At 49.2% G+C, this 71801-nt stretch overlaps 1 long non-coding RNA gene across 1 annotated transcript; it reads left to right on the forward strand.

Moving 5' to 3' along the window:
• The first annotated feature begins 412 nt into the window (after positions 1-412).
• LOC144273671 (uncharacterized) lies at positions 413-29224 on the forward strand. Its single transcript, XR_013347779.1, has 3 exons — positions 413-514; positions 12921-13156; positions 27813-29224. It is a non-coding gene; the product is annotated as an uncharacterized LOC144273671 (long non-coding RNA).
• Positions 29225-71801: the final 42577 nt, after the last annotated feature.

Below are 71801 nucleotides of genomic sequence, written 5' to 3' on the forward strand. Positions count from 1 at the left end.
GTTTAGGCCTCAACATACATTGCTAGTTTAAAATTTAATTTTAAACAGATTTTAAAAAATAAAATGTATTTAAAAAGCTGATTTAAATTTAAAGAAACTGATTTATTTTTAAAATCAGTTTTAATCACTCTAGACCTACTTAGCAGAGTAAATAAGTTGTATGGGAAAACCCTTGCACATTTAGTTCACTGATTAGACATGGCCCCAGCTGGTGGGAGGGTTCTGTGTATATTGACTAGGAGCAGGTGGGTCTTACTAAGAAAATAAGTACGTTATTAATGGAAAACTTGGTCTGGAACAGAGATTCCATGTCAGTTAGAAGGGAAGAGCCATCCTGCTCTTGTATGCATGTGTCAGCTACAGTGTGAAATCCTCTAAGACAGTCATTTCTTCTTATTGGAAATAGGAGGGATGAGTTCTTCAATAATGATTTAATAAGCTCCTGGGCAGAAGAAAGCTGCGGTGTCTGGGTTAGAATTGATCTCCCAGTAGCAGAGAGCTCCTCTGGGAACCGGTAAGTGAGCTGGTTGCAGGTTTTCATCCCTGCAAGACCATGTATTTCTTCACTGGGGCTCTGATGGGCATCCTTCTTTATTATTTTGTAGGAATGTTTGCTGGGTATACAAAGCTAATACTATAGTTGGAGAGCTAGGAACAGCAAGGGTTGCCTAAGTGTTTGAAAAACCCCAAGAGGGTTTTAATAGAGTCACTCATAACTTTACAAATTTCTGTTTTAATCAAATTTTATTATAACCAGCCTTGCACCAAAATGGCTGTTACTCTTGTGTTATGGGAGAGGATCAATAGAAGAGCCTGATCTGCCTTCTCTGCACTGTTTGTTATTTTGACCACTTGAATCATGGCCCTTGTAAGGGAAACAATCCCATAGACTTTAAAGCCAGAAGGGACCATCATGATCATCTAGTCTGACCTCCTGTGCATTGCAGGCCACAGAACCTCACCCCCCCTCACTGCAGTAATAGACCCATAACCTCTGGCTGAGTTACTGAAGTCCTCAAATCATGATTTAAAGATTGTTACAGAGAATCCACCATCTACACTAGTATAAACCTATCTTTATAAGAGAGTTGTTCTGTGCACAATGAATAAGGCAGAGGCCTTAGATTTCTTGGTCTTGTCTAGCCTTGTAGATCCAGATAAGAGTTTTTCTATTAACCCTAAGAAATGCCATTTAAAAACTTCAAAAGCAGGTTGCACAGTTAAGCAATCAAATAGTTAAATTTGCATGTGCAACCTTGTACTGTGTGCCATTAATTACATACTTAAATGTGATCTGCTTATTTATGGGTTTAGTGGCAAGTTTCCTTAGTGAAAGGACAGGCCAGAATTGTAAGACCTCCTTTTTTATGATGATTAAGCTGATTGATGCCTAAAGGTGCAGAGACAGCTGAGCTGTGCATGTATGGCTGGCAAAGTACTCCTCACGGCAATGGACCAAGATATGTTCTGAGAGATTCTAGAGGTGAGTGGAGCTGGGAGACAGTGTGGCCAGGCCATGCCATCCAGTCATTCTCTAGTAAATTAATCTAGAAGCAGCCTCAGGCCCTGATTCTTCAGATTGCGATCAGGTGCTTAACTTTATGCCCCATGAGTAGTACCATTTAAGTCACTGGGCCCGATCCTTACCTGGTGATGACTTCAGCACCAACTCTCCCTAATTGAGTGTGTGGCCCAGGGACTGGTCAGGCACATGTTTAAGTTAACACACAACAAGTCTTTGCAAGATCAGGGCATTCTAGTGTTAGGTATGTATCCCCAAAGGCGTGACTTCTCTGGTGGCTTTGGTCTCTGGGTAGGATTTGACAGGGCCACCAGCCAGCAAGGATGACTGCTTCAGGAGGAAAAGTTGCTCTGTGCAACTCCTGCTTGTGGACTAAGCAAAATCTGTTTATGTGGCCTTTTTTTTTTTTTTTTTTTGAACAGCCATTCTATCTGAAGTTATGATTTTTTAACTCTACTGTGGAGCATCAGCGTGAGCCTTACAAACATTTAAAAGCCTTTCAATTTGCAATCCAGCAGGGATCTGTTGAACATATTACCCAGCCATGATGCATGCTCATTTGGGGCCTTTAATAGGTTTCCTTCATTAGCGCACATCCACTTGAGAGAGGCGCTCAGCGTAGATCATATAGATGTTCATGCCGACTAGAGGTGTTCGTTTAACGGGCTTATTCTCTTAACGAGGCTAATAACCATTATGATGTGATGTTCCTTATGGGGGTTTTAGTCACTCCTCCTTGACAGAAGTAGGCAGGTCAATAGCGCCTATATTACATGTTCTGCCTTCCTTATTCTCTGCAAGACACCCTTCTAAATGTAAGAAGGAAATTCTTTCATTGTTGACCTTTGTCAGTTCTTTTCATTAGGCAAAATATTGCTGCTGCTTCTTCTGTGTGACTTTCAACAGAGGTGAAGCTGACCTGCTTTTTGTGTGTCCATCCCATACCCAAACCTTAACATGGCTAATTACATCCTATCTCCCTAATGCTGCCATTTCCCTTGCCTACTGAATTCTTCCTCGCTTTTAGCTCTAAATTGTTGTGGCGTGTTGCAGCACTCTAACGATTGTGCGTCCGTGGTGGTGGAAGTATTCCTGTATGTTCTCTGTGCAGTTGATAACCTGCAGACCCTTACAAGGAGCAAGCAGTTATGGGCCAGATGATTATCTGGGATAAATAGGCGTGACATTTCGCCAGCAGAGTATCTGGCCCTATATATTCACCAGCATCATCTGCAATATAAGTTGAGGAATGAGATTTGTTAGGGAACTTGTATCTCCTCAGCTGACTTGGCACAATAACAAAATACTGGGCCTTGTAGGTCCTACTTAAATAGTGTTGTGGGTTCTTAAAAGGGAATTCAAAATACTTTAAAATCTGAAGGATCTTCCTCACTGAAGTGACATTCTCAAGACAGGTCAAACTCTGGGGATGCTCCAAGTGTTTATCCCCTTATGAGTCAAAGATTTGACTGTAGTATTTTCACACCAATATTTTCCCTTGTAAATTTTGAATAGTTTCTTTTCCATACACTGCTCTGGTTACCACACAGCAAACATCCTTTCACCTGGTTTTAATGGTGATTTGAGGAATTACATGTGTCAGGAAATGTTTCCCGTGTGGTTACTGGCCACCTTTATGTGTAGAGTGAAGCGGTGATGCTCTACAGTCACCTACATGCCCAGATCCTGGGGGAGGAAGGGGTGTTAAGTTAACAATTTGTGGAGTAGAGATTTGATTTTCAGCTTTAGATATTCAGGTCATTTACTATTTGACATACTGGAGAATTTCCATGTAATTACATATTAGAACACTTACTCGCTCCAGCCACTAGGAACAGGATTTTGAAGTGTTCGTCAATGAAAGCAAAGTTGAACCAACACTGAACATTTGTGAAAATCCCACCCTAGAGCTCAAATCGGTCTCAAACACTGGAGCGGATCTGACGTTCCATCTCATAGACAATAGCAGTGCCCACATATGTGCCTTGAGAGGGTACACTGCCAGGTGGCTAAACATGTGGACTAAGGGAGACAGTCTGAAGTTTCCAAGTGGTGTGATGCTTGTGGTCCCACAGTCCTAACACTGCTAGACTGATTGCTTCTCCTTCCTGGCCAGTTGCCTCAATGTTGTGTGGGGGCAATAATCCCAGTGGTTTTAATTCATGTCAAGGGCAGTCTAGTGTAAGTAGATATTCTCAAGGAGCTGTGGGGTGGGAAACCACTCCTGCCAGTTTGCAGATGTTGTAGAGACATTGGCCCTGATTCTCCAGAATGCTGCACCTCATGCTACTAAAGCTGATTAGTAGTGGTTTATATGCCCTTGCACTGGTGTTTAATGCTGCACGAGGTGAAGGACAATAGTGACTCAGGCCCAGCATGTCCAAGCTTTGTCTGTATTTGAAAACTGGCACCAGAACTCGAGTGATTTGAATTCAATCTGGTTAGTCGCATGTGAACCCCTAACACAGACCTGCTCCTGTCCTGATGTAGCTTACATGGTAAATCACCAGCTTCAGTGTGACTTTTAAACTGGTTTATGCACATCTGTGTCAGGGGCTTGCATCAGTGAAACTAAATCTGCTGAGCTACACTGGTGCAAAACACTACATGTGTAGACCAGTCCTTAGCTTGCCCAGTCTGAATGGACTAACTAGGAACAGAACCCAGGAGTCTAATGTTAAAATTCTATAATACACAGGTTGAGAAGAGTGTGTCTGTACATCTGGGTATAGTGCTTAGATTATCCACAAATAAAGTTTGTTTTTAAGTCATATGGTACACAGAGTACATAATCAGCAATAACCCAAATTTAGGTGAATAACTTTAAGAATACAGTTTAGATATTGGCATCCAAGGATTGGGCTACAGGCGCCATTCAGGCCTAGCCTGTTGAGTTTTTCCCCATCCACTACTGTGCAGAGCTGTCTGGTTTCCAGCCCAAGGAAATGGCAGGCCTTTGTGGTTTATTCCCCCTTCCCCTGTGCCAATCTGTTCCCCTAATCAATGACTGAGAATAGATGGAGTGCCTGGAGCTCCTTGTATTTATTACTCTGGTTTCCCAGGCAGTCAGGAGTCCCCTCCCCTGGCCAGTGGCTCAGTTATCAAAAGCGTTAGGCTTCTCGAGCAGCTGTCCCTCCCCACCCTCCGTTTAAGGACCATGCTTTGACTGCTACATTGATCAGCCAATACACATTCTGTTAAGTGAATATCAAGGCAGATTTTTGGACACCATCTTGGTTTGGATGTTGTCTTGCATCTTAGCAACGTACCCTTCCAACCTCAGGAACTGAAACTCGTTATTTTATCATGACTGTAAGCATACTAGGCGCTTCAGGCCAATGCCTACGAGAGGTGGCATGGTCCAGTGGACTGGGATTCTGGACATCTGGCTTCTGCACTTAGGACAGAAGAATCCAATGCACCGCTACAGACTAGGGACCGAATGGCTCAGCAGCAGTTCTGCAGAAAAGGACCTGGGGGTTACAGTGGATGAGAAGCTGGATATGAGTCAACAGCGTGCCCTTGTTGCCAAGAAGGCCAAATGCATTTTGGGATGTATACATAGGGGCATTGCCAGCAGATCGAGGGACGTAATCGTTCCCCTTTATTAGACATTGGTGAGGCCTCATCTGGAGTACTGTGTCCAGTTTTGGGCCCACACTACAAGAAGGATGTGGAAAAATTGGAACGACGCCAGCGGAGGGCAACAAAAATGATTAGGGGACTGGAACACAAGTTATGAGGAGAGGCTGAGGGAACTGGGGATGTTTAGTCTATGGAAGAGAAGAATGAGGGGGGATTTGATAGCTGCTTTCAACTACCTGAAAGGGGGTTCCAAAGAGGATGGCTCTAGACTGTTCTCAGTGGTAGCAGATGACAGAACAAGGAGTAATGGTCTCAAGTTGCAGTGGGGGAGATTTAGGTTGGATATTAGGAAAAAACTTTTTCCACTAGGAGGGTGGTGAAACACTGGAATGCGTTACCTAGGGAGGTGGTGGAATCTCCTTCCTTAGAAGTTTAAGGTCAGGCTTGACAAAGCCCTGGCTGGGATAATTTAGTTGGGGCTTGGTTCTGCTTTGAGCAGGGGCTTGGACTAGATGATCTCCTGAGGTCCCTTCCAACCCTGATATTCTATGATTCTACATAACAAGGAGGGTGGACAAGGAAGGATGCTGATTGCAGGATTACGTGGTTCCTCAGAGCTGTACAATAGTCTTGATGGTTTGAAACAAACCTAGGGTGGGGTTTTGAAAGCTGCTGTGGTGGTGTAGCTCCCAACCTCCCATTGACCTTTGTAAGGAGCAGCATTAGGTCAGCAGAGTTTTGAAAATGCCTCTTAATAGCTTAGTCTGTGTGTATGTCCTGTTAAGGGACATCTATGTATGCTGGTGCTTCTGTACAGCCAAAAGTATGCCGTTTGGGAGGGGGTGCTGTGGGAGGGTGGTTTTAGAAGTAACTGGAATGAGGTAAGAGTGAAGGAGCACAGAGGAGAAGTTGGAAGGTCATCCCATACACACAGCACAAAACAATACCTAGTGCTCATCTAGCACACTGCAGCAGTAGATAGCAAAGCACTCTACAAAGGAGGAGGGTGGCATTATGCCCTGTAACGGGGTCATGACTCACCACCGCTGGCACCTCCTGTTGGTTGCTCCAGGAATTAGCTCATCAGCTGCAGAGCACGCTCTGCACATGGTGTCTCACCTATTGTCTGCTCTGCTGATTTGGGAACAGCCTTGCTCCCTGCTCATTGGTTCTGCTTCAGGACATTGCCCTCTAGCAGCACCCACTACTCCATTCTTTCCCCCTTCCAGGGGGAGGGAGGAGAGAAGGGTAATTACAGTCCTTTGGCTTGCACCTGCCTCAGTGGCCAACCACAACCCCAAAGTCTAGCCCCTCACCTCCAGGCAAGTTGCAGTCTGTCTCGGCCACACTCCTCTATGGCCAGGTGCTGGGTAAGGGAGGGATCCAGGTCCACCTGCTACTCTGGGTCCTGACCTAGGGACCCTCTAGCAGCAGCCTCTCTCTACCCTCCTTCACTCCCCTCTTGTCCACCTATCTTCCCTGGGCCACGGGCACCTTGACACTTTTAGCAGGGGCCGCAGCCTGGGAGGTAACTGGGCCAGAGCTCTCCCCAAGGTGCTACCTCCTTACCTCAAGAGCCAGTCCTCCTCCCTTGCTAGTCAAGGAGAGACTGCCCTCACCTTTACTAGGCAGCCTTTATATAGGGCCCAGCCTGGCCCTGATTGGCTGCCTCTTCCTTTGCCCTGATTGGCTCTCCTCAGGCCTTTGCTGATAGGCTGCTGGTCTGTGAAGCCTTTCTGGCCTGTTCCAGCCCTTTTTCTCATGGAGTGGGGCAACTGCACCACTACATGCCCATTTTACCTCAGTGTCCCTGTCAGGCTCCCTTCTTTTGACCCTTTGACTGCACTCCTGTCCCTGTTATTTCATTAGTTGTCCCCCGGACTCATTTAGTTTCCAGGTCCTGTAGATCCTCCCCTTAGGCTGCAGGGGGGTCCTTCAGCAGTGGGCGGGCCTCTGCCCACTCACTTCCTGGAACCCAATAGGTACATGCCCATTTTACTGATAGGGAAACTGCGGCACTGAGAGGGGCAGGGACTTGCCCAAGGACACTAGCGGGCCAGTGGCTGAGCCAGAAATAGACTCCCGGTCTCCTGAGTCCCAGTCCAGCACTATTCAGTAGGCCACAGTGCCTCCCTGTGGAGGTGGGGTATTCATGTGAGGTGAGAGAGGTGTAAAGGTGGGTGTCACTGGTAGCACATGAAAGGAGAGCAGGTCTATGCCGTGCTTGGGGCAAGGGGGTTTGAAGCTGAAGAGTCTCCTTCTACCCAATCTGCAGCCCCTGTCCCACAAACCACTGCCCCAGTATGAGAGGTGCAGGAGGGGGCACCTGACCCAAACAGTGCATGCAGCAGGTATGTCCTAAGCCAGCCCAGCTAAGAGCTGTGCTGTCCACCTCCACATTGGTCTTTATTTCGCTGGGAGGGCAAGGCGGGGGCCCCGTGTCTCTCAATGGCAGTGTATTGGTCTTTCCCAGGGTTAATAGAGCCTGGGATACTAATAGCGTCTCCCTGCATACTCTCGTGGGTCATCTGGCAGGGTCTGCAGCCCACTGAGGCCTTCCAACTCCCTGTGCTGCCGGTGCAGGAAGAGGACAGTGCAAAGCTCTGTCTGCATGTTCAAGCCCCATGAAGTGACCACAAAGGATAGCCAGGTGGCAGCAGATCCCTCTGATTGTGGAACTTGATCTACTACCTGTGTTCCTGGAAGCCTGTAGTCTGGGCGCCTGCTAACGTGCTTTTGAAAACCCAGCTTCCCATCTCTGTAAGGCTCCGTTATCTGTGGTAGAAAGTTGTTGCATCCTGTATCCCAGCTACATAACACCTCGTTATTTATGCTAACTAACAGTGGGGCCTTGTTATAATCCCCTGGAGGGGGGCTGAGGAGGAGGTTAACAGTGTGTCTGAAATTCAGATTTGAGAAATAAACACCAAAGAGCTTTTTGGAAGTGATTTGACTTCTGTCAGGTTCCTTTTTCACGCTGCGTGTCCCAACTAGCTTCCGGCCTTTCCCACCTGGGATGGACTGTAAACGCACTGGAGGGGAAACAGCTTCTCATAATAAATACACAGAAGAACGGGAGGGGGATGGTGGTCTACTGGACCCTGTGATGCCATGACACTGCAGCACTGGGCAAAGATCAGCAATCGCACACTGGGCAGAGGGTGAGTAATTGTGTGAGAGAGTCATTTACATGGATAAATAGGCTGCAACCCAATTAACTCACTTGCACTTGTAAGTTCATTTGAGCGCTAGACCCCAGCAAACACAGGCCAGTGCATTAACCCGCTTCACTAGCTGGATCTGCCCAATATGTAGCCACTATGCCCAGGAGCAGCTATCCCTGTAAAAGGACCTGTACATTTGTACATGTTCAAGTGGCTGCAATCCACCTCTCTAACTGTCTTCCTGGAAGCCTGGTGGCACTTGTAAGGTCTCATAGCATCACCACCATAGGCAGAGCAGCAAAATAGCCTCTCCCCTGCAGACTGGAACATGCAATACCTGTGTCAGGACTATCCAGGGCAGCTTTCCAAAGGCACTGGAAACATCATAGAATGTCAGGGTTGGAAGGGACCTCAGGAGGTCATCTAGTCCAACCCCCTGCTCAAAGCAGGACCAAGCCCCAATTTTTGCCCCAGATCCCTAAATGGTCCCCTCAAGCATTGAGCTCACAACTCTGGGTTTAGCAGGCTAATGCTCAAACCACTGAGCTATCTCTCCCTCCCATGGAAGCCTCTTTGGATGGTGGTGATGCTCTAACATGGTGTTTTGCTGGGTGAGAGTGTTGTCGCTTGACTTCTTGCTGGAGAGCTGTTGTGAGTGGAATTTCTGTAGAAGTTCCAAAAACTTTCCATTCAGCAAATGTAACTTGTGAAAGGCTTTTTCTCACTGGCCTCTGTTGTCCCACAAGCAGTTAGCATGTCACTGAGCGGTGGTGAGGTACTGAGCCTTGGCCCAAGCAAGCATGGGATCCAGCACTGAGATCCAGCACTTGAAAGAGAGAGGAAAAGGGGGGAGAGAGATGGCTTTCCCAAGAACTGTTCTGCTGTCATGTTGATTAGACTTGTCTCAAGTGTCTGAGGACCAGCTAGCTGCTTTTCTTCTCTCTGAGACTAAAGATGGTGCCCAAACTGGAACACAAGATCTAAACTTCCCTGTATTTTAGGGGCAGATCAGAGTTGGATCTAATTTTGGAGCAGCATGTGGGCTCATGTCCAACTTGTACCCGATATATTCTGTACTTGGCAGAATTCAGTTCCAGTACCATAGGCTCCTACATGGGGTAGAGACAACATTTTTTCCTTTTGTCTTTGCCAGGACAACACAAACACAGGTTAATTTGTCCCATCTTTAAACTGTTTGAATGCTGGATAAATAAGTACCTTGTAGTGCAGAGTCCCAGCACATCATCAGCTGGGAGCACACACAACCCTGTGTGGAGCAAGGAAGAAAACAGCTCTTCCCCCTCCCTCCTACTCCTCCCAAGCCCGAATGTCTACACTGCAATTTTGTAGCCCTGCAGTCTGAGCCCAGCAAGATTGAGTTGGCCAGCCCTGGGGCTTTTACTGCAGTGTAGACATGCCCTTAGGCTCTCACCTGCACAACTAAGGTCCCCCAGAAGTGGGGAGTAGGCTCAATATGGTTTGGTGCCCCTTAAGGGCCGAAAATAGAATCCCGGGGTCCTGTAGCTGCTGTGTTTGACAGCATGATTGCAGCCAAAATCTGTGTCTGTAAAGCACTTTGGAACAGCCTGAGTAATAGACAGTAGCACTTACCACTGTAGACCTTAAAGCCCTCTTGCAAAGGTGTGTGAGGTCGGCTAGAAAGGGCTGTGGATTGCAAGCCGGGAATCTCAGCTCTGTGTCAGGGACTCACTGTGTGACCTTGGGCCAGCCTCCTAAGCTCTCTGCACTTGCGTGCCCCACTGTTCACTTCCAAGGATCCCACCTTTCCCAGTGCTTTGGGACCCTTGGATGGAAGATGCTTTATAAAAGCACAGCATCACTCCCCTTTGCAGACTGGGGCTTTGCACAAGCAAATGGGGATGCTCAGAGATGGCCAGACATTTTTACAGCACCGTCATTAAATTCAGCCTCTCCCATGAGAAGTACCAGGGCAAACACCTGCCTTGATAACAGCCTCCCAGCCAGCTGACGCCACAGCAGAGTGGGGGTTAAATTCACACTCTTCTGCAAATGATGAATGACTCTTTCTGGAGAAGGAGGCTGGGGTCTGTCAGGTCTGCTGAGTGTCGGCTTTCCCAGTATTGGAATTTAATTATCTCAGTTTCCTGAGGAAGGCACAGGAGGCCTTAGATGGCATGCTGAGGGCAGGGATTTAGCAGGGACGGCAGGAAAGAAGGAAAGAAAAAAGCGGCAAGAGACTGTAACCTGCTCTAGTTATTGTGATCTTTCCCTCGCGCGCACACATACCCCGCTCCCCCATCTCGCTCTCAAATCCCGCTGAGCTGGTAGCATGGACCAATCCTGCCTTCCTTCTCAGCCGCTGAACCAGGTGAGTACCTGGAACAGGTGCTGATGCATCCCAGGCTGCTCTCACACCCCAGCTCTTCCCTCTTCTCCTGCTGTTTCTATTTCTGCAGATTTTTCTTCCTTACTGGACAGACAGAGGGCAAGTGATGGGTTGCTCCTAGCAAGGTCAGTCAGGCCCAGGAGATATTGCATCTATCTCATTAGCAGGACTTAACTCCACCACGTACCACCCAGTCCCTGCGGCAGCTTAGGGCAGTTCCTTCACTTGCTTGTGTCCAGCATTGCCTTGGTAGGGGGCAGTGATGATAGTCATACATGGAATCATCTTCCCTCCCCACCCCCTTCAGTTCAATCCCTATTAGTAGCAGTAATATTACCTAGTGCCTAAGAGCCCCAGTCATGGATCAGGGCCCCAATGTGCTAGGTCCTGCACAAACACAGAGGGTCCCTGCTGCAAAGAGCTCACAGCGGAAGGACCACGAATACCTGCATGGGGGCGTTCTCTGGTCTGTGTTACACAGGAGGTCAGACTAAATGGCCTTGATGGTCCCTGCTCATTTTACAGTCTCTGAGTAAACTTGAGGATCCTCCTAGATTGCTACAGTCAGGCCCATGTTAGGCCCTTATCATGCATTCTACACGCAGGCGAATGTTCCCCTGACTTCAGCGAGAGCTGTGCCTGCTTCGGACAGCATGGCTGGGCCTTTCCCCAGGTCCACCTAGGGAACTGTGAAAAGACAGGATGTGTGTTTTTAGCCATGGCCTGAGTCTGTCATGGTCTCATCGCACCCCTGTAATCACCTGGCTGTTCCGGGCCGGCGGATGACACTTCCTGCACAGTCCCGGGGCCAGTCGCTCTGCTGTTCGCTTCGTGCTGTGCAGGAGGCTTATTGCTTTGCAGGGCCCAGGTGAACATCTTCATTTTACCTTTATGACAGCTAGTGTCCAAGCGCCGTCACTGCATGTGTGTTGCATGGGTACTGGGCTGATTAGGGGCCTGGTCTGGACATTGCAAAGTGCCTGCAGCTTGTGTTGAGTCCATGCTGAGTCGTTGCCAGGGTGGGCGGGGGTGGGGGAGGGGGGATGGGTGCTCAGATCCCCCCGAGATCAGTTGAGGAAACGCCCCTTGCAATATGATGTGCAACCACATGAGCACGTGAGGTCTAACAGGCTTTGTCACCAGGGGAAGAGATGGAAGGTTTGGCTGCTCTTGGGGTGCCCAGGACCCAGGATGGTCATTTCTAAACCTAGTCAGAGCTTCCCAGAGAGGAGAACCTGCTCGGGCTGACGTCCTGCGGATCTCTCCCTGTCGCTGATGAGAACTCCAAAGCCTAAAGCAGAGGAAGGAACTTTTTCTTCGGATTTTGGTGCATCTGCTTCGTTGTCAGCTTTGACAGGGGAATCCTGAGCGTGGTAGTTGGCAGACTAGCAAACAGCATCGTCAACTTCGATCTGTTTTGTTCTTGGGATTCTGCCTGGTTTCCGGGGAGATGGGTTTGCTGTGAATAGCAATGTTTGCGTCACACTCTTCACCTGTGGAGCGCAAAGCCCCACACAAAGGTGGCCTAAGCATCGCCCTCTGTATTGTGCAGACTGGGAAACTGAGGCACAACAATTTGGACAAAGCTGAGCTGTGAGTAAATAGCACAGCTGAAAGCAGACCCAAGTTCTCTTGGGTCCCAGTCTGGAGCCCTAGCCACCAAACCATCTAATAGGCCCATTTAGCTACTTACTTACCATAGGATCTTAAGCAGGGCGGCTTGCCAGCAGGTCCTCTCTTTAAAGGAGATTGGCTGTTCCTATGGTAGGAAAGGGAAGTGTCCCTGTGGCTCTCCTGCTGCTCTTAGCTGCTGTTGTCTGTTAAATTTGGAGTAAAAGAACTGGAGAAGTAGCGGGTGCCCTGCTGTGTTTGCATAGCGCATTATTTGGGAGCTTGGTTTGGCTTGCTGTTGAAGGACTCAGACTCCAAACTGTAGGGGACACCATTCATTATTCTGCAGGAAGTGTGTGTGTCAGGGCACGGGGGAAGTCTTGGTTTCCAAAATAGTTTCTCCTATCGCTGTAAGTCTCCTGTTTTTCTCTGGTAAAGGCTTCTGAGCCGCCCACTCCCACCTTGCACTTAAAATGTGTTCTGCAAGTTAATTTCAGAAGGTTCTCTGCAAAAAAGACATGCATGGCATTTTCCTGCTGATTTGACTTTTACAAGGGAGGCTAGACCCAGGGCTTTGTCAGCAAGAGGAAAAGGTGTACCGTTGGGGTTACAAATCTGCCCAGCATCTATCTGCAACTGGGAGGCTTGTTTTCTTCCCTGTTTATTTTAGGACGGGAAATATCATGATAGAGACCCTTCCAAGCTTCTCTGTAACCTTTCACTGTGACTTGACAAATGACGGCTGAGTGAATGGATACGTCATTCATTACTGATTGACATCCCAGGACTGAGATGCGGCCATCTCTGGGGTCTAATGCAGCAGCACTTAAAGATGGCATGTTCCATCCCAGAAGCAACAGTTTTTAAGCGGTGGACCAAGTGATCTGGGAGCCTGTGCAAAATCAGGTAACATTATTGTCCTGCAATTTACAGACAGAATTAGCAACAAACACCACATGGATCAGTTCGGGGGCTTTAGGTGGGAGGCAAAATGGAAATGCACTGAGGGGGGGCAGATCCTCAGCTGGTGTGAATCTGATCTGGTCCATCCTACTCCTCCATGCTCTCTCTGTGAAGTGGTAGCCTTCCCTTGGGGTAAAAGGGCAGTCCTTCCTCCCTGGGCCTGGGAAGGGACTAGCATGTTCAGTGGCATAGAACTGAGATCTCAAACCAATGATTGGCTAGCAGGGAGGTAGCTCTGGGGTGAGGTCCAGGCTGACTGGACAGGGCTGGGCTGCTCCCACTGAAGTCAGTGGCAAAGTCTCCATTGATGACAGCAGGACCACACGCTAGCAGTGCCTGCTTAGGGAGGCCTGACCTCGCCCAGTTCTGAATGTGGAGCATGCACCCTTCCTCCTTTTGCTCTTGGGCTACAATGCAGCGGAGTTTATGGGACATGAATCCCCTCCCCTCTCCATTGCTGGAAGGCAGTCTGGTGCTGGAGCGGCACAAGGGAGGAGCAGTCTGCTGGGGCTTTCAGCAGCAGGAAGCCTGTACTTGCATGTGTGCCTGGCTTTACTCCCACAGGCACCACTGCCGTTCCAAGCTATTAAAATCTAAATCTGAGCTGTGCGTCATGGCGGAAGTTCTGTCTCGCACCCCTTCGGTACTGAGCGCGGCTGGTCCTATGGATGTACACGCTGACCCGGGACTGTGGTTTGCAAGGGGAGTACATGCTGAACGATCCATTGCCTTCCCTCTGCCTGTGTTGTCCATGATCTCCCAAGGAAGACGTATCCTCATATCTCTGGGTACTGCTGTAGCAGGTGCATGTGGCTAGAGAGTTCGAGCAGTATCTTTAATAAGTCTGGTGAAAAATAAAACACACAAACCCTACAGAGACAAAGTACCAAGAGCAGAGGCCAGATCAAACTGGCACCAGCTGAAGGCCTGACCCTTCTTGTGCATTTCCATTTTAGCCCATACACCACATACATTTGCCTACTCCCATTCCCTGGCTTGCCTGCAAGGTCCCTGAGCACCATGTGTTTGAAATTTTATTAGGCTGCCTGACACCATTGTGGCTGCAGTCTGGCCACTTTGTGCCAGAGTAACACATTTGCGTAGTGCGTGTTGTCTCCCTCTAATGGCTAATCCATATAACAGAGAACAGTCTACTACTGCTACTGGCTCAGGGAGTAACTCCATGGGCTCGAGAAGTCTGGGCTTTTGGTGCTGAAGGGCCTATGGACAAGTCCCACTCATGTCCCATGCTGTGAATTGGCTACATGTGCACAGAAGGGGTTAATGGTACAGGAGGAGGGATGCTCAGCAGGGAAGTCCTGAGCTCATGCAGCTGAGAGGCAAATGCAGAGTGTGAATCAGGCAGCCACGCAGAGTGCTAAGGTACAGCTCCTCCAAGGAGCAGCTTCCTCATATACTTCTAAGTCTAGTTCCAAGGGGTGCAGTGTGAGACATCCCCTTTGGCTCTGTCCCTGTCCATCTCCTCTAGTCCTGAGCTTAAGCAGGGGTAGTCAATAGCCGGACTGTGGGCCAAATCTGGACCACCAGGGTCCACTTTTGAACGGACCCCAAAATCTCTTAATTTACTTACCATCCTTATCTTTGAGGGGGTTTTATTATTATTTTCTCTGGGGGCTGGACCTTGACTATACCTTTGACCAAGAAATTTGGACCTTGACAAAAAATAATTAGCTCTCCCTGGCTTAGGGATTGTCCTCAGTGAGGATGTGTGGACTGTTTCTTTAACTTCAGAGCAGAAAGTCCAGAGGCTGGGGAAGGGTCTAGGCAGAAGCTTTACAATGAGATAGAGCAGCAGGGCTCCTACCACTTGGCTTGATTCTTACAAAGTCCCTTGTTCAGCACTAGAAGAAAGCTATTCCTGTGACGTGCCCCCTTCGAGGACTGATTCCAAGACTCTTCCAGCTGTAATGCAGCATAATGCTGGGCCAGATTCAGATCTGGTGTAAATAGTGTGACAAAGTTCCTCCTCTGCCTTGGTGGGTCCTGAGCTCATTGGCAGATTTGCTTGCCTCAGAGATTCATGGCAGCCCTCAGTTTGGCCACTTTTGCTAGGGCTCAAACCTGCTGTTCACTCAGCTAACCTCATCACTGGCCAGCATGGGGAAAAGGAGGAGAACAATCCCCGTAGTCTCTGCTGGTCCACCTAGTAGTTCGGGGGACTTCCCCTCTGGTGGGACCCACAGTCCAGGTCAACTCCTCCTGTATCCAATAGGGAGTTGGGGGGATGGGGGAAACCCTAACCCAGGCCCACCCTCTACTCCGGGTTCCAGCCCAGGGCCCTGTGGATCACAGCTGTCTACAGTGTTTCATGTAGCACCTATCACACAGGTGTAACTCCCTGGGCTACTTCCCCATGTCCTCCTCCCAACACCTTCTATATCCACAGGACCTTCCTCCCGATGTCAGTTAGCATTTGTACACCTCAGTCCTCCAGCAGCACACCCTCTCACTCTCAGCTCCTTGGGTGCCCCTCACTGACTGAAATGAGGTCCTTTTTAAACCACGTGCCCTGATTAGCTTGCCTTAATTGATTCTAGCAGCTTCTTAATTGGCTCCAGGTGTCCTAATTAGCCTGTCTGCCTTAATTGGTTCCAGCAAGTTCCTGATTGTTCTGGAACTGACCCTGTTACCGTAACCAGGGAAAAGGGACCTCCTTAACCTGGGGCTAATATATCTGCCTTCGATCACCCCACTGTCTGGGGTTCTCTGCTTCATGTCCCCATCAGGTTCCCTTTGTTTGACCCTTTGACTGCACTCCTATTCCTGATATTTTATTAGTTGTCCCCCGAAATCACTTGGCTTCCAGGTCCTGTGGATCCCCCCTTAGGCTGTGGGGGGACCCTTTAGCAGTGGCAGTCTTCTGCCTGCCCACTTCCTGGATCCCAATAGGATCACTCTCCTGTAGCCATCTGGCCCGACCCTGTCAGGTGCAACTCCTGTGGAAACCCCTGGGCTAAGCTGAGTGGCGGTGCATGCAGTGGGCTTACTTGGCTCAGGAAGTGGGTATGAATGGTGGAGAACTGTAACCGTCAATAACTTGGCACTGGGGAGGGTGCAAATGAGTGTAACTTCCATGCTGAGGAGGCACAAGGGAAAGCACTGCCCAGGAGGGTATGAGGCAGAGCAGGCTCCCTCCCCATTGGGTTATCTGATATCTTCCTGTTACCATCTTCAGTGCCAGTTATCTGGCTTTGCCACTCGCACCAGTGTTTGCATCACCACTGAATCTGGCCAAGATATGTCCATGTGTCAGGTCATTGACCCTGTCAACGCTGGATCTGTCCGGGGCAAAATCAGGGTGGAACTGGCAGCTCTCAGGGCCTGAGTGGGGCGGCCCTAGCCAAAGTTGTCCAGAGGCCCAGTGGTAGCAGCCACACCCAGCTCACCTGTGCTGGTGGATAAGTATGCTAAGGGCTCATCTGAGTGGGACCAGGGCTGGCTCTAGGCACCAGCAAACCAAGCATGTGCTTGGGCGGCACATTTCAAGGGGCAGCATTCCGGCCACCCTTTTCTTTTTAGCTTGGGCAGTTGCGCTCTTGGAGCTTGAGGCGGCAAAAAACCTAGAGCCGGCCCTGAGTGGGAACACCCTTTGTACAAAACAGCAGATGTGGCGGGATTGCTAGGATGTTAATTTCTTTATTTAAAAAAAAAAGATACTTTTGCAAAGAACACAATCTCCTGGGGAAGAATTGCTATGCTGTTCCACCTACGCCTTTCAGAAATAGCCTTCTCGGAGCGCTGACTAAGCCCCCTTCGTTCCACTGGCCGTCATTAAGGACTGTCTGTATACACGGATGGACGTGCAGCCCTACAAGTGGGATTCAGCAGATGAACAAGCTGAAGCAAACAATGGCTTCCTTCTGACAGCCTTTCACCTACGGCAATGCCCCAGGGCAGGGCATGCACCTTTCTGGGTGACTGCAATTGCCTCGCTCATCGGTCTCCCATCTCCCTCGCCTATTTCACTTCACAGTGCCTGTGGCCTCCCCACTCCAGCTCTCCACTTCATGTACCTCCCTGATTCCCACTTAGAGCCTGGGCAGCATAATCCATCCACTGGTGGATCTGCTCCATAGCTGTGACAAAAATTGATTTTTCTATATTGGGCCAAACCCTGCCCTGGGTTACCTGGGTGCACCTCCCTCTGAAGTCTGGGAGCAGCAGCTGGCTTGCAGAGAACGCATCTTGCTCCAGTATGTGCTTGCTTCTTTCTTTCTTTCTTTATTTTAAGGGGTTTTATTTTACTTCGCGTGACACCCATTTCTCACATCGAGTGACTTTGGTGCTTAGGGATGTGAGAAAGGATCATGCTGCCCAGAGCCGAAGGATCACATGGGAAGGGGCTTCACCCGTACAGCTTTGCCAGCGCACCTCCCTCCTCGCTGCAGGGCCACTTGTTGTTCCAGCACTGGGCACCTCATGCAGCTGCATCAGTGCAGCTCAGCATGGCCCTGCAGTACCCCCGGCTCTCGCAGTCCGGGGTCTCCCTGCAGCAGGGACTGTTGCTCACGTCACACTGGTGGCCTGTGAGCTGTATCGAATGCAGGTTGCAGAAGTGAAAATATTGGTGCTTTTTAATCCAGATGACTGTCGGAAGCAAGGAATTGTGGGTAATCCATTTGATCCAGCTAGCTAGCCCCGAGCCTCAGGCAGGTGCTTGTCCTCCCTGGGCAGCCTGTGGTTAGGTGGCTTCTCACCCAGCCGTCCCTTCCTTTTGATTGCCTTTGTCTCTGCATACGCAGCCAAGATCAGGATTGGACTCTCTGGCATGGTCTGTTTTCTTCCCTCCACCTGCTTGCTGTGGCCTGGTGGAAAGCAAGGGGTTGTTCTCCAAGCCTGTCTTGTCAGCACTTAGCACGTCACGGTTGGACTATCTGTGGTTTCCCCACACAGAGCGATCTGTCTTGTGCTCCACACAGAGCGATCTGTCTTGGCACCCAGCTGCCCCCTCCCGCAATGGGCCTCGGATGAGAACTCTGTGAATGTGGCACAAGCACTCCCCGGTACACAGCCATCCTGAGCAGGACCCAACCTACAAGTCTCCAAACCGAGCACACGGGCCCCGGGCATTGGCTCTGAGGCTCAGGTACCCATGAACTCACCAATATGGAGTGTGTCTGCAAGTACCGCTCCGACGACAGACCGGGCCCAACAAGATGTGTCTTCAGTTGTAACAAATCAAGTGCTAAGCTCGGAGTTGCTGCCTCTTGATGAGGGCCCAGTGTACCAGCCAGTCAGGGGCAGGGCTTGATAGTGATGGGAGGTTATGGCTTTGGCAAGGAGAGATGGGAGCAGAATCCAAGGAGTGAGGCATCAGAGGGGGGAAGGTGTGGCCCCCGGGGGGGGGCAGGGCTAGAGAATCCAGGGTCAAACAGGATTCTTCCACTTAATAGACAGACCCCAGCTGAGGGAGGAGAGAGGTGCAGAGACAGCCCGTCCCTGTGTGGGACAGCAGGGCCCAGGGCTCATAGAATACTGTGTCCTAATGCAGGAGCCCATTCAGACCTGTAATGTCCCTTTCCCTCATCTTGTGCATCTCCACCCAGCAGTCTGCTTCTGAGGCCGGCTCCCAGAATCCCTGGGGCTGAGTTGAAAGGTGAAACGTTAATTTCCTCCCCACTCCTTCCACTCCACTTTCCGCGAATGGGAGAGGATCTTCCCCTGCCCGTAATATGTTTTTATTTTTGCTTTGGGTTTGTTTTCTTAACAGGATGGAGCGTTTAGACATATGGCCATTGGTTTTGTGAGAAAGGAAGGAGGCTGATGAGGAGAACAGAGAACAGCAAGAAGGGAACGAGGATAACAATACAGGGAGCTGCGGCCTCAGACGCGCAGCACTGGGGGATGCTTACACACCCGGATGGATAATTTACAAAGCATCAATATTAATGACGAACCTAGCCTAACCCCTTGTAAAATAATTAGCAACAAAACTGCTTCTGGATCCACTTAGACGCCTCACTTTGTTCCCAGGGAAATATCGGCGCTCTCTCGGCTCCATCTCTGTGCTGTAGCCCTGATTTTCTGTCCCTCTCATCCTACATTTGTGGCATAGACTGGGGAAGGGAAGGTACATCTGTAAGACCCCATTCTGTGCTCTGTATACTGGGGCTGTGCAGGGGGGCTGTCCAGCCCCCTGGGAATCAGGAGTCTGGAGCTCTGTTTCCAGCTCTGCGAGGGAGAATGGGTCTAGTGGCTAGATTTTCAGGGGGCTGAAAATCAGGACTCCTGGGTTCTATTCCTGGCTCTGCAAAGGGAGTGGGATTTGGTAATTAAAGTGAGCTGGGGGCGACGGACTTTCAGAGCTGCTTTAGCTTGCGCTCAGTTTCCCATGGGCCCTGCAAAGCAGTCCAGCTAGGGCACCCTGTACCAGCCATGCTCCAAGGTAGCCCTGTGCTGCGGGCCTGGCAGTGGTGTTGAGACAGAGACTGTACCATAGATCTGGGAGCTCAGGGAGTGTTCTCAAGATCTTTGTGCCACCTGGGCAGTTCACAGAGGCCTTGATGCAGTGGAGAATTGGGCCATGTCACTTCACCTGCAGTTGTCACCTGATTTTGGCCCACTTGGCTCCAAACACAGTTTGTGCCCAGGCCCAGCATGGCTAGCAAGTACTGTCCAAGCCAGGAATCCACACGTCCAGGGACCCCTGTGCATGATCCTCCTGAGTCCTGCCCACCCTGGCTGCTGGGGCAGGAGCAAGGATTGCCTTCGAGATATGAGTAGTAGAATACACCCTTGGGAAGGTTGCTAGGGGCCTGGCTCTTATTGTGGCACCGTCTTGCTGAGTCTGTGGCTCTGTTCCCCCGGGGCCTGCCTTGCCCCTAGCATGGCCACTCACACCTGTGCACAGTGGGGTGCCAGGCACCCTTGGACTGAGCAGGGCACCTGGTATGCCCCCTCTGCAGCCCTGGCTGCAGGGCTGTGGGGAATCGGGCCTAGGGTATCTGTGTGCATTGCTGTGGGGGACCCGAGTGTCATTGGCTCTTGCCGGGGGGCTGGGTCAGTGGATACTAGCAACAATAGAGTTCTGCACAGCAGCTGTTCTGCTGTGTTGCAGCGAGCCACAGGCTGCACCAACGTAGGTTAGCTGGAGCGCTGGTGCTGCAAGCAGCTGCTCCCTCTGCACTGCCCATCCCAGTTCTCTGGCCGTGACTCTCCCCTGCCCGCCGTTGGTGGGGCTGTGGTCTCCCTGCCCACTGGCTCTACTTGGCATGACTGAGCCCCCTGGGGAAGAAGCAGACTGGTTTTGGCCATGGGTAGAGGAGAGCTGTCTGCTGCTGTGGTGGCTGCCATCTTGATTCATAGAATCATAGAATCATAGAATATCAGGGTTGGAAGGGACCCCTGAAGGTCATCTAGTCCAACCCTCTGCTCGAAGCAGGACCAATTCCCAGTTAAATCATCCCAGCCAGGGCTTTGTCAAGCCTGACCTTAAAAACCTCTAAGGAAGGAGATTCTACCACCTCCCTAGGTAACGCATTCCAGTGTTTCACCACCCTCTTAGTGAAAAAGTTTTTCCTAATATCCAATCTAAACCTCCCCCACTGCAACTTGAGACCATTACTCCTCGTTCTGTCATCTGCTACCATTGAGAACAGTCTAGAGCCATCCTCTTTGGAACCCCCTTTCAGGTAGTTGAAAGCAGCTATCAAATCCCCCCTCATTCTTCTCTTCTGCAGGCTAAACAATCCCAGTTCCCTCAACCTCTCCTCATAAGTCATGTGTTCTAGACCCCTAATCATTTTTGTTGCCCTTCGCTGGACTCTCTCCAATTTATCCACATCCTTCTTGTAGTGTGGGGCCCAAAACTGGACACAGTACTCCAGATGAGGCCTCACCAATGTCGAATAGAGGGGAACGATCACGTCCCTCGATCTGCTCGCTATGCCCCTACTTATACATCCCAAAATGCCATTGGCCTTCTTGGCAACAAGGGCACACTGCTGACTCATATTCAGCTTCTCATCCACTGTCACCCCTAGGTCCTTTTCCGCAGAACTGCTGCCTAGCCATTCGGTCCCTAGTCTGTAGCGGTGCATTGGATTCTTCCGTCCTAAGTGCAGGACCCTGCACTTATCCTTATTGAACCTCATCAGATTTCTTTTGGCCCAATCCTCCAATTTGTCTAGGTCCTTCTGTATCCTATCCCTCCCCTCCAGCGTATCTACCACTCCTCCCAGTTTAGTATCATCCGCAAATTTGCTGAGAGTGCAATCCACACCATCCTCCAGATCATTTATGATTCATGGGGGATTGAACTGGGGGGACCAGTGCTAAAAGTGTGAGCTGCTACAGCTTGAGCTAAGGGTCTGTTTCTGGGGGTTGGAACAACTGTGTGACACGTGCTTCCCAGTGTCTTGCATCGCCATGTGTGGTGGTGCTTCTCCGTCCTGGCCAGCAGTGCTTCACTCGCCTTTGCACGGACCCGTCTGTCCCACAGCCCTTTCACAGCTGACACCTACTTTCTCAGGGGGGCAGTAGCTTGGAAAAGCTGCTTTGTGCCTCTTTGGTCTAGTACGCAGGTTTCCACATGTTGAGCTAAACTCATCCCTGGTGTAATCTCCCTGCTGTCTTTCCAGTTTTCACTGGAATTCTGGCAGGGATGAATCTAGGCCACTGAGACTAGAGATGGGCTAAAACTGTAACCTTAGGATGGTTCCAATGAAGGGGAACTCAGATCTGATCCAGCCCTGGCTTTGCGTTTATAAATCCAAAATCGGTCTGTGATTTTGTCGAACTATTTCTGCCTGTAGTTTCCTTGACCCACAGTGTGGCTGGGACAATCTGCCCCCCAGGCTGCCTCATCTCCAGGGTGAGTTATAAAGGTCTTTCAGAATCATTCCGAAGAGCTTGATGCTTCTGCTCCCTTTAATTCCCTTCTGCTCTTGTCTTCCATCTTTGTTCTCCTTGGCAAGCAGCTGAGAGATGAGTGCGGCTTGTCCTTGGTTCTCAAGAAACTTTGAATTATACAAATCAGCAGAGATGCTGAGTTTTGCGTTTCCTTAGGGGAAAAAGAGAAGAGACACTTTTCCTTCTGCCCTCAAATGACCTGCACTTCAACCTGACCCGCTAGAAAGTCAGAGACAATCAAATGTATCAACTCCAGAACGCCGCCTTCCTCCAGGGACTTATTTTTCTTTCTTCTTCTTAAATGTTTAGTTGATAGTGGTAGAGAAAAATCCTCTCAGATCAACTATACAAGGGATGCAACATCATTAAGCCCCCAATGTAGGAAAGCACTTAATATGCTTTTAAAGTTTAAGCACGTGCTTGAGCGCTTTCCTGAATCTGGAGTTAAATCCCCAATTGTACTATATGGAGCACTGACAAATGTCATAGAGGACTCTCCCTGCTGGCTGTGTTCTCATGAGCAAGCGGATGTCTGAGTCCCTGACCAGCATTTCAGAGCAACCTAGTAAAGTCCTGTCCCAAAGTAGTCACCCCAGGACTTACACGAGTGCACACAGGGAAGGGACAGTTTGGGAGCATAGTCCTAGCAAAACTCATGTAAAACAATGTAGTCAGTAAATCTGCTTGCTCTTGGTATAACAATGCCAGGTGTTTAAAAAATCCTGAGACTGACTTAACAACCCTGAGATTTTTTAAAATTGCATATGTTGGGTTCTTTTCTTTGCATTCTGGTTTTTGAGCCTTCAGGGTGGTCTCAGGTTTCCTTTTCAGGCTTTTCTTGGCGATTCTGAGGGCTAGAAACTGAGTTCTAATTCAAACAAAAAATGAGATGTTCATCACATGACTCCAGGAGCTGGGGCTTTCAGAAACACACTAAATCTGGTGGGAGTTGGCAGCACTGTGTACTCCAATGAGCGTGCATAGCTGATTTATGTAAGATTCCCCAAAACCTGGGACACAATAGCCACGGTAAGATGGGAAGAAGATCATGTGTTCCCATTGGTCCAGTGCTCTGAATTAGTTGAGGAGGGGTCCCCCAGTTGAGATACTGGGACTCTTCCTTTAAGGAAGGAAGTGGGGTCTAGTGTCTACAGCAAGAGATGGGGAGCTAGGTGTCCTGGGTTCTGTTCCCCACTCAGGCAGTCTTTTGAAGTGGGCTACATTCCTTCTAGGGGGGGAAAAGAAATGGTTGCCCATGTTCAAGCTTAACCCCTCTGAGAGTAGCTTTTCCTGATGCCTCGATCATCCCTTCTACCCCATCATTCCTTCTCCATCAACTCTCTCTCTCTCTCTCTCTCTCTCTCTCTCTCCGCATTCATTAGCACTGCCTGTTCCCTATTGCTCTGGCCTGGCACTTTCTCTCCTCCTATGGGGGAAGGTGAGATGGGGGAAGGGTAGTCCCTCTGTTCTCCCCCTTTCTCCCTTCCTGCAGCCACAGATAGAAGGGGAGTCCAGAGCCCACTTGACCTGGACAGAGGCAGACATCAGCTGATGGAGGAACTCCCGTGCAAGGCAGTGCACAGTGCCAGCCAGCAGGGGGTACAGCTGTGCACACCCTCAGCTCTGGGGGCCCCCAGTGGCTGGTTCTGAGCCGAAAGGCGCAGCAGCCTACCTGCCAAGAGTTAGTGTTGTTCCTTACTTAGCCACTTCTTTCCCCTCCTCCCTGCTGCTGCTGCCCTCAGTGGGATGCTCTTGTAGATGAAAGTAGCCTCTGAAATCTAGGACAAGGTCACATTTCTCTCTCTCCAAAGCAATTGCCGTGCCACAGCGCATAATAACGACCTTTCAGAAGCTGTTCACACAGGCACCGTGGGGCCCGTCCCGCTGGGGAGATAGCGACCCAGGGAGCATGCTGTGTGTGGGCACGGTCGTACCAGGGAAGGAGAGGGGGCTATGCCTCCAGCACTGATCAGCCTTCCCCCCACAACTCTGCCCATTTGCCACACTTCCAAATGAAGGCAGCACGGTGTGATGGCTACAGGAACAGATTGGACCACTGAGCCAGGTCTTCTGCCACTGACTTGCTGGGGCACCCTGGGTGGGTCACTTCACCTTTCTGTGCCTGTTTCCCCTCTCGCTCTTCAGGGCAGGAGCTGTCATGTGGGTACAGCACCTAGCAAAATGGGGCCATGATCTCAGTTGCGATATCTAGGTCCTACCTTAATACAAATGTTACCTAATAATAATCCTAACTGCACTGCCCCCTGCTGTTGTAGTCTTGGACCTCACACGCTGCTCTGCCAATGCATGACTGGCCTACCCTAAGACATTGGGACAGAATATACCCCTGTGTTCACACCCTACACATGATTGTAATAATGATTGTACAAGATATGCCTTGTGAGGTATAACTTAAAAACTCGTAATTTGCTGATCAATGATATAATGGCAAAATGCAGGCAGCAGCGTTATATGTGAAGTTATAAACACACACTGAAATCCTGACCAAAAGTGTGTTTTCCCGATCAGTCTGGGGAGTGGCTAAACCAGTTCCTCTGAGACAAAGGGCAATCAGATGCATCAGTTGGGGGTAAACAAGACTGATGGACCTGCTAAGTGGCCATTCTTTGGCAGGAAAGGGGGCAGGGGAAAAATCTACATTTTTAGCAAAGAAACAGCATGAAGATTCTTTCCATGGAGACTACCTGTCACCTTGCTCCCTGCTGGAAATGCTTCTCAAAGGGGGACAGGACTATAAAAAGAAGAGGCACCACCCCCACTCTGCCCATCACATTTAATGCACCTGAAGAGACAGAGGAAGTAGCTGTTGGTCTCTAGAGGAGGGGTCCTGAGCTAAAGAGGTTGGTCAGTAAGACTGCTGAAAGCATGTGGTGAGAGAACTTTGCTTTGAATATGATATAGCCAGGCACCAGTAAGCATTTTATCTTTCTTGCAGCCATTTCTGACTTTTATGCCTCATGACTTGTACTCAAAATCTGTGTGTAGTCAATAGACCTGTTTTATCTAATCCAGTGTGTTCAAGTTGGAGTGTCTGCGTAACTGCATTTGGGGTAACAAGGGTTGTGCACTTGTTATTCCCTTAAAGGAATGACAGACTCTGTATATTTGTACTGTCCAGGCTAGTGCTGGGCAGTACAGGACGTATGTCTGAGGGAAAATCTGGGGGGGGAGGGTCACCCTGGGGTTTTCTTTAAGGCTGGTAGGAACCAAAGTGTGGCTGGCTGCCTGGGTCCAGCACACACCGATGTGGCTGGGTGTGACTGAAGTGCTGGAGGTTATTGGTGAGCAGCCCAGGTTGGAGGCTACAGCAGCAAGGCATTCTAAAAGGCTCCCCAACTGAAAGGACAGGGGTTAACACAGCTACTCATTGGTGTGGATTGAACCCTAAGAACAGTCATACGGGATGAGACCAAAGGTCCATCTAGCCCAGTATCCTGTCTTCTGACAGTAGCCAATGCCAGGTGCGCCAGAGGGAATGAACAGAACAGGTAATCAAGTGATCCATCCCCTGTCGTCCATTCCCAGCTTCTGGCAAACAGAGGCTAGGGACACCATCCCTGCCCATCTTGGCTAATAGCCGTTGATTAACCTATCCCCCAAGAATTTATTTAGTTCCTTTTTGAACCCTGCTATAGTTTTGGCCTTCACAACCTCCTCTGGCAAAGAGTTCCACAGGTTGACTGTGTGTTGTGTGAAGAAATACTTCCTTTTGTTTGTTTTAAACCTGCTGCCTATTAATTTCATTGGGTGGCCCTAGTTCTTGTGTTATAAGAAGAGTGAATAACATTTCCTTATTTACTTTCTCCACACCAGTCATGATTTTATAGACCTCTATCATATCCCCCCCTTAGTCATCTCTTTTCCAAGATGAAAACCCCCAGTCTTTTTAATCTCTCCTCAGACAGAAGCTGTTCCATACCCCTCATCATTTTTGTTGCCCTTCTCTGTAGCTTTTCCAATTCCAATATATCTTTTTTGAGATGGGGTGACCAGATCTGCGCATGGTATTCAAGATGTGGGTGTACCATGGATTTATATAGAGGCAATATGCTATTTTCTGTCTTATTATCTATCCCTTTCCTAATGATTCTGATAATTCTGTTCTTTTCTATAGTTTCAAGCAATTTGCCTACTACTGAAGTGAGGCTTACCGGCCTGTAATTGCCAGGATCGCCTCTGGAACCCTTTACAAAAAATTGGCGTTACGTTAGCTATCCACGAGTCATCTGGTAGAGAAGCTGATTTAAATAAGTTACATACCACAGACATCCCCTGCTCCCAATTTCCACATACACACACTTCTATCCTATGGGCCTCTGAAAAAAAATTGCCCTGCTGACTTGTACCAAATGAGGGTGATGTCTCTGTAATGATGGGGGAAATGGGGACGAGGATAAAACAATCATCAAACCCATTTTCACTCACAGCCTAGGTTAAGATTTGAACTTGGGTCTCCGCAGGTGAAAGCCCAAAGTGAAATTGGACATTGCTCACCCACAGTGCCACTGCATCTGACTCCCAGTGCTGCAAGTGGGAATTGGATTCTTCTTGCATCAGTGGGGAAATAGGTTCCATATATCGATTGGTTCATTCACACATCAACACTCAGGTAGTTGCAGATAGCCATTGGCTTGTGGGTGCTGAAATCTAAGGAATGGCAAACTGCGAGCTTTACAGCTGTGCTTGTAACTGGGAAGAATTGGCTCAGATGAAGCTTTTTTTTTTTTTTTTAAGGGCTCCTCAGACTCAAACCAGTGTGAGGGTGCTTTGCCTCACCTCTGACCCCTTCCCCCTCGTTCCAAATCTATGAAATATTGCCCTTCATGTTCAAAGCCTTCCTTGTCCTGTAACTTGTCAGCACTCCAGCATCTCAGAGCCAGGCTGGAACGTGCAAATGTATTTCCTTGGGAGAAGTCCAGGTTTGAATGTCCTCCTCCTCCTCCTCCTCCTGAAAGAATAAAGGTATTAAATATAAATGGGATTGTCATCTCAGGAGCATGAAGGATCTAAAGCAAAGCCTTACAGAGGAGACAGCTGAGGAACAACAGTCTATCTTGATGAGACGGGCCCTCATGCCTACCTCTGGTGGCTTTCCAGATGGATATTAAAGATCCCATGGTGCTTCTGGTTAATGGTGGAAGGTAATCCTGGCCAACCTCGCCTGTCTCTCAACAGTGCCCAGGGCTGTCCAAGCTGCTGCTGGGCCCATAATGTCTGTTCCTTTTGCTTGCACAGTCACGCTGCATTGCCAATATCCATTGTTTTGACGTGCTCGGATACACCTGGGGGACAAGCGGTGCCACATCACCCTCAAAAGCTGCTCAGCTCTGCATACAACACAGCAGAAGTGCTGCTGGTGGAGCAATGCGGAAGAACTGCAGCAGGCAGAGAGAGCCGATCAACCCAAAGAACAAGGGAAGAAAGTAACTAGTCAGGCTCTCAGAGCTTTCATCTAAGGAGCTGTTGGCTGATGCCTTCTCACAGCAGGCTTCCTAGCGTCTACTAGCAAAGCAGACCACTGCAGGAAGTCAGCAGCCCTAAAAGGTAGGGCTGCAAGAATGTAGAACCCCCAAAGAGCTCAAGTTCCACAATACAACTGCAGGATTTGTATTCATGCTAAGAAGTCTTACTCCAGGGGGTTGTTAATCCACTGCAGTTGATGAGTCTCACACGATTCTCTGAAAATCTAATGAACTGATATTTGCAGGGGCTAACACCATGGAATTGAGTGGAGGTCCAGAAGGGATGAGTTTTTGGCTCAGTGACTCAGAGTTGCACAACCAAGCTAATGATGATGCTCACTTCAGGTATATATGACCAGACTTCAGAGATGCACTCAGGTAATTTCATAATTGACTTGGAGAAAATAAAACTGTATCTACAGAGCTGAATGTAGCCTCCTGGCCTTCCCAGGACAGCCCTTTTATACCAGAGCCCTGAGGGCTAGAGGATTTTCTCACTCTTGCACATGGTACTGATTCCATCTACAGCAGTGGGCTGGGTGGAGTACAGTGCACACTCATATTGGGTGGACAAACTCATTTGCACGTGCAAAATTGGTCATTGGACCCAAAGCATTGTCTTTGCACATACCAGTCAGGTGCATTCCCACTTTTGGGGCTAGGTCAGTTGAACATCCGCCAGGCTAAACTTTCAATGGGTCAATCGTCCTTTTGCAGGTGGAATTTGAATTGAACTGGGATGGATCCCTCCAGCAAAGTCTCTACTGCAGTTGTTATGGCAAAGTCCAGGTCAGGAACATGGAGGGGAGCTTTCCAGGACATGCTGACCTTCAGGCTGTTCTCTAGCTCATGCATTTTCATAAGCGAACTTGTTGCTTTTATTCTCACTGCCTAGAGTTGCTCTATATCATTCTGTTTCAGAGCTAGTGGCTCTGGCTCTGAGATTTATAGCTCCATTTGTTGCATGTGTGGGGTTTTTTGCTTACCAAATTATACCAAGCTGTGACAAGCCCCCCACCTTTTTCCTGTGGAGAGAGAAACTTGTTAAAGCATGTTCCCGGAATTAATGGACCCATTAGCTCCCTTGACAATGCATAGAGACAGACCTCATTAATTCCCAACTCAATAGGCATTGACACGCTAAACACCATTCTTGGACTTGGGTTTGTCCCAGTGTGGGCTGTGAGTCCAGTGGTGAAAGAATGGGAAATCATTTGGCTGGAACCTTTACTATCTTCCTGTTTTATCTTGCTTGATGTGTCTGGATTTAAAAGTAGACAAGTCCAGGTTCTTGCTAGACTCTATCATTGTTCTTAAACTCCCAAATGGCCTACGTAGCCAGCAGCCCACTTTATCAGCTTTCCTGCACCGAATACATGCCCCCTTCCTCACTTCGGCCAGTCACACCTTCATTACCTTTGTCTTGACTGTAGCAATGAGGTCTACCTGGGACTGACAATGAAAGCCACTGTGAAGCTCCAGCTTGTGCAGAATAAAGCTACCAACCTTCTGAATGGGGTGAGCTGGTTGGAGAGTGTCCTGAAGACCTCTTGATGCTAACTGACAGAGAGCATAGGGATACAGGAATCCCATGGGTTCATCAAAAGGGGACATGTGAGGTCTCTAATAAAAGCTTGTTACATGTTGGTCCTCTGAATCATTGCAAGATGTATGTATGGGTGACGATTTTTGCACAGATGCATAAATCCTTAACTATGTTCTTAAAGCATGTAAGGTGACATGCCTTAGAGTTCCACCAGACAGGAAGTTAAAAATATTTTTCTCTCTGGCTACATGCAAATAAAGTATTGTAAGCTTTCCAATGCAGGCCCATTTCCATTCTAAGTCAAATGCTAATGGAGGGATGTGAAATCAATATGGAAGCAGCACACAGGAACAAACAAGACATGTGGGGGTTATGCTGTTTTCAAACTAAAACTGGTTTGGGGGAATATTTCTAGGAGGGGCAGATGAACACTGAGTTATTCCTTCAGCCTGGGAGGACGAACTGTCAGTGGACTTGATCTTAGGAGAAGGGGTCTCAGCCAAATGTTGGGGAAAGAACTGGGGGGTAGGGGAATGCCTTGTTAGTAAGCTTAGTCTCTAGAAAGCATGTTATGATTTTGTTTTATAGGTAACCATTTGTTTCCCTTATCTTTACTCACTGTCACTTGAATCTCTGTTATCTGATGATAAACTTATTCTTGTTTTCACTATAAATATATCACAGTGCTGTGTATTTAGCAAAGCTGTGTTTTAAGGGATAGCTGCTAAACTGGCATGTGCTGTTCCTTTGGGAATGGCAGACCTGGTGATTCAGTGATGGTCCAGTGGATAAGAGGCTGGATGCTACAGAGAATGCTTGGAGGACTCGGCAGTTGGTATGCGCCTGTCACTACCCTGTCGAGAGAGCGAGCAAAGCCTACGGAGAGTCCTGGAAGGCAGTGCCAGAGGCTGGTGGCTTTAGGGAGCTGATCTGCAGCAGGTACAGACGAGATTTCCTCGTATTAAGGGCAGGTGATGGAGAGGCACCCCTGGGAAGTGTCACAGAGAGCACCACACATCCGCACTCTGCGCTGGTGCCGGCAGGCTGACCGGAGTTAGGAAAGAAAGGCATTCAGAGCTTAAAACAAGTGAAAAGGCTTCCCAGCCCCTGCATTACTAAGGTGTAAGGTCCCACTGGTTCTCGGCCTCTAAAGAGTGTTCCCAATGGATTGACTGGTGTTCCTTGAAGGATTGTTTCATTAGCACATATTCCATAGGGTGCCTGCCCAAGTTCCTGTCTGCCCTTTTAAATGAGACATTTGAGTTGAGCTACAAGTACATTACAGAAATAAACAGAACAGAGTCCAGGTGCTTCATGGAGAGCAGGAGCGGGGCCGTGTCCACGGAGGCCTGTTCCTTACATTTTAATTGGTACCTAATATAAAGCTGGGTCTAAGGGGTGCTGTGTTTCCATGGGGTTTAACCAGCTAGCTGAGTTCCCTGGCTCCAGTGTGGACTCCCAGCACGCGATTCTTGCATGTAACCCCAGAGGAGGTTCAAGCCAGAAGCTCCCAAAGGTGCTGAGCTGAGCTTGTCTTAACTCAAAGTTGCAAGGTCAAAATCTGTGAGGGTGAGAGAGATTATACTTCCCCATGCTCCAGGAGGGCTGGTAGATACTGGTGCCTGCTACTGTCCCTCTGGAGGGTCTGGAACCGGCAGCTCTAGTTGATGCCTGGGTTTCCATAGGAGGTGGCTGAGATGCGTTGAATCAATGCCTCACCTGACTGTCCTGCCCACACTCACTTTCTGGCTGGCCCCGCCCACTCTGGAGTTGTCCTAGTCCATCTTTCCTGGCTTCTCTTGCACAAGTGAGCGTGAGGCCACTTTTGCATCGCTGCAATCTCCTCCCAAGAGGAATATCTACCTTGGGGCCCGTCTGTGTGTGAATTAGGCCTAGAAAGCATGTGCACTCACACACAAACATCCGAGACTGCAGGTTTCAGAGTAGCAGCCGTGTTAGTCTGTATCCGCAAAAAGAAAAGGAGGACTTGTGGCACCTTAGAGACTAACCAATTTATTTGAGCATGAGCTTTCGTGAGCTACAGCTCACTTCCCTGCAGATCACATGTAAGCAAGAATGTTACAGGGCTAACAATGGCATGTCTGGCTCTGAAGAGGCAAGTGACGAAGTCCCTGTGGGGATGGGTTTGCTGCATTTCCAGTAGAGAATGTTCCAGATGCCTCAGTCTGCCCCTAAACTTGCTGATGGAAGAAGCAATCAGCTTTTACTAAATTGCTGAGGCTAGCCCAAGCATGCTGGGAATATGAAAATTGCATGTGGCTATTGCCTTTTAGTGAGGCTGGGAGACTCTCTTCAAAAGGTTTATTTCCCAGGAGCGGGAGAGAGACAGAAATCCGGTCCATGCCCCACTGAGTGATCAAGAAGCAAAAGTGTTTTGAAGCCAGACTGATGCTGTCCCAGAGGATCCATCACAGAATCTGGAAGGCCTGCTGGGAACGGCACTTAAAGCAGGGTCCTGACACAGAGTGCTGTATATGCCACTGCTCTGTTCACCGTAGCACTGTCACAATGGGACTAGCTGAGCTGGTACTGGCAATGGTAGGGACTTAGAGAGAGAAAAGACCAACATAAACAATACCTTACTGCAGCTTGGTTGCTATGGACAGCAACTAGAACACCAATCTGTCCCTGGACACCCTTCCATCCCGATCCATCTCGATAGTCATCAATTCAGTGAACCTGACTGGCAGAAATGTTACAACTAATACAAAGGAAATGCTTTTTAATGCAGCACATAATTAATCTGTGGAACTCATTGCCACAAGAGGACAAAAGTTAGTAGGGTTCAAAAAAAGGGTTAGACATTTATGTGCTTCTGCCAGGTGTCAGTTGCAGTAACAAGGTCCAGGCTCTCTATTGGGTCTAGAGGTCTCTTTCTGTAAGAAACACAATGGGTGCCTTGCCCCCTATCCTCCTACTCATATTTTTAGTTCTAGGAACTAAAATCTAAACACACTGTTACTATTTCTTCTTCCCCTCAGGTGAGTGCAGGCAGAAGCCTTGGGAACACAAACTAATTAACCAATCCCCATACACACGCCAGAATCCCTGGCTCCCAGTCAAAGTCCAGCCCCTCCTCATTCACATGGGCATAGGATGTGCCTCAGTCTCCTGGCATTGGGCAGGGGTAGAGTGGGTGAAGCCAGTGTGGTTGTCTCTTATCCTCACTTCACTTCACTGCCATCACTGTACCGAGTCAGCCTGGATACAGGGCTATTAATGCCCATCTGGTTGGCTTCTACCCCTCCACCAGGCCACCTGGTATCGGCTTCCCCCATTGAATCCAAGGCACTTAATTAGCATCTCCCTCCCCAAAGGCAAGATATGAATCTCTGCTTGTGTTCTCTCCTGCCTTCCTGTCCATCTGGGCCTGACTACCCAATCTAGACTTTCAGATCAGGGTGACCCACTTTCCCCAGTAACTAATCCCCTGGACTTCTCACACTTGCACTGCCTTTCACACAGCAGCAGGGCCAGATTTTTAAAGGTATCCAAGTGCCTACCTTTTCAAAGGTGTTTCAGTGCCTACCACCTATTGCTTCCAACGGGTGTGAGGTGCCTGCGTGTTTGAAAGTCTTGCCCATAGTCCCTAGAACACAGTTGATGAGTGTGGAAAGTGAGGAAACTCCAACTGGTGAGCTATGGGCACATCCTAGAACTTCTAGAACACATGCAAAGTGCAGCTGTGAGCAAGTAGGAAGCCTCTTAGTTTTTCCCTTTTACCTAAGGTGGGGGGAGCCAGAGAGTTGTGTATGCAAATTAACCTGGGTTGGAACACACTCTTAAATCTCCCTATGTACCTATAGAGGGAGCCAAAGAGCTTCCATTCATACAAGCCTGCTAGTCCTAGGGCGAACACATGGGTAATGTCGTGACCGGGGCTACGCTAAAAAGTTAGGTCAACGTAGTTAAGTCAATCTAACCCGCACTGTAGGCAGCGCTAGGTTGATGGAAGAATTCTTTCCATCAACCTACTTCTCGGGGTGGTGGATTGCCCACACTGACAGAAGAACCCCTCCCGTCAGTGAAGGTAGTGTCTACGCTGACGTGCTACCGTGGTCATTGTAGCATTTCAATGGGAGACAAGCCCACGTGTTGGTGAAAAAGACTACGCCTTGGGGCAGAAGCCAGGGGCAGTGGGGAACTTCCTCCTGGGCCGGTTATTTGACAAAGTATTCACTACAAGGCTTCGGCATCTGCACCTTCTTGTGAAGTAGCCGGCCCTGGCTGGGGGTGGATTAGGTGGAGCACTGGTCTAGAAGGTCCTTTTGTGGTGGCGCACAATCTCGCAGACACAGAAGAAAAACCGGCCCTACCAAGCTGGCAGCCTCTGGAGCTTTCTTCTGCCAGCCTTGCCCTGAAGGGAAGGTGCTGCCCGTGGGATTTCGCACCTTTCAGCAATGACAGCACTTGAACTTCTTGCTTTAATCGGCCTGTGCTGACCTTGGTTCTTCCTTGTCATTTCTTTTCAGGCATAGACTAGACACTCGCTAAGTGGATTTCATGAAAGCTTCGCTGGCATTTTCTCCCCTCCTTTTCCAGTTGCCAAGTGACAGCTCTGTCATGTATCCCAGCTCTCGGGGCTGTGCTTTTTCTTCCCCCCCATTCCAAATATGTACACTACTTATCTGAGCCCATCACTACAGTACCGGCACCGCACATCACTAACGTATTTAGTCTCACAACACCCCTGTGCGGTGGGGAAGCGCTAATATCCCCATCCTGCAGATGGGGAACTAAAGCACAGCGAGGCTAAGTGAATCGCCCAAGGTCCCACAGGAATTTGTGGCAAAACTAGGTAATGAATCTAGGTCTCTGGTTGATAGATTAGTGGCCTAACTACTAGACCAGGGGTGGCCAAATTTACTGATCCTCCCAGCCGCATACAATAATCTTTAGAAGTTCAAGAGCCGCAAGACAAACACAACGGGATTTTCCGTTGGTGTGAGAACATCACCTTGCCATACGAAGTTAACTACATTGCTGGGGGCTCTCTTCCGTCACCATAGCTCCATCTACACTGGGGGTGTGATAAATGAAGTGGGGGGGGGGTAGCTCCCTTTTATGGACACCCAGCCAGCCAGTTAGCTACAAAATCCCTTTTAATAGCTGTTCTCTACTTGCTTTACCTGTAAAGGGTTAAAAAAGCCCATAGGTAAAAGGAAGGGAGTGGGCACCTGACCAAAAGAGCCAATGGGAAGGCTAGAACTTTTTAAAATTGGGAAAAAACTTTCCCTTAGTCGGTCTGTCTGTTGTTCTCTGGAGAGAGGAGACACCGAGCAGCAATGCTGTAAGAAGCTTTAAATCAGGTATGAAAAATCATCAAATCATACCTCGAAACTACTTATCTGAAACCCCAGATATATAAGTAGACCAGGGAATGTCTAGAAAGATGCAATTAGGTTTCTCTCTTTTATTTCTTTATGGTTTGTGGACTTCTCTGTGCTAACCCCAGGTGCTTTTGTTTTTCTTGTAACCTTTAAGCTGGACCTTAACCATTCTTGATGCTTAATTATTATATTTGCTCTTTTTTAAATCTAGCAATAACCTACATTCCAGATGTATTTTTTTCTTTTAATAAAATTTTTCTTTTTTAAGAACAGGATTGGGTTTTTGTGTCCTAAGACGTTTGTACATGTTGTTTAATTAGCTGGTGGCAACAGCTGATTTCCTTTTTCTTTCTCAGCTCTTTCCCGGAGGTGGGGATGAAGGGTATCCCAGAGGGAGGAATTCCCAAGTGCGCCTTCCTGGGTCAAAAGGGGTTTTTTGAACTTGGGTGGTAGCAGGACCTACCCATCCAAGGACAGAGAGAAGCTGTAATCTTGGGAATTTAATACAAGCCTGGAGTGGCCAGTATTAAGTTTTAGAATCCTTGCGGGCCTCCCCCTTCTGCACTCGAAGTGCCAGAGTGGGGAATCAGCCTTAACGGGGCTAGGTTGGCACAGCGACGCTGGGCAGGAGAGTGATGTTTTTCATACCCTATACTAACATGCAGTGCACTGCTGTATGTCTTTAGTTAGAAAGCAGGGCAGCTGTATCATCTTCATTCTGACAGCATCCAGGGGCCTGAAAGCTGGGGTGAATGCTTCTCCTACCAGTCCCCTCTTCTCCACTGAGTGGGAGCCATAGTGGGTACAGGCATGGGGCTCTAGAAAAGGGGGAGGGGCTGAAGAGCATATAGCTTGGAAATTGGAGTCTATCAGACTCGATGCTCCTAGCTGTCCTGGAAGGGTGGTTTCGTTTGACCTGCGGCGGAGTCCAAGTCCTTGTATCCTAGTGGAGATGCTGGGATGTGCTGAGCTCTCTCCTCCAATGCCGCACCAAGCAGGGGCAGGATGGGACAGCCACTCATCTACTGGAGGAGAAGCAGAAACCACCTGAATGCCTCATTCTCGAATGGCTAGACTAGAGAGGGCAGTGCTGACATCAGCCGTTTCCCCGGGGTGGGATTGTCTTGGCCTCTAGCCACTCAGGCCCAGACCCTGCGAGTCATTTATTCTTTGAACTTCCAGGGAAATCCGTGTCTGTCTGGTGCCTGAATTCCTTTGAGGATTTGGGCCTAAGTACCTCTGTGCTGCAGCATGAAACATACCCCCCTTTCTCCCACCCCCACCCGCTCCCTCTGGCTCCTGAGAGAGCAGAGCGGCTGGGTCATGTTCCAGCTGCCCATGGGGATTTATAAATGAAATGGGGGCGTTCGGAAAAGGTCCAAGAAGCAGATGTCAGCTCAAGTCAGAGTTCTGACACGACAAACCTGAAGGGCAAATAGCAGCCCTGCAATAATTGATGTAGCACTTACTTCAATGGCTGTCACTAGCCGGGAACCAGAGAAATCAGCAGTTGCAGGTCACTGTGACTCTCCAGCTGAGGACGACTCCGTGACTTTTCAGATAAATAGGGAGTGAGGTCTAGTGGATGGGACTGAGGGTGGGGGAATCAGGACTCCTGGGTTCTGCTCCTAGCTCTACAATGTGGCCTGTGGCCAGGCTCTTCCATAAGATGGAAGGGTGATGGATATGGACTGTAGGATGCTGCCTGCAACCCCCTGTTATACACCACTGTAATCAAAGGGCAGCCATGATTGGTGAGTTCAGTAGTCTCCATGTGCCTATGCAAGGGGAGGATTTTATGCTAATGTGTAGGGCACTGGGGTTCCTGCTAAACTATCGATGCAGACGCTAATCTGCACCGAATGGAAATGCCACGGACTAATCCAGACACCCGCACAGTGCTGCCCTCTGGTGGATCGGGATGCCATTGCAGCTTCCATCTTTTCCCTGGCCAGTTCTCTAAAATGGAGTGCTGGATGGGCATCGTTCTGTGAGGCTCCAAATAAACAAAACAAGCAGTGTCTCTTCTAGCGGGCACCACAGCAACCCAGCCAGAGACTGATAGTAAAACCTCTCCCACAGATAGCTCCTTTCACCCAAAGATTTCAAAGGACAGTCATTGGAGCCTCATAACCTCCTTATGAAGGAGTTAGGCCTGGGGGGCCCAGAGAAACTGGGAGACTTGCTAAAGCTGTGATTAAGGCAGCTGGAAACAGGCCATGGCTCATAACCCCAGCCAGGAAGGAGAAGGAAAGTTCTCTCACTAGGTTCAGTAGAGGAAGAGCAACTGTGCACAAAGGTCACCCAGCAGATCAGCGGCAGCGCTGAGGACCGAATATAGGTTCATCTAGCTCACTGTCTGGTGCTCTACCTCACCTGCAGCCCTAGCGCTGCTGGAATTAGTGTCCTTCGGGATGGTGGACAACTTGACAGGTGCCTGTTAGACCCCCAAGATGTGCTAAGAGAACCAAGAGGGAGAACTGACCTATGATGAGCATCTCTTCAGCCACAGGCCACTCGTGGGAGGAGGAGGGAGCCAGCGGATCTAAACCCAATAACTTTCAACCACAAGTCATGGGGCTCAAGGCAGGGCTGCCTGGGTGGGGTTACCTGGTCTGTGTGATGCAAGAGCTCAAAATGATCCTTTCTGGCCTTAAAATCTCTGCTGAGGTTGGAGCCAGAACAGCCCCAGGGGTAACCACTTTGGATTCTCAGGTTGGTAAAATATCAAGTCTAAACTGCCTGTGAACAATGAATAGGCCAGATCCTGACTTCCTCGTTTGGGTCCTGACTCTGCCACCCTTACTGACGTGAAGTAACACCTAGCTCTCTGAGCTGGCCCATTGAAATCATCCCCACCCAAAGCGGCCCTGGCATGAGAGGTTCAAGTGCTGGCCCTATTCATGGTAGAAAGTGTTACTCAGCCTCAGTAAGGGGAGTGGTGTGAGGTCCTTAGTGTTTACTCTGTACTTACTCAGGCAAACTCCTAGTGACTCCAGGGGCAGCTTTGCCTCAGTGAGCACTTCCAGGTACAGGCCAATAAATAAAAGCTGTACAGACGCTGAGATCTCAAGGACTCCCTTGCGGTGTGAAGCACGGTAGCGGCCCATAAACTCCTTGTTGGACTCAAACAGATATAATCTGTCATCATTTTTAATCTCTGTACTTTATCACCCTGGCTCAGCGGTGGTGAAATGCTAAATCCCAGGGAGGGGAGAGGAGAGGAGAGGAGAGGAGAATAAGTCGGTTTTAGATTAGAATGGCACAAAAACCCAGGAGGATGAAGGGAAGGAAAGCATATCTAGGAAGCTGAGAGATGAGACCCTCTGAACATTTCTTGCCTTCAGAGGTGTTGATTGAGCAAGGAGCTGCTAAGCAGAGATAAATGGAAATGAGCTGAGAGAAGCTGAGTTAGAAAAGGTGAGTCTCTTGCAGCCAATTCTTCCATTAAATCACTTTGAACTTCTTTCTTTCCCCTGACTGCAGAGAGCTCCTGAAAAGGCATAATTAGCACCTTTTGTTTTTCCAACCTCTACTTAAAATAAAGAATAGATTGATAAATATTTATGGTGCAGTGGTGCTTTCAGAGATGGTCCCAGGTGTGTCTCGAGGAAATGTGGGCACAGAAGGTAGAAAGGAACTTGCGGAGTTCTTCTACAAGGACAGATTCTGAGCTGTTGAAGTCAATGCTGGAGTCACTCCAGCTTGATGGCAGTGTAACTGAGAGCGGACCTGAGCCGAGGGAAGGGGCGGGAGGAGATAAATGGAGACCGTTTGTGTCGTGTGACTTTCTCTGGAATCTGGGCAGGGCATCTGAGTGCCACCTGGGGTTCAACCAGTGAATATATATTCAGGACAAATATTTTGGCACCGTCAGCTGAATTGTGCTCACAAATCTATTTGTACTCCTGCACGTACAAGTAACTATATATGCAGACCTGCCCTGGCTGTATATCCACATGCATAGTGGGCAGCGCAGATTAGGCACCAGTGTTGGGAAACATGGATGGCTGTGCTGTAACTGGGGCGGGTGTTTCCATGTTTGTGGACAATCCTGCATGTCCCCTCATGCAAACCCTACCAAAACGCGCTATAATGATCACATGCATATGTAGATAGCCATTAATGCACTTGCACAAAGATACTCATGATTGTATGTATGTACCTAGAATTGGTGCAGTAAACTTGCATGCTTACCAATCATACAGGACTATATCCTGCTGTTACACCAGAATAAACCTGGACTATTCTAATGAGATCAGGTTCCATATCCTGGTTCCACTGAAATCAATGGGAGTTTATACCAGCATCTTCAGTGGGATGAGGATTTGGCCCTTACACCAGTGTAGCTGAGAGCAGAATTTGGCCTATAGTGTACATTCACTTATGCAGAGAAGTCTCAGCCAACACCAGTTCAGACACACTGTGCCAGGTTCTGCTCTCAGTTACACTGATATAATAAATCAGGAGTAACTGTGTTGGAGTTGGTAGAATTACTCTGGAATTACATTGTATGGGCCAGATCTTCAACTAGTGCAAATTGGCATAGCTCCATTGACTTGAACAGAGCTACTCTGATTCACAGAAGCCGAAGATCTGGCCTATAAGTGAAGGGAAAAACTAGCCCACCGAAAGACCATCCTACGAATACAACCAGCAGCAAATCCACACATCTATGCTACGTCCATCAGCGGCAAACTAATACCCATGGATGCCAGCACACCCTCAGAGAATGTCCACAAATGCACACCTACTCATGCAACTCATCTCTCACATGTACTGCAAAACATTCCTAGGCATGCTCTCCTGAAGGTCACAGACAGCCATACAAGTGTGCACTGTATGTACACACTAGTATGTTCATCCAAGTGTGCCTGTGCGCACACAATTACTTGTGTTTGCTTGGCTGGGGGAGTATGTTCTGTGCTGGGAACAGTGCCCATGTGCGTATATAATAACACTATGCATACAATTTTCATCGGGGTGTTGCGTGTGTCTGCTGTGATATAACTGTGGGGCTGAGCAATACCTATTGCTGATCAGTATTTTAGACTGGGATTTTTAAAGGAGCTAGACTCCAATCCCACTGCATTTCAATGGGATTCAGACACCTAACTCCTTTAGGTGCCTAAATCCCAGCTGCAATGCATGTGGATGCTTCTGTTAGTTACCTTCATACTGTGGCGCACATAATCTAACTGGAATGCCGGCGTCTGACTCTAAAACAACAAACCCACCCACTCCTGCAGTTGATTGCTGTAGCTCCACAGGGCTGGCTTGGTACTAATTATACAGTGCAGCTTGCATTGGCTACAGAGCCCCGGCTTTTTAAAAAATATTCATTTAACAACTCTGATCACCAAAAACATTAACGCAGGCAGTGATTTAAAAATAAATCCACACCCACGGGAAAGACTGATACACAGTAAACCCCGAGCAGTCAAATTAGTGCAACTACATACGTACTTCCTCTGTGCAAGAAGGTCCAGTTAGTGAATAGCCACAGTGAGATGGACATAGATGCATTTGTTCTAGCAAACCAGGAGCCTTGTTTTCTCAAATAAACCCCTAACTGCCCATGATCAATGAGTGAAGGGCAGTAATGGACAGCCCACACCTGATCTAAAAGGCTGTCACTCCATTTGACTGACAGCCCACTGCACCAGCCCACTGAAGGAAGGAGCATGCAGCAGGGCATTGTAGCAGCAGTACGTACCCTCGGATACGGGATGGGGGATAGGCTCAGTGGTGGTTAGGTGGAGGAAGGCCCAATTCACCATTGGTGGAAACAGGTGCTGCCCCTTTGGCTCTCTCCCACCTGGATCCTGCAGTGTGGCTCCAATATGGAGACCCCTATGGGCTTCCTCTGTGCAGTGGCCAGAGCAGCTGTGAGAATGGCTTTAGTGGAGTCTGTACCATGCATCAGCTTTCCCCGTCTCTTCTGCAAGCCGGGTTGTGCAAGACTTCGAGGGCCTGATCTCTGATCTTGGTGTCACTCAGAGGTAACGGCAGTGAATTCAGTGAGTTAAGCTGATGTAAAACCAGAGTGAATAGGAGGATAATCCAGCCCTCATCTGCCAGTCCTAAAGTTCTGGCTTGCCCATCTACCACTGCACCTGGGACTCCCCTGTCCGGTTAGACACACTCAGCCTCATTGCATCCCACACAGACTCCATCTGCAAACTGACACAGGTGGGGCTGTTGCACCTTTTTGCACCTTTACTTTTGCATTTGGGCCCCAGCTCAACCACTCACCTGTGCACGTGCAAAGCCTGAAACACACAAATACTCCCATTGACACCAAGGAGGCGTCACGCAGGCTGCCAGCCCCCTGCGTGCCTGAGCGCTCTGATGACTGGAGCCAGCTGCATCAGGTGGGACCAGAGCATGCAGCATGTTGGCTAAGGGTTCTGGCGGGTACTGTGCTGTAGCAGGGTGGGGTGTGGGAGGGTGGAGGTGTAAGGCTGAGGCACCATCCTATTCAGTGGCTTTTCTTGCCTTTTTCCCCGATTCCAGTCTCGTGGCAGCTGTGATTCTTACACCAGATTCTTGCTCTTCGCGGCCCCAGGCCGTATGTTTGCCACATCTTTCAAGCAGCTCTTAGAGAAGCTGGGCAAGAAAAAGTTTCCCGAGGGCAAGGTGGAGTGGGTCACCTCTGTAGTTTAACAAACATGGAAATCGTTGACACGTTGATTGCTTTTCATATAACAGCAGCCTCAGGAGGCCACAGTTGAGGTCAGGGCCCCATTGTGCTAGGCGCTGTACACACACCTGGAGAGTTTACAGTCCAAGCAGGCCAGAGAAAGGTTGAGAGGGGAAGTAACTTACCCTAGGTCCCAGTCAAAGCCCAGCTGTCCTGACTCCCAGGTCAGTGCTCTGTCACTGACCATGCTATACAAAGCTATTAATTTATCCTCTTTATAGGAACTGATCAAAGCCTGTCGTGCCAGAAAACAGCCCCCTGCCCAGAGGCATGAGACGGGATGGGACTCCCCCTCTCTCCTGATGCAGGCTGATTTAAAGCATGCCAGTGTCCTGGTCATTTCCCCTTCAGTCACAGCTTGCTGTTTTATTGCATTTTCTCTCTTTCCACAAGATGTTCCCCTTCCCTGCAGTCCGATCCCCACTCCCTCACCCTTTCTGTTCTTCTGTCATCTCAATGGCCTTCCCAGCCTGGTTGCAGCTGCTACGAACCCACGCAGAATTCCTGAACCAGTCAAAAACTTTGCAGAACTGTTAGATAGAAAAAATAAAGTGGGCATAGGATTCATTTGTAATCTCTTTGGTTTCCCTTCTCTGCACCGTGATGACAGAGTCCCTGCCAGCCTCCGCCGGTGCCATCAGCTGAAACTTATCTCACCTGGCAGGGGCTGCTCCTAGACTTGCTCACCGTCAGGCTGATGGATGGGCCTCTAATTTTCCTCATCCTGCAAACATGCTGGAAGAGTGAGGCAGTCTGCCACAAGAGGCAGCATGGTGCATTGGGTGGTGAACTGGCCTGTGGCTCAGCAAACCTGGCTTCTACTCCCAGTTCTGCCACTAGTCTGCTGGGTGACCTGATGGCTCCATGCCTCAGTTTCCCCTCCCAAACTTTATCTGGTTATGTCTGGTCTACACACATCTTTGTGTCAGTTTAACTATGTGACTTTGGTAAAACCATCACAGTCTTATCTAGTGATGCCAGTGCAGACGCAGTTATACCAGTATAAAGCTGCCTTGTATCAGTGCAGCTTTTTCTCTTTCCTAGGTGGGTTGTACAAGTTTTAACTGTCCTGGTAAAGTTAAAGCAGTACAACTTCTGTGTGCAGACAAGACTTTACAATGAGTTTGTGCAGCGCCTGGTACAGTGTTTATGCCCATCCTGCTGATGAAACTGGAATAAAGTGATAGTAACTGAGTGCAGGGGCAATGTTAACCTTCCTAGGGAGTAAGTGACACTTGGCAATGATGTCACAGGTTCTCTCTCCAAAATGCTGCACAGATCTGATCTAGTTACCCCCCCCTCACCTGCCCAAGGCATAGAGGAGGTCTGGGCTGCTGGGTGTGCCACAGGGCCCCCTTGGTGCCAGCTAGCCAGGGATTCACTGCTCTGTCAGCAACTCCTAACACATTGCTGCTGTATTTATTTAGCTATAAAGACTGTCGCATGAGGTATCAAACAGACGCTTACATCGCACCGATCATCACAAGCATGGTGAGATGTACGTAAGGTCGGTGTGTAAGGAGTTGTATGCATGTATGGAACAAAGGTGTTAGAATCTGTGCTCCAGGCTTCCTGGAGCGAGATTGCACTTGCCCAGGACGCTGGGCTCCCTAGAGCTTGCCCCATCACCCTGCACTGCCCACAGAGGGGGTTACCTTGAGAATCCTGCTCTGGCTGGGCATTGGAAGAGAGCCTGCCGCCTTGGGCTCAGTGCCTGGGAATCCAGCTCCACGACCCTGTGCTGGGACAGCAGCTGGGTCGTGAGCACACTGCTCAGCTCAGGAGGGCCAGTGGCACGCCTCCCTCATGCTGTCTCCAGGGGGATTGCCTGGCCCCCTCCCCTGCCCCCATTTCCATTCAAGCCTGAAGGGGACAGAGCCAGCCCCAAATGGATCAGCTGGGACCAGACTGGGCTATTTCCTCTCCTACCCAATGGCCCAAGAAGCCTCCCTCGTCCAACTCTTTTTTTTTTTTTTTTTGATCCCCTTTCCCCACAGTCTGGTCTCTTTCCCATTCTCCTTGAGCTCTTGTCCCCACTCCCAGCCTGCAGCTGGCCTTCCCCGCAGACCTACAAGTTAGGGGGCAAAGTCCCCTGTGGAAATGACACGCCTTGTGAGGTGTTGGAGGGGCAGGTGGGGAGAAGTTTGCTCTTTGGGGCAGGATGCTGTAGGAGCCGTGGAGATGGGGGCCAGCATTACCAGCCACCTTCCTGTTCCAGGAAGGCCCGGGCAGCGGCCTAAACACAAGTCTGGGAGCTAGGACTCCTGACAGATGCTGGCTCCCTCTGTACGGCCATGCTAGGTGACTTGCTTCACCTCGCCATGCCTTGGTTTCCCCTCTGCACAGTGGCGGTGCTGGGCTGTCTGTGGGGAGTTGCTAGGCCGTGTTTGGGAGGTGCTTTGTGGCGATGTGTTCTGTAGCTGCTGTGCACCTGATCCCGCACCAGCCTACGCCTCATCTAGCTGGGCACACCAGTGCCAAGTGGGGGTGAAATGCACGCCAAGCAGCCTGGTAATGCCTCACGCTCACCGGGCATGGCTGTAAGTGGCTGCAATTTGAATCAACAGCCCAGCGCTGCTGCTGGGGCTTGGCGCAGTAAGTTGCATGCAGCTTTCTCCTCTCCTCGCTGCTCCCAGCATTAGCCACCCTGGGGCTCGGGGCCCTTGGAATCAGCACAGATGAGGAGGTGGCAAGCGGGAGTTGTGGCGTTCTTCCCTTTGGTTGAGTCCCATGGTTCCAAAGCAGAGGGGGAGGCAGGACCTGGCCAAGATGCCCCAAGACCCATACAGTGTCACTCTGTCACATAGGAGAGTGAAGGTAGCTCCCCACCTCCCAGCCTTACTGTCCTCCCCTGTTCACTCCAGTTCCTTCAGTGCGGAGATGGCCCAGACTGGAAAGGATTTTTCTATAAACCAAGGGGAAAGTGGGTCAGCTCAAGAGACATGTTCCCCTAAAGCTTTCCAGATCCACCCCTGCCATGAAAGAAATCTCACTCCCACCTCCTCAGTTGGGTTCCTAGCTTTATGGAAGGATCCTGGGATTCTAGTGGTTTCATAATTACATCGATTTAGTGCTAACAATACTTCAAATGAACAGCACAGAAGCATTCGCTAATTAAGCCTCATGGCACCCCATGTGAGGGGTAGGGAGACGACGCAGTCTAGAAGGGTCGCTTCACCCACCACTGACATGCAGCTACCTCTGAGGTAGATCATGGCAGCTGCTTACACTATGCAACAGTTTAGGACAGGAACCGAAGAAGGATCCTGCCTCCATTTGAAAGTACAAGGGGGGATTCAGAGAAGCACTAAGGGACTGATCTGAAACAGAAGCCTGGGTCCAACCACCCCAGTTCAGTTCTGGGAGGGCTGGGCCCATCTCTAACTCTGATGGGCTTCCTGAGCGTGGGCATGCTCGCCCACATCCCGCTGCTGCCCGCACTCTGGCTTACTCTCCTTTCCCCATGCAGCTGGCAGTTCTGCATGGCACTGAATGCCTCTTGGGTGAATGCCTCCTTGCCACCCAAACAAGTCCAGCTAGAAGAGCAGTCCCTGGAAGCGGAAGCTCCTGAGCCCTGCCACGGCCTTGGGGTATTAATCTTTTGTCACCCTGTTGCATGTCTGGTAATGAATCATAGAATCATAGAATCATAGAATATCAGGGTTGGAAGGGACCCCTGAAGGTCATCTAGTCCAACCCCCTGCTCGAAGCAGGACCAATTCCCAGTTAAATCATCCCAGCCAGGGCTTTGTCAAGCCTGACCTTAAAAACCTCTAAGGAAGGAGATTCTACCACCTCCCTAGGTAACGCATTCCAGTGTTTCACCACCCTCTTAGTGAAAAAGTTTTTCCTAATATCCAATCTAAACCTCCCCCACTGCAACTTGAGACCATTACTCCTCGTTCTGTCATCTGCTACCATTGAGAACAGTCTAGAGCCATCCTCTTTGGAACCCCCTTTCAGGTAGTTGAAAGCAGCTATCAAATCCCCCCTCATTCTTCTCTTCTGCAGGCTAAACAATCCCAGTTCCCTCAGCCTCTCCTCATAAGTCATGTGTTCTAGACCCCTAATCATTTTTGTTGCCCTTCGCTGGACTCTCTCCAATTTATCCACATCCTTCTTGTAGTGTGGGGCCCAAAACTGGACACAGTACTCCAGATGAGGCCTCACCAATGTCGAATAGAGGGGGACGATCACGTCCCTCGATCTGCTCGCTATGCCCCTACTTATACATCCCAAAATGCCATTGGCCTTCTTGGCAACAAGGGCACACTGCTGACTCATATCCAGCTTCTCGTCCACTGTCACCCCTAGGTCCTTTTCCGCAGAACTGCTGCCTAGCCATTCGGTCCCTAGTCTGTAGCTGTGCATTGGGTTCTTCCGTCCTAAGTGCAGGACCCTGCACTTATCCTTATTGAACCTCATCAGATTTCTTTTGGCCCAATCCTCCAATTTGTCTAGGTCCTTCTGTATCCTATCCCTCCCCTCCAGCGTATCTACCACTCCTCCCAGTTTAGTATCGTCCGCAAATTTGCTGAGAGTGCAATCCACACCATCCTCCAGATCATTTATGAAGATATTGAACAAAACCGGCCCCAGGACCGACCCTTGGGGCACTCCACTTGATACCGGCTGCCAACTAGACATGGAGCCATTGATCACTACCCGTTGAGCCCGACAATCTAGCCAGCTTTCTACCCACCTTATAGTGCATTCATCCAGCCCATACTTCCTTAACTTGCTGACAAGAATAGTGTGGGAGACCGTGTCAAAAGCTTTGCTAAAGTCAAGAAACAATACATCCACTGCTTTCCCTTCATCCACAGAACCAGTAATCTCATCATAAAAGGCGATTAGATTAGTCAGGCATGACCTTCCCTTGGTGAATCCATGCTGGCTGTTCCTGATCACTTTCCTCTCATGCAAGTACTTCAGGATTGATTCTTTGAGGACCTGCTCCATGATTTTTCCAGGGACTGAGGTGAGGCTGACTGGCCTGTAGTTCCCAGGATCCTCCTTCTTCCCTTTTTTAAAGATTGGCACTACATTAGCCTTTTTCCAGTCATCCGGGACTTCCCCGGTTCGCCACGAGTTTTCAAAGATAATGGCCAATGGCTCTGCAATCACAGCCGCCAATTCCTTCAGCACTCTCGGATGCAACTCATCCGGCCCCATGGACTTGTGCACGTCCAGCTTTTCTAAATAGTCCCTAACCACCTCTATCTCCACAGAGGGCTGGCCATCTCTTCCCCATTTTGTGATGCCCAGTGCAGCAGTCTGGGAGCTGACCTTGTTAGTGAAAACAGAGGCAAGGGACTAAAGGACCATCTCTTTCCACCAGCGCCATGTGTCATGCTCTGGCCAGGTGTAAGAGCTGCCTTGGCTCCTGGCTTCCCCTCTGTCCCAGCACGTCTCTGGGTCTGTCTATGCTGAATTCAGAGGTCTGACTGCAGCAGTGTAGATGAGCCCAAGCTAGATTTGATCTAATTAGCTCAAGTGACCATAGCTACAGCTGCACAGGGACCTTGCCTAGGACCCTGGGCATGCCCTCGAGCTGCTAGCCCATGCTGCTACAGCTTCACTGCTCTTGTTATTGGAGTGAGCTAGGGCAGGCAGGTCTGAACGTGCTGCAGTCAGACCTCTGCCTGCCGTGTACATGTGTCCTCGGCGCTCAGAGCAGATCCAGGGCACACAGGCCTCCAGCTGCCAGCCCACATTTGTCCAAACACCTTTACATTCACCATGGGCGGCGACCGCCCCTTTCTCTGAGCAGGAGTTGAGCAAGAAAAGTCTTGCAGCGAAGGCACCAGACTGGGCCTCAGGAGAATTGGGGTCTGCCCCCCGGCTCTGCCACAGATTGCCCTGGCAACCTTGGGCAAGTCACTTAGGGGCAGGTTTTCCCTTGCTTCTCCGTGTGCCTGTTCCCTCTAAAGCCAGTACCCAGCTTGCTGAGCTTTTTGGGAACTCATGGCACCAGTTGTGGGTCTGGGGCTCTTTTAAAAATCTGGCCCTTAATCTTTCTGGGCCTGAGCTCACCATCTGTAACTGGGGAGGAGAAGAGAATACTTCTCTCCCCTCCCCTGCCTGGCTCGCTTAGTTAGCTCCTTTTCCAAACAGCTTCCAGTCTCTCTCTGACCCTCTCTGTACAGCATCTAGCATAAAGGTCCCTGATCCTGGCTGGGGCCTCTTGGTGCTACTGCAATATCCTCCTCCTCTCCTCAGTGGCAACCTCTGCCGGACACAATGAGAACTGACCAGAACCTTCTCCAGGTCTCCACCAAGATCTCTTTCTGACCAAGGGAGAGGTTCCTGCTCACAGTTCTGAAGATGCTCTCTCAAGTTTGCCTGGCCTCTGGCTTATCTGGATCTGCCCAGACCAGAGGCAGATCTACCATCATCCTGTGAGGAACCCTGTTCTGATGAGATCACCAGCCTGATTTTGCAGACCCAAAGGGTCTGAATAATTCAGAGGAATGAACAAACATTTGGGATCTTGCATGGTTTGAACTTCCCATCTTTGCAATGGATGAGCCCATTGCTCCCATGACAAGCCTGACAATGTCCTATATACTTGCATCATGCTTCACAGCCTACCAACAACACATTCCCCTGACAATGCCTCATATCCATTTCACAGACCGGGACAGTGAGATAGGTGAGTGATTTGCCTGAGTGGCCACAGTGAGTCCATAGTGGTGATAGCACAAGAACCCAGCTCTCTTGTCACCCACTCCCAGATAAGAGCTACAAGAGTGCTCTAGAAAACACCCAGATCTCCTAGTTCCTTAGGTTGAATTAGCCTGATTCTCCAAACCTAAGCTAGAGATGGCCTGCACACTGCCCAGCGGTTAGCACATAGGTCTAGGAGCCAGAACTCCTGGGTTGTGCCATTGTTTCAGTGTCATAACTTGATTCTTGATAACTGGATGACTTGTAACTTAACCTGACCTCTTAAATAGGTCTACTGAACACTTACCTTCCCCTTGGGTGTGCAGCATAATGCGTGAAATTCACCCTTGTGCAGAGGACCAGCATGGGGCTTAGGCCCCATTTAAGCCCTAATATTTGCAAAGTGCTTTGAGATCTTCACCTAAAGCCTATAGCGAGGGGGAAGCATTGTCATCCTAGCAGCAGCTGGTGCACGCAGCGGGGTCCAGTGGCTTTGCTGTCGAGGTCCGAGACGATGCTTACTCCTCCACCTGCCAGGCCCCAGGCTGGGACCCTTGCCTGGCCGCTCAGTCAGCCTTGGAGCTGGAGAACCCCAGCAGCTCCCAGGGCCACCACGCTTCCATCACGGAGCGGCTTTTGCCTGAGAAACTCTCAGTGGATCCTTCCTTTCCTTCTTGGCCCTTCCCTCCACACGAGGGTGTCTTGTTCAATATAACCCTTTCTGAGTGCATGCCCTCTGTGCTTAGACCGTCTGCGTATCTCGTCTTTCCCGGGCACTCCCCCCAAATCCTTCCCTTTTTTAAGTAAAAAAGATCATGTTTCCATAGGAACCCACTGCGATCGTCGATCCAATTCTCTGCATTATTTCCTGTGTGAAAGGAACTTTATTTTAGTCTGTTTGTGTACATTGTCAGATTTTGGCTAATCCTACTTTTCTGACTCTGTACAATGTGTTCTTTTCATCTTTATTTCTAACGCGTTCCTCCTGCGCCTTAATTTACCCTATATTGTGAGCAAATTTAGCTGAAAGCGATCTGCTTTGCCAATTTTGAATATTCATTAGCTGTCTCATTCATTCACTGGAAGCATCTCCTGCTTCCAACTCATCACTGTGTCAGCTCAACTCTCCACGAGGGAAGGGGGCGTGTGGAGACTGTACATTCAGTGCTCAGGGTGGTGTTACTGTGCGTCATACCGTCACCTGCTAAAGTGAAAATACTACTCCCAGAATCCACCTGTGCTCTGTGCACAGCCTCTGCCAGGGATCAAATTGTGATACCCGTCTGTCTGGCAAACTTTGTAAGCATTGTCCTGTATATGTAGGGATGGTCTGACCAATGGGTGAAATGTGACATCTTTCTAACCACACACAACCAATGCCACACAACAGGGGCCTAAGCCAAAGCTCGCTGAAGTCAACAAGAGGGTTGGCTTCAGTGGGATTTGGATCAGGCTCCAGTTAAAGGGCAGAGGATACATTCTCCAGCTGAAACCACAGGGGCTTTTGAGGTTGGCTGGAACAAACTCTACGGCCAGGGAATTAAAGCTAAACGTGGACAGTTCCAGGTGTTGATTTGCACATCCCTAGCCTTGTACACAAAATGCATGTGTGCACATACTTGATTTATTCACTCCCCAAACCCCAAACAGCTCCTTATTTGCTCCCCACTCGCCATGTGTCTACCCCCATCCCACTGCACGTGCACCACTGCAACAAGGGTAAATGCAAGAGAAATGCCTGCGACCCAGAACTGGGAGAAATTTGTGACCATTTTCTTGCCAAAATTCATTGTGTGCTATTAATTACTATTATAGTAGTTCCCAGTCATTACTGTTCCCCTCTTGTGCAAACACAGGTAAGACACAACCCCTGCCATGAAGTGCTGACAATCTAAAGAAGGCTGTATCCCTTTCTTTCACTCTTTGTCTGCCTGGTCTGTTTAGACTGCAAGCACTTTGGGGCAGGGACCAGCTCTTAGTGTGTACCCATTCAGTGCCCAGCCCAATGGGGCCCTGATCTCAGCTGGGGTCTCTAGGTGCTGCTGCAATACAAGTTGTTGTTGTTATTATTATTAATAATAATAATAGTTAACAATTAATGCAAGTTTTGGTTGTGTGAGACCTTACACACACACACACACACACACATTTTGAAACACTATAGATCCCTGTTAGGGAAGTTTCCAAAAGACTTTTTTGCATGTACTTGGTGCAGACAGCTATGAAGCTGTAGTATCCTTGCTTGGTGCGTGCTGTCCCTTTCCATTTCTAAGAACTCTGCCTGGGGCAGCCATTGTGTTCTCAGAGTTGGTACCAGCTGTTAGAGAGGAAGAACACATCCCGTGCTCTCAGTTGCTGTTTTCCTTAACTTAGAATAGGTCATTCAGATTGAAAGTATATGGTTGTATATGGAAAACATAAGATTTGCACTTGTACTTCACACTGCTGCTGTTATTCTCTTCTGATTGTGCTGGGGTGGGGGGAAAGCAGCATCAAAGGATAAAGGGAAAATCTGGTATGAAAACAGAAATATTTTTTGTTTTTAGGCTACAAACAAGGTGTCGCAGACAACGAAGTTCAATGAAAAAAATGCTCGGCCTTGGAAGTGATTTTTTCAAGGTCCCAGAAAAGGTTTTATTTGATCTGGGTGAATGTCACATTCCAGAGTGAGGGGCTCAGCTCCTCACTGGTCTACATTGCACCCTGGAATGTGACATTCCTTGTCACTTCCTGCCTTGAAGCTGGGGATGCATCACAATGCTTTGCTGCTGTAGCTCCCACCTGGGCCACTTACAGGTCACACCCTGAGTGTCTGTGTGTAGCAGCAGCCTGTCAGCACTCTCTGCCTTTCACCAGCCTGGGTTACCACTTGCAGGGAGAACCCAACACAATCCCAGTCCTGGATCTCCCGCCACCCCCAAAACAAAACAAAACATGGGTTCTGCACTGTCCAGCCGTCTCCTGGACAGTCCAGATATTGGAGGTCTGTTGCCCCTGTAAAACAACACTGGATTAGTTTTGACTAAAGAATAAATCAAGTTTAATTACAAAAAGAGAGGTTTTAAGTGAGTACAAGTATAAGGCATTCAAGTCAGAAATGGTTACAAGAGAAATAAAGTTAAAATGCTTTCTAGTAAATAAAACTTAACAAACTTAGACTTGGTTCAAGGTAAAATTGTTACCACATGCTCCCAGTAACCAAATTTCAGGTCAGGACCTATTCCAAAGTCACATGGCTGCTTCTTTTGTTGTCTTAGGTGAAAGAGAGAGATATCATGTTTTGCCCCTCACTTTTATAGCCCAGTCCCCCTTGAAATGCATTTTCCCAAAGTCACCCCTAGATAAAGTTCATTCCTGCTGTGAGGTTGGACTCATGGAGTCTTGTGGTTAAAGCAGTTCCATGCTGATGTTTGCTAAAATGCAGATCTGTTTTTTCTCCCTTCCTTGCCAAAGAATGGTCATTTGACAGGTAATTGCTCTTCAACTTTGATGACACCTAGCTAGAGACTTCAGCTTAACCTGTTTCTCAAAGATAAAGGACTATCCACTCCCCAGACTTGTCTGGTAGCCACATTTGTCATAATTTCAGCTTATGTTCATAACTTTATAATGTTGCTAAATACATTTCACCATGATAATATTGACCAGTGAGGCATTAGTTTACAAATGATACCTCACAAGGCATAATTTATACAAAGATCATTACATCATGCCATAGTGCATTGGGCGTGAACACAGGGTGCATTTGGTCACAGTGGAATATGTGCAACCAAAGGGATTTATTTTTTCCCATGCTAAATCTGCCTCCTTTTGCCTTTTTGAATCAGGAGCAATTTTACACAAATTTAAAATTTCCTGTTCCAGAAAAAAAGGTGCAAAATACTTACTGGATATTTGCATAAAACCACAAAAAGCAAATTTCACAGCCAACTTTTGAAAACAACCAAAGTGCACAAAACCCACCAGGTCTAGTGACTGCAGTGTAAGGCTGAGAGGCAGGAGATCCTGCATTATACAGTTACATTCCCACTGCCACCAATGAGAGACTGTCCATATAGCACATTGCTCCCCTATGTACTGGAAATGAAACTTGGAGAGGGGAAGTGACTTATCCAGGAGCACACAACCAGTTCTACTTAGATCCAGGAGCAGAATCCAGGTCTGATGGCTCCTGGCATGATGGGTAATCCATTAGATGACCATGCATCCCAGGTAAATTGCTTTAAAAGCCAGACAATTCAATGTTTCCATTTGTAAGAGGCGGGAATGATATTTACCACAGGCAAAATCTGAAGATATACTGGATTGAAGACATCCACAGTCAGCGTTATCCCCATTTTACAGATGAATACACAGAGAGGGTGGGTTAGGCATTGGGCTGCCTACTAAGAGACCAGCATCTCAGTCTTGATGCTGACCTGCTGTGTGACCTTGAGCAGGTCCCTGCACTGCTGTGTACAACAGTTTCCTCACCTGCGGTAAAGAGAGTCGCCTATTCTGTAAAGAATGAGGTTTGGAAAGAGTTCCATGAGTGAGGCCATAACTTGGGAGTTTACATATGCTGAAGAGCCAGCAGGGCGTGCAATCAAAGTTGAGTTTTAGGTCCCACAAAAAACTGTGGCAACATTTCATCTACTAGACTGCTGCAGAAATGGATAGACTGGGGAAAAATTAGAGGCCAAATTTTCAACAGGTCTCCTTAGTATCAAAAATCTGATTGTGCGCACGAAACCCCCCCCATTCGTGCCTGTGGATTGAGTAAGTGGGTGCTCAGTTACTGCATCCACCTGCCCAAAGTGCACCAGCTGATCTATCCAGAAACACACAAGGAAGATGGCTCTTCAATTGTCAGGAATTCCACTGTTGCATTTATACAAGGGACGAAGCGATTTCAACTGTGGCCTCTGCATCAGGTCCAAGTGCCTATGGTCAGGTGAAGCAGAAATTCATGGTTGCCTGCAAATCTTTCACTTCATCCCTCCCTCCCTCTCAGCGTCTCCTTACGGTTCCAGCACCCGGCCCTGGAGATTGTACAAGTGAAACAGGAAGGAACAGAATCTCAGAGGGTGCAAATCTACTGGCTTCAACAGTGCAATGCCAGTTTCCACCTGCTGAGGTTCTGCCCCTAGGTCTGTAATGCTGTGCACACAATGCAGAGAAACAAAACTACCCAGTGGGCTGTCCTGCCCCCTCCGCTCTCCCCGCTGCACTGAATAAACATCTGGCCTAGATCTAACCCTTGCCTAGGCTTTCTCCATTGCACTGTGTCAGAGTCCATCCTGGAGCCCGTCTGGGTGCTGGGCAGAAAAAATATCCACCTTCAGGCTGCCTGGAGGCAGATGATAGGGTTGTAGTCACCCCAGAGCTAGCCAGCTCCTGCACAGTGCACTGGAAATTGACTAGGTGATCCATGAGGCAAGTAAGTAACCTGGAACTGACCTGGTAAGCTGTGGGAGTGCATAAACCCAGTGGCCTGCCTAGAGTTGTAAATCTGCCTGCGCATGCCTTTCCTGTTGCTTCTCCGTGGGTGAAATTGACCCTGTGCAGAGGGCCAGCATAAGGCCTCGGCACTGCTGCTTCAGCCCACAGAGTTGCACAGGGGTGTTGGTCTCTGTGATCTTCAGGAGCATCATGAGCAGCAGACTGAGCACTGAGCAGGTACGTCTTTCCTGCAACAGAACAAAGATGGAAGTGCCTGGGAGGGGGTACGGGGACAGTTTTCTGTCTCTAAACATTCCAGGAGCTCCTCCAGCGGCTTTGTTGCCTGGCTATGGTTCAGGGCACAGGAAGGGAAGCCCGGGCAGCAAAGCCATTTCCACAGGGTTTGCCATGGGAGTAGCAGCCAGTACACTCGAGTGGGATGAAATGAGGCTGGAAATGGAATAATCTCCCCTTTGCCCCTTGCGGTGGGGCTAACGAAGCAAACAGAGAACCTCAGAGGGAACCTTATTGTGAGCAGAGATGGGGTCGGAGCAAACCCCAGACCCAAGCAGCCTGGGGTTTTTTGGGGGTGGGGTGAGGGGTTGAAATCAAGACCATGGATCTGAATTTTTGCAGCTTGAGCCTCTCTCTGATTCCAAGGAGCTTCCCCAAAGGGCATTCTGTCCCCTCCCCCATCAGTCAACGAAGCTGGAACTGAGCGATGAGGGGATCACTCATGGTAAAGTGCAGGATCAAACACCTGCAAGTGTGGAAGTTTCTCTGAAGCTTCTTGGGTTGCACCATTGATTGGGCTGCAGGTTTTCTGGGGAGAGACTCCCTCCCAGCCCTTCCCCTTCCAGTAATGGGAGTCAGGACTCCTGGGTTCTGTTCTCAACTCTGCCACTGCACTAACACAACCCCCAAACCCCATAGCTGATCACTCCAGGGGTAAAATCAAAACCTGCATCTGCGCTATTTCAGCCATTCCTTATCTAAGAACATAAGAATGGCCATACTGGGTCAGACCAATGGTCCATCTAGCCCAGGATCCTGTCTTCTGACAGCGGCCAATGCCAGGTGCTTCAGAGGGAATGAACAGAACAGGTCATCATTGAGTGATCCATTCCCTGTCATCCACTCCCAGCTTCTGGCAGTCAGAGGTTTAGGAATAGCCAGAGCATAGGGTGCACCCCTGCCCATCCTGGCTAATAGCCATTCATGAACCTATCCTCCATGAACTTGTCTAGTTCTTTTTTGAACCTGTTATAGTTTTGGCCTTCACAACCTCCTCTGGCAAAGAGTCCCACACGTTGACACTGCATTGTGTGAAAGAATATTTCCTTTTGTTTGTTTTAAATCTGCTGCCTATTAATTTCATTGGGTTACCTCTAGTTCTTGTGTTATGAGAAGGAGTAAATAACACTTCCTGATTCACTGTCTCCACATCTCCCTCTTAGTGGTTTCTCTTACAAGCTGAAAAGTCCCAGTCTTTTTAATCTCTCCTCATATGGAAGCTGTTCCATCCCCCTCATCATTTTTGCTGCCCTTCGCTTTAGCTTTTCCAATTCTAATGTATATTTTTTGAGTTGGGGAGACCAGAACTGCACACAATACTCAAGGTATGGGCAGACTATGGATTTCTATAGTGGCATTGTGATATTTTCTGTCTTATTATCTATCCCTTTCCTAATGGTTCCTAACATTGTTAGCTTTTTTGATGGCCACTGCACATTGAGTGGATTTTTCAGAGAACTATCCACAATGACTCCAAGAACTCTTTCTTGAGTGGTAACAGCTAATTTAGACCCCATCATTTTATATGTGTAGTTGGGATTATGTCTTCCAATGTGTATTACTTTGTATTTATCAACATTGTATGTCATCTGCCATTTTGTTGCCCAGTCACCCAGTTTTGTGAGATCCCTTTGTAACTCTTTGCAGTCTGCCTGGGTCTTAACTATCTTGAGTAATTTTGTATCATCTGCAAATTTTGCCACCTCACTGTTTACCCCTTTTTCTAGATCATTTATGAATATGTTGAACAGCTCAGGTCTCCCTACAGCCCTTTTAGGGACACCACTATTTACCTCTTTCCATTCTAAAAACTCACCATTTATTCCTGTCCTTTTTATCCTATCATTTAACCAGTTACTGATCCAGGAGAGGCCCTTCCCTCTTATCCCATGACTGCTTACTCTGCAATGCAGTGAAACAAAATACCCCAGAAAAGTGTAATGTTTGAAATCCAGATTCAATTTTCAAGTGACTCGGATCCTTTGTTGCTTCTGGTGCAATATGATGATGTGAGAATCCTCTTGCAAGGAACAGAGAGACATGGCCTTTAAATAGAAAACATTGTCATTGGTTTTTGTGTGTCTGTGGGTGTAACAAACCCAAGATTCTAGATGAATATTTGTGCTTTAAAAGGCTGGATGGTTTGGAGGATATAACGGTGAGCGATTGACTCTTTCACCTCTGGGATGCTCTGTGAATCCAGCAATGACAAAAAGTTATTATCATCCAGTGATTGCTCATTGAAGTGAACAAAATAATCGTAGGTTGCCACAGTTCAGGTGTGAGCTGCACCCATGATCTCTCACCTAGTCTCTCCATAGGCCCTGATGCTAAATGACGGGCCGCGCTCTTTCTAGAATGGAGCTCCATGGTCCCAGGCTCCGGCCCTGCTCTGTGCAGGGAGGGTGCAGTCCTGTGACCCAGTGCAGCTTGTGTACCTTGTGGCTGCCAGGGAAGGACAAGGCTGATGAGCAGCCAGTAAACTCAAAATGACTCCCACTGTCCAGCCCGCCTTCCATGCATCCTTCCCTCCTCAGGCTGGTTTGGGTTTCCTGCCTTCACAGCCATATTCCCTCACCACTTGTTCCCCTTGCATGAACAGGAGCACAACACATGGCCCTTGCACGCTATGGAAGTAGGAAGGTGTTTGGCATTTGGAGCCCAGCTCCTTGCATGTGGTTGGGCCGAGGTCATGCCACCTGCTGGGCTCCTTTCCAGCTGTGCTGTGGGAATTCATCCCTGTAAGATGAGGCTAAAAACTGCAGTTTAAGGAGCTTGTGGTCACTGAGCTTCATCCAGCCCGGGGCCAGGGTCTGTGGCCTTCGGAGGGGTGTGAAATGAATCAGGGCTCTCGGACCAATCCCCGGTGGCCGTGTCCACAAACAACCTCACCACCGTTGCCAGCACTGATTGGCTCCCTTGTGGACAGGCTCAGGAGTGAGAACAAGGACTCAGTGGGTGCAGGAGCTGAACTCTCCCATCCCTAGGCACAGCCCTTGCAGTGCAAGAGAGAGGCGCGTTGGTAGGGGGGTGGCACGGCTACTGCCTCTTCTGAGATTAATCAAGGAACGTATGTCTAGCGGGTTGTCAGTCTGGCCCCTTTTACCAGCATTACATTCACTGATCCTTTACTGAGACGGCCTGGGCCTGGCATTTCCCTGCCCCTGTCCCTCGGGAAGCCAATCCCAAGCAGGCACAGTGAGCGCTTGAATGCTACCAAACTCCAGTTCTCTATGTGCTTACAAACATTTCCCAGCTTACAAACAAGTGCTTACAAACATTTCCAAGGGTATGGAACTGGCACGAACACAGTCTACTCTGTGTCCCCCTCTAGTGGCGGGACCACCTCCAGCACTGTGACAGCTGGCCTATTAGCTCAGGCCGCTGTGACCCCGGGATCAGTCCCTGCAGCTGACCCAGTCGGGAGCATTGCTACAAGTCCAGTGATGACACCACATGTGCAACTGTGGAAAGGGGGTGTTTATTGAAAAGAGGTGCTGTAATCCCCCACAGCCCTAATCCTGGGAACACACGGCACTGGTGCCCTGCATCTGTATTTGTTCATTACCTTCCATTGCTGGTATTCACAGAGCAGCTCCCAGTGCCGGAAGTGCACATTACTCTTCCATCCCTCTCTCTGCAAGCTGCTGCAGCTGCTAATTGCATGGGTTTTTCTGGATGATGCTTTCGTCCTGTTTCTGCTTCCCTTGCCAGGGGCAATCAGTGAGGGCCTCTTTTCCTGTTCCATTTTGCTATACATTATCTACTGCTGCTAGCCTTCATGTTCCGCTCATATAAGCAATACCATATTATGTACACAGGAGAGCCAGGCAGCATGGAGCTATTAATGCCCCAAAGGAGGAGACCTGGGTTCTAATTCCTGCCTCTGTCACTGCCATGCTTCATGACCATGGGTGAGTCATCCCTCACTCCTACTCCTGTGCCTCAGTTTCCCCATCTGTAATTAGGGATAATAACACTTCTACCTTCCTCAGAAGGGTGTTGGGAAGCTTAGTGATTGTAAGAGGCGTTGAGAGCCACAGGGAAAGGCAACAAATTATTTGGCTTCTTGTGACATAAAACTCACCTGTATTTTAAGAAGAAAACATGGCCCATGGTATCTCATCTCACATTTCTGCCAGGTCTGGGAGAGTAGGGTTCCCAGGCAAAATGGGAATAGGTGGCATCCTCCCCGTTCTGCTTATCTCATAGTGGTGTGGAGGAGAGGATTTGATAGTGAATACAAGAACTGAGCCTTCTTCCCCCTGCCAGCTCCCTCCCACCCCCAGGCTCCCTTGCGTCCCACACACAGCACTTCTTTGGAGAACTGGCTATTAGGACAGATATGTCCCTGCTGGAACACCATTATGGCAGAATTGCACCTGGCCCCAAGGGTCCAGGCTGAGAGGTTCATGGCTTCCTGGACTCCTGATTACGACAGGGCTTGTTCCTATCAATTCTTGTCTGTGGCTGTCAGTGGCTTTTTCATTTCCCAAGATGCTCTGCTAAGCAAGAGCAAACTGCCTTTCACAATTAAATGAGGTCAGAGATGTGCTCTAGAAATACAGCTTTTAATACAGATTTTAGAGACAGGTTAAAGGCTGCTCTACTCATCCTGGCTTCAGTTTGGATCAGCATCAGTTTATTCTGATTGGGAGGGTGCTGGGGAGGTCAGCAGTGACCCTCTACCCTCTCCCTACCACCCAGAACTCTCCTTTTACCAAGACTCACAGGTGAAACATGCCTCTTTAATGAGAGATACAACACACAGCAGTTCAGCCAGCTCCAGCTGGCAGTCCCAAAGCCCCCGCTTGAAGATTGAGCTTGAGATCAGTAATGTCCAGGAATGAGATAACACTCAGTTCCCACCCAGGCAATGCTGAAGCAGAAAGAGGAAGGCTGGTCTGGTGGTTAATACAGTAGACTGGGACTCACAAGATTGGAGTTCAGTTTCTAGCTCTGCTACCAATTCCTTGTGTGACCTTGGGCAAGCCTCTTAATCTCTCTCTGGATTCTGTCAAAGAGAGACATGCCTTTATTCAAGAAGGAAGTTGATAAATAAGAGAGGGTTCAGCAAAGAACCACGCAAATGATTCAAGGATTGGAAAACCTGCCTTCTAATGATAGACTCAAGGAGCTCAATCTATTTAGTTTACCAAAAAGAAGATTAAGGGATGACTTAATTACAGCCAGTAATTATCTAGGTGGGGAACAAATATTTAATAATGGCTCTTCACTCTAGCAGAGAAAGGTGTAACACGATCCAATGGCTGGAAGTTGAAGCTAGCAAATTCAGGCTGGAAATGAGGTGTTAATTTTTAACAGTGAGAGAGGGATTAACCACTGGAACAATTTACCCAGGCTCGGGGTTGATTCTCCAGCACTAGCCACATTTAAATCAAGACCAGATGTTTTTCTCTGCTCTGGGGCAGGCAGGTCTCTGGGCTGTGTGATACAGGAGGTCAGACTAGATGATCACAATGGCCCCTTCTCGCTTTGGAATCTGAATAGTTTGTCCATCTCGCTTGTTTGGATTGTAAGCCCTTCAGGGCTAGGACGGCGCAACTGGTGGGTGGGCTTGCCAGCCAGGGGGTGGAAATATGGTGCCAAGCCTCACTCCTTTAAGAAGCCCGCAGGATAGGGCCTTAAAAGAGTCACAAACACAAAAAGCAAATCAATTGACAACGCTGCATCCCAGAGGATTCCCCCCTCTTTAGCCAGCCAGGAGTGGGGGAAAGTGCCCCCTTCCCTTTCTGGTATACAGTAACTCCTTGCTTAACGGTGTAGTTCTGTTCCTAAAAAATGCTACTTTAAGCGAAACAATGTTAAGCAAATCCAATTTCCCCATAAGAATTAATCTGGTGAAAAAAATTTCCTTGGAACCTGACACCCCCGACCCCCCATTTACATTACTACACACACACAGTATAAGTTTTAAACAAACAACGTAATACTGTGCACAGCAATGATGATTGTGCAGCTTGGTTGAGGAGGAGTCAGCGGGTGGGATATTCCCCAGGGAATGCCTTACTGCTAAGTGATGAATGAGCACTCGGCTGAGCCCTCAAGGGTTAACATGTTAATGTAGCCTCACACTCTACAAGGCAGCACAAACGGAGGGAGGAGACCCAGCATGGCAGAGAGAGACAGACAGAGACACACAGTGTGTATGTGAGAGAGAGACACACACCCCCTGTGTGTGAGAGAGACGCACATTGCCCCTTTAAATACGCTGACCCCACTCTAAGTACAGTGCCTTTTTAAGTAGATCAGCTGCCAGCTCCCTCCGTCCTGAGAGCCCTGTCCTGTCGTCATCCCCCCGTCCCCCGCTCTGTGGAGATGAAGTACAGAAGTGGGGGGAGGGGGACAACCCTGACATTAGCACCCCTCTTCCCACCCCCCACCCCCCCGCAAGCAGGAGGCTCCCGGGAGCAGCCCCAAGGCAGAGGGCAGGAGCAGCACATGGCAGTGCTGGGAGGGTCAGCTGAACTGCTGGCAATTGCTAGCCTGCTGGGCGGCTGCTGCACAGGGAACTTAGGGGAGCTGATGGGGGGCTGCCGGTCCACCCTGGCTCCAAGCCCCCCCCAGCTCGCTCCAAAGGGCTGCTCTTGCTGCAGGCAGTGGACCAAGCAGGCGTCTGCCAAACGACGTTCTAAGGGAGCATTGCGCAACTTGAAACGAGCGTGTTCCCTAATTGATCGGCACCGTAACAACGTTAAAGCAGAGGGCATTAAGTGAGGAGTTACCGTATTCTGCCCTGAGCAGCCCTGTGACCAGCCAAGGCCCTTCCACTCGTTCCAGGCGTCAGTGCCTTTCCCTTGTCCCCCATTCACTGTGGGTACATCTACACCGCAGCGGGAGCTCGCGCACTAAAGATAGTGGTGTGGCCACAGGTGGTGGCTCAGGCTAACCCCTGAATATGGACTTGGGATGGGATTGTGCTTGGACAGCAGCCGCCTGTTCCGTCGCAGCCACGCTGCTATTTTTAGCACACCTGCTCAATAGAAGCTAGTGCGTGTCCATCTCCCTGAGCTGGAAATTACACTGTGTGCATGTGTGGCACCTAGTGTGATGGAGACCCTGATCTTACTTGGGGCGTCTAGGAGCTGCTGTAATAACCAGTTCATGGCTGGATCCCACTTCCTAGTTGATTTTTAATAGCAGATCTATGCAAGCTCTGAGCTCGGCAATTCAGCACCCTCCCCACCCCTTGCCGCCCTCCGTCCCTCCCTCCTTCGTGCCCACATCTTCTCCCATAAGAGGATTCAGAGCTAGAAGCTTGGCACCGTGATGTCTCCTGGACTCGCGGGTGTAGAGCAGAGTTTAGGAGGGGAGCATTCGGTGGGATGATGAGAATGCCATATCTTCTATCAGCTAGTGGTAAGAAAGAAGGCTCAGTATGAGTAGGGTTTTAACAGTACTAAGCCACTAAGTCCTGACACCAATGGCTTGACATTAGCCAGCAGGGGCTTCTCTCTTGCCTGTGAGTTAAAAGGTAAGGATCCTAGTCTAGTAAATCTGATCCAGAGGGTTTCAGAGATCTGCTGTAAACACCCCCTACCACCAGGAGGCTCCTGAGCACCCCAGAGCCAGTTCAGGACTCATTACCTACCCACTCTGCCTTGTGGTTTCACTGAATTCCGTGCTCGTGAATCGTCACAATTGGACAGCGCTAGGCGTGCCGTCAGCTCCTAGGACTTCTCTATTGAGCGACAGGGCAGGCAGCAGAGGTGTCCTGCCAGCTGGTCCTATCCCAGAGCTGGAGGCCCTCCACTAAGGATACTAGTGCAGCTGAGTCTCCACGGTCCGTTCAATCTTTGGTCTCTCTGCTGAGGTTGAGCACCAGACTGCCAGTCAGTGCTAAACGCAATGTGCTCACCTGCCCACTGCGCTGAGATTCCCCAACTCCTCTTATACCACGGGAACAACTTTGGGCCACTGCGAAGTTTGGCTGCATTTGAACCAAGCGGGCAAAAGTCTCCAGATCTCATTCTCCCGAGCAGTCCCACTTCCTTCCGAACAGCAAATGCTATGAAATTGGAAGCAGATGTCCAAATTCCATAGGGGGCAAGCTGTCATGTGGACCAAACACCAGCGCTCCCATTCTACATAACCTGGGCTACGTTGTATCATGTGCAAGATCCTTTGGAGTATAAAGTCCCTATGCTGTCTTCTGAGTACCCAGTACATTGGTGGCAGCACCTGTTCTCCCTCCCCTGGAGGTGTGTGTGTGTGTGACACACACACTATTGCATAAGGAACACCAGAAGCAGAGGCCCTGCTTGATCATTCAGCCTGCACACCAGACTGGAGACACTGTTCTAATTAAAATATCTGTACAGTACAAACAGCGATGACTTGGCCCACGCCGAAGGTTTCCCAGGTTAGCCAAGCCCCCGCTACCGTAGGCTCTGAGACATCCAGATGCATTTGGGAGCTTGGCTGAGAAGCTAGGATTACCACCAACGCTATTCAGGGTTTTTCAGCTGATCTCTCTCAACCTCCATGAATCTTGTTTCCTGTTGGGATCAGAACAGTGCTGCTTCTTACACTGGGGCAGCAAAGAACCCATCAGGATTTCTGTTCCAACCCCGTTTTTGCAGAAAGCAGCAAATCCTAGGTGTACCAGTCATGGAAAGGCCAGACTCTGACCAGACAGACCAGACTGAGTGGCATAGGGACCCAGGTGCATTGCATTGCACCTTGCATCTTGGGACTGTTCTCCCCTCTGGTGTGTACCCCTCTGGTGTGTACTGTGTGTCCGAGGTGAGTGGGAGCCCGTAGTTAACACACTAAGCCCTGGTATTAAGATAAAAGAACTGCAAGGTTTATTGAAGGAGGCCAACTGGCTGGAGGTCTGACAGCAGCACAGCCCTCTCCCCAACACTCCTCCTGCCTGAGCATGCACAGGGCACTGTGTAAAACCTGGCTTGGACTCTGCAAAGGCAGCATTTCCAGGTCTCTCCACCCAAGTCCTGGTCCAGAAGAGCACAGGATCCTTGACACGTTTCAGAGCTGAAGTGAGGAGCAGAGAGTCCGAGGATGAGCCTTGTGACTGTGAGCCTGCAAAGTGGCGTCTTCTCTCCGGAACTCCCTGCCCCAATACATGGAAGAACTTACTGCTTCTCCTTATGTCAAATCTCGGCTTTCGTTGGCCTGATGGGCCATAGGCTGAGTTGTGGCCTCTCCATCCTCACATGGAGAGCACCCCCTCCCTGTGGATCTGCCAGTGTCTGAGGGAGCCAGCTGTTTGTGGGGCATTGTTCCCTTAACTGCAGAACCCAGGGAGCAACCCCCGGGGAGACTTGGGCCCGCATCATCTCCAACCTGAGGGGGAATGTGAGTCAGGGGAGTCCAGCTCCCCTTCCTCCACTAAATGCAGACCAGGGAATGAAGACAGGCTGGACATGGAGTAAATGCCTGTTTGCCTCTTGTGAAATGCCTCAGGGCCATTCAACAGAGGGAGATTGACAGGCCCCGGATGAAGCATCCATCTACCTTGGCCTCTGCTGCCAAAACCTTCCTGCAGACATTAAATACTAAAAGCTGCTCAGTACAAAGCCTGACGTGCCCCTCTCTGCTGGCACTAGAGGGGCCTCGTCAGGCAGCTGGGACTCATCAGGACGCCTCTCTTGGGTCTTGGTAACATGCCCCGGAGCAGAATGAAACAACGACCTCTTCTTCATCAGCGAAGGACATGGGGGAGGGGGCGAAGCACAGCTCTGTGGAACAGGAGAGCTCTCTCCGGAGCAACGATTTCCCTCCGCGCTGCAGGATGCTATACTGGACACAGACATATGCTTTCTACAGAATAGCTTCACTGCCTCAAGCTCTGATCATTTGTGGCCTGCGATTGTTCAGACCTGAGCCCTGCCCTCCAGGGCCAATTAAGGCTACCAAACTGCTGTGACACCGTGTCCCCTTGAAACACTGCCCCACCCTCAAGGAGGACAGATCGAGGGAGGTGATTATTCCCCTCTATTTGGCACCGGTGAGGCCACATCTGGAGCATTGCATCCAGTTTTGCCCCCCTTCTCCCCCACTACAGAAAGGATGTGGACAAATTGGAGAGAGTCCAGCAGAGGGCAACAAAAATTATTAGGGAGCCGGGGCACATGACTTATGAAGAGAGGCTGAGGGAACTGGGCTTATTTAGTTTGCAGAAGAGAAGAATGAGGGGGGATTTGATAGCAGCCTTCAACTACCTGAAGGAGGGTTCCAAAGAGGATGGAGCTCGGCTGTTCTCAGTGGTGGCAGATGACAGAACAAGGAGCAATGGTCTGAAGTTGCAGTGGGGGAGGTCTAGATTGGATATTAGGAAGCACTATTTCACTAGGAGGGTGGTGAAGCACTGGAACGGGTTACCTAGGGAGGTGGTGGAATCTCCATCCTTAGAGGTTTTCAAGGTCAGGCTTGACAAACCCTGGCTGGGATGATTTAGTTGGTGTTGTTCCTGCTTTGAGCAGGGGGTTGGACTAGATGAGCTCCTGAGGTCTCTTCCAACCCTGATCTTCTATGAATCTCTGATCAACTTGGCAGGATGGCAGAGAGGGGGCACAGCCATGTTCCCACTGTGCTGGGGAGGCTTGTACCTTCGGGCCGCTGGCATGAAGCAGTCTCCACGGTCATGCAGGGATTGGGATTGTGCCTGGGTATAAGATGGAGAAGGGTCCTATCCACGCTGCTCATGCACACACATTAGGGTTAACTGTACCACAGCAGTGCACGAGTCCATTGCGCTGGGGCCTGTGCAAATGCACAGTGAAAGATAGTCCCTGCCTTGGAGGGCTTCCAATTGTAATAGCTAAGATGGGTAGAGTGTGGGAGGGGAAACAGAGGCACAAAGGGGGGCAATGACCTGCGCAAGGCCACGCAGCAGAGCAGTGGCAGAGTCGGGAATGGATCCAAGTTTCCTGAGTCCCACATGCATCCCTATCTGCTGCCTCTGCCTCTTACTATTCACAAAGTGCTTTGAGATCCTCAGTTCACAGGTCCCACTTATTGTGTCACAGCCAGAGAGATGCCCTCGAGTTGCGCGTTAGACCCTGCTTCGCCCAGCCAAAGAGAAATCTGTGACAAAGGGCGGAGATCAGCTCCCCCCTTTGGCAGCTGCATGGAGAAATTCAGCCATGTGGGCTCTCCTGTCTCCTGTAGTGAATTGCCCTATGCTTTCAGAGAAACGGCCTAAGCTCTGCTTTATAGCGAGTCTTGGTGAGACTCCAGTAAAAGGACCCTGTGAGATCAGCCCCTTGCACCTACACATCCCCCTTTCCTGCATGTCCCCTTTGCTCCAGCGTCCTGACGAAAAGGCTGCTTTACTGCAGGGCCAGCTGGACAGGCGGAGAGCTGCACTGTGGTCTGCCCTGCCTCCTGCATCCACCCCAGAGTTCCCGAGACCTTTGGAGCAGGTGATGCTGTTTGAAGCAGAGGGGACATGCTCTGCTGGTCAGATCAGGCTGAGCTACAGGGGAGAGCCTTGCCTGGACTTGAACAGCTTTCCCAGGAATAGCTGATGTGGGAAAAATCGCCAGGTCATTTCCAAGGGGCATTGTTTTGAACTCAGTGGCACTTTACGGTATTATGTTAGTGCTTTGCGGGCTCAGCTGAGCTCAGAGCTCCATTGTGGAAGGTGCTGTACATACCTGTGGGAAGAGATGGTCACTGTTGTAGAGAGCTTGCAGTGTAAGTAGACCAGCTAGAGGCACAGAGAAGTTAAAAGATTTCCCAAGGATGCAGCGAGAGCCTGTAGCAGCATTCAGGAATTGAACCCAAAGTTCCAGCATTGCAGGTTAGCCTCTAGCTGCCCAGCTACTGCTCCTCTCTAATCCAGCATGATGTACGGGGCCTGTACTCGCTGCGTGCCCATGAGCAGGGGGCTCAGGATTTGGCTTTATACTGGTAGTCGATTCTTTTGATAGGTTGGTTCGTTTCACAGCTTTCTGGGACAAAGCTCTTTCCATTTGTGGCGATAGGGTCTGGATGGTTGATTTGCTTAGCTGATACAAGACCATTCCTGTGGCATGTTGGATTTCGATGGGCATTTCTCAGAAGTTCCTTGGTGCTGTTCTTCACAAGCTAACTGACCTTCTCCCCACCATGCTCATTCTCATGTCAGCTGTAACACACATGAGAGTCCGCTGTCTGTCTCATATTTGATTGCTTTTCTTTTGACTTGCATTCGCTTCTGATCCATGCAATCCAGCCCTCGGTTGTAAGGCAGCTGTCTAGACAAAACCTCTCACTGACACACATTAAACAAACCAGATGTGAGACAACAAACGTGGACTGATCCCAAAATGGCTCTGCCTCTCCCCAATGGTTAATTCCTAGATTGTCAGAAATGTCAATACAAGTCTTTGTATAGTGTCCTTTTGTCCAGGAACAAGATAGCAGCCAAGGAAACGATGAATAACAGAATAAGGTGTTTTTCTCCATTAGATTAGTCTCTCTCACTCCCCCTCCCCCAACAACTCCTGTTTAATGGCAGTAACACTGACAAATCTCTAAATACACTGACAGGACGGTGAATCATTAGCTAGGCAGATACAATACTGATACAGACAGACAACAGCTAGGCAGGTACAAGGTTAGCTAGACAGAGAATTAATAGGTACAGTCGTTGCTCGGTAGGTGGAAACATATTAAAGATGCTTTCATGGTTCATTTGTGGTGCAATAAATAAGGATCTCACCAGGAGGGGGAAGAGCGCATCTCTCTGTGGGCTGCCGGAATGTGAGTGATACATCTTTGGTAGGATCTGTTTGGAGGGTCAGTGAGGTCCCAGATTAATAAAGTCGATGCCTTTTCTCTCCTGAATGCCTGAACCTGACCATATTAAACAGAGAAAGAAGATCCAAAGAGGTGGGTATTGGTATCTGCAGAAGTGGAATAATTTTTAATTGTGAAATTTCATGCAAACATTTTTGCCATTTCAGGGATTTTTATTCTTTAAATTTGGGCTGTTCCCTGAAGTTCTGCAAAATGGATATTTCCATACTGAGAACATGTGAAAATGTACATTTTTACCTTTTTCTGGTAAATGGGGAAACAGGGCCATTTCTGAGCACAAATATTTGCAACGTTTGGCAACTCTGTCATGAAAACAGGACAATACTTGCATTCATAATAAGGAATGAAAAAACTCAGAGAGCATTTTTCTATTTCATTCTAAACATTTCTCACTTCTCAAGTGGAAAGGAGAGATGTACAGAAATACAGGGGAGAGGAGGGTAAGAGAGAAGAAGAGATGGATAGTGATCTGAAGAAAAAGAGAAATATGTGGATGGGTAGACATAGGAGAGAGCATGCTACAGGGGTAGTCTGAGAGATAGAGACAGGGTGTACCGTAGAGATGGTGAGCAGGGACAGAGGAATATGAGGGATGATGAACTAAGCTTTAGCAGAAGACTTCTTTGTCAAGCATAGGGTAAAGATTTCCCCTTACATAAGAGCCAAATCCTGTCTATCCTTCTAAATACTGATTGAATGGGATCCCCATCACCAGTACCATCTGATTGGATCAGGTCAGGAATCAGGGCTTTAATTTCCTGCACAGTTTAAAGACCATTCCCTGGCAGAAGGAGTCAAGGGAGAGCAGTGGAAATGAAAACCGGTCTGGGAGTTTCAGTGAAGGTCTGTTTACTCTTAGCGTAGTCGCTGCGTTCCATGAACGATGAATCCCTTCAAAGATGCTTCCAGCCACAAATAACAAAGGGCAGGAAAAAAGCAACTTCTGCAGCACTCCTGTTTATTGAATGATTTCCCCATGACGCACAGGAGCCGATATGTTGTTCAAGAAATGGGTTTCTAGTTTCTAGCTCATTCTGCTGCCAAAAGGCTAATTAGGAGAAAGGTGTGTGTGTGCGGGGGGGGGGGGGGGGGAAGGGGGATCTTTGAAATCCTGTGAGGAAGGCTTGGTAAAGTGGAGAGGAGCTAAGATTGCCTCAGATGAAGAATACCTCATTTATAACTGACAGGGTGGAAGATCATACGGCTGGATTGATTCATTACCCTCAGGAAAATACCATAGGAGGGCTGTCTGCAATTCTCATGCTTGAGGCCAAGGGGGAAATGGTCTGATGGCCCAGGTTGACTGCTATTTCTTTTCTTCATTGATTTGTCTTGTCTCTGTATATTGTATTTGTCTTATAATTCGCTGCTTTTTCTTGTAATGCGATATTGTTACTGTAAGGCCTGCAACATGGCAATGAACATCTTGGTCATCTTCAACCTCTCAGCAGCTTACAAGATTTGATCCAGTCGCTCTTCCTGCAGGTGTTGGTAGGTACCTAGGCACTGCAATAGCCTTGAGATGCTCTTTGTAATGGGATATATGGCTCGGAGTCAGTGTATTGTTGGCATCTCCCCATCTCTCTCAATGCTCTCATATGTATGTGGAACAGCAGGGTGGAGGGGGGCATTGTGGGACTCTACAGGGTCTTTGAGAAAGAAGAAGAGTTGTCCATCACCTCTCTATGGGTCCCTGCTGAAGTGAACGAGCAGAGCCATTGTAGTTCTGCATGGTCTGCTCCAGTACAGCAGGTCAGCAGAATTATGTTCCTAAGAGAGAAGGGGAGGCAGAAGGGCCTAGGACGACAGAGGAGCAACAGCCCCCTGCCAGCCTGCCTCCAGGGGACAGTAGGAAGACTGCAATGCCTGGAGCTTAAGGGCTGGTTGATTCGTTTTATGTTAGGTTGATGGACTGGCTTAATGTGAGTTGAATGGAGGAGGGACAGTTTGGCGAAAGTGGGGTGCACCCACAATCTTGGACATGGCCTCATTTTCCGGATGGGGGAACACAGATGGACACATTCTGCTCTGTTACACATAGGGTGGCCGGGGGGGTCTAGTTTTCAACCACAAAGTCTGGTCTAAAAGGGTACCTGACGGTGTCCAGTCAGATCTAGTGACTAGACACCCAAAGTCCAGTTACTCCAGGTGAGGGAGGTGGGGAGGCACCAAGTCATCACCCGTGCTAGCCCCTACTTATCCGGGGCCACTTCCTCTCTGCATCTGGCAGCTGCAGCTCTCAGCCCCGGCTCTGCATACGATCCCTCCTGACCCACACAGAAAGGGGGAGAGAGAGGAAGAGTAGCGAGAGATGTGGGAAAGGGGGAAAGAGGAGTGAACAGGAGGTGGGGCCTCAGGAGGAAGGGGTGGGGTAGGGGCAGGGCCTCAGGGGAGAGGCAGGACAGGGGTGAGGCCTCGGGGAAGGAACAGGGCATGGGAGGTTCTGGTACTCCAGCTGGAGTGTCCGGTTTTTATACATTACAAAGTTTGCAACCCTAGTTACATAATTAAACTGCAACTGGCTCCGTGGACATGATGAGTTTCTTGAGATTTACATCCCAACTGATAGAACTGATAGCTGTAGCCTCTAGAGCTAGATTTAGCATTTATTTTACCTAGCAGTATCACAAGAAACGTACAGGCCTGTATCCTGTAGGATGTTGGCTTCAGCAGTTAGCATAAGGCTCAAGGCCTTTGAACTTTGGCACAGATAAATGGCCCAACAGTCACCCCTGAGTCTTGGGGAACTGGGAATAGAATATTTGAGGGGGAAGTTTTGTATATAATGACACCAGGCAGCCACAGGAATATGAACTAACACCAGCTTTTGGATATTTTAGGATAGGAACATCTGCAGATGTCTTCCCACAAGACTGCCATGGCAACGAATTGACAGATATGATAATAAGTTGAGATACTTAATATACTAACTTATAGGAGAAGGGCACCCAAACATTAGTACGGGGAGGAAATACAAATAAGGAAAGGGGGAAAAATCCCTACTGAATATGCATTAGGCATAGTGACATCAGCAAAACATATCATAAGAGTTGTATCCCAGCCCGTGTGTTGGAGGAGAGAGAGGTGTCACCCTTGGGAGGCACCAGGATGACCACTGGTGATGGTGAGGAAGGTGATGAGGAAGATAACCTGTTAGGTTGTTCTGCAGGGGATGGTGTATGTGGATGTTCAGATTGTCATGGAGTTCACTCACCAGGATGGCGCCTCTGGCTGGCCATTATGGGAATTAGCTCTCTCAGCTGGTGCATCCTCTCCTGGTAGTGCCTCTCCCATCGTCGTCTCCACCTGCAGACCTGCCTAAGTCCAAATCCTGCAGTGTCCTCTTCATCACTCAGCCCTTGGGTCGTGTTTTCCCGCTTCTGATAGGAGTATCTCAGTTCTATAGTCTAGCCACTTCCCCGGTGATGAGTGGAGGGGACCTGGGCCTGCCCACTACTCCAGGTCCCAGCCCGGAGACCCTGTGGATAACAGCCTCTTGCTGCAACTCTCAGACTTCCTTCGCTACTGCTTAAGTTCCTTGGGCCACTTCCCTGTGGCCCCAGTACCACCTTCTCCATCTTCTCAGGGTCTTGAGTCTGCAAGTCCAGCAGCCAGCCAGGAGCTCCCTCCTGCTCCCTGCTGGCAGCTGCTCTGACAAGGTAATCCTATTCTCTTAGCCTTTCAGGGACTCAGTCCTCACTCCCTGAGCACCCAGCAGCCATTGACCCTTCTCTGCCCTGCAGATCTCTTTTATATGAGTCCACTGGGCCCTGATTGGTTGCTCCATGTAGCCTCACTCTGATTGGCTGCCCCCTGTGCAAACTCCCTAGGCTGCTTTTAACCCCTTCCTTGCCGGTGTGGGGTGAACACCCCATCATACAGATTTACATTCTGTATTATCTCTCTCTACCTTGCTGGATTAGAGTGTTTGTGACTTTGCTAAATGTATTAATAAAACTATTACAAATACAGAAAAGTTCCTAAAATGTGAGTGCTGCAACCATGCACATCAGGGTTCCCAGTCAAACAGTAATTTTAATAATGCTGGGCCTGATATAGGACAAGACCTGTCAAACCTCAAAGTGATAATTGGGAATTTTTAAGTAAGCAATATAATTAATACACAATCCATAGATCAGGCCACATAGTAGAACCTGGCCAAGAGAATTTAAATGACTCGCCCAAAGTCACACCACAGGTCAGTGGCGAATCTGGAGTTAGAACTCCAGCCTTGTTCTCAGTCTCCTATATCACACTGCCTGCCAGAATTAGAAGCCAGGGATGCTCGGGTCAATGGCCATAGAGGTTTCTAGGGGCCAGAAGTTTGGTATTATTTTGTTAATATTTGTATTGCAGACATGCCTGGAGGACTCAGCCCCATCCTGCTAGGCACCGTGCAAACACCTAACAAAGAGAGGTCCCTGCTCAAAAGACCTCACAATTGAAGTTTGAGGACTAGTCTACACTAGAAGTACTACACAGCCCAGCTGCGCTGCTGCAGCACGTCTGGTGAAGATGCTCTGTGCCAGTGGGAGAGCTCTCTCCCATCGGCGTAATTACTCCCCCTCCATGAGAGGCGGAGGCTAGTTCAGCGGGCGAGTGTTTCCCACTGACATAGCGCTGGTGTGGACAGTGCTTAGGTCGCTGTAACTTGTGTCGCTCACAAACCCCTGGGTGATGTAAGTTACATCGATTTAAGCGGTAGTGTGGGCCTGCCCTGAGATGACAAGTAGGTGTTGGGTACAAAGGAACAGAGACAGTTATGACCAGCGGAATAAGCAGCGGTCGCAAGACGCTGGCTGCCTGGCCGCTGTCAGGCTGATGATGTGCAGGGCTCCTGGCATAGATGGGTTTTAAGGAGACATGTAAAAAAGAAGAATGCTGGGGCATCGTGGAAGGGTCTCAGCTCCGACTTACACCCCAGAAGCGTCACAGTGGGAGATGCCGGGTGCAGAGCCCTTTTGAAAATCTGCCCCTACTGTGGGTGCGGAGCCCTTGACAATCTGACCCAAGCTCTTTTGAAAACCTGGCTCCATATCACGTAATGTCCCTTGACTGCCCCACACCAAGAGAAAGAGGCCTTGTTTCTGAGAGTGTGGGGGGGGTGGGGGGGGTGATACCATGTTCTTCAAAGCCGGCATTTCTAGCCAGAATCATCAAACGCTGATTGAAATTGCTTTAGATTCTGCAAAATGACAAATCTCCAGGGAGAAACGTTGGGCCAGTCTTGGGACTGACAGCGGACTAGGTCTGATGCCACCCTCTTTTGGCTTAACCTTAGTGAGCCAGTACACAATGGAAAGGTTTGCCCTCCTGTAGGCTAGGCTTGCTAATGGATTTGTTTGGAAAGTGGTCTGTCCATTCCATCTCTGGTGCACCAGGCAGTGGAAGAAAAAAAGGCACGGGCATCAGTGCTAGCAAAAGGTAGCCTGGAGAGCACCGAGCTTTGTAACCCTTCCCG

Source organism: Eretmochelys imbricata, chromosome 13 (genome assembly GCF_965152235.1).
Source record: "Eretmochelys imbricata isolate rEreImb1 chromosome 13, rEreImb1.hap1, whole genome shotgun sequence".
Lineage (NCBI taxonomy): Eukaryota > Metazoa > Chordata > Testudines > Cheloniidae > Eretmochelys > Eretmochelys imbricata.